The sequence below is a fragment of the Cuculus canorus genome, chromosome 4 (assembly GCF_017976375.1).
Source record: "Cuculus canorus isolate bCucCan1 chromosome 4, bCucCan1.pri, whole genome shotgun sequence".
Lineage (NCBI taxonomy): Eukaryota > Metazoa > Chordata > Aves > Cuculiformes > Cuculidae > Cuculus > Cuculus canorus.
In genome coordinates this window covers 34,267,395-34,332,800 of record NC_071404.1, presented here as the reverse complement: position 1 = coordinate 34,332,800, position 65,406 = coordinate 34,267,395, and the positions used below count along the sequence as shown (strand labels likewise).

General features: G+C 41.8%; 2 protein-coding genes and 1 long non-coding RNA gene across 7 annotated transcripts; 2 read left to right on the top strand and 1 right to left on the bottom strand.

Moving 5' to 3' along the window:
* Positions 1 to 4,820: 4,820 nt before the first annotated feature.
* Positions 4,821 to 25,966, bottom strand: LOC128851963 (protein ELYS-like). Of its 3 annotated transcripts, XM_054064281.1 has the most exons (11): positions 25,518 to 25,966; positions 24,872 to 24,967; positions 24,479 to 24,572; positions 23,770 to 23,893; positions 23,605 to 23,661; positions 22,405 to 22,551; positions 21,729 to 21,916; positions 21,411 to 21,555; positions 12,577 to 12,666; positions 12,279 to 12,413; positions 10,821 to 11,997 (listed from the first exon to the last, which is right to left on the bottom strand). In XM_054064281.1, the coding sequence occupies exons 2-10, from the start codon at positions 24,915 to 24,917 to the stop codon at positions 12,318 to 12,320; spliced, it is 987 nt and encodes a 328-aa protein (XP_053920256.1). In that variant the 5' UTR covers positions 24,918 to 24,967; positions 25,518 to 25,966; the 3' UTR covers positions 10,821 to 11,997; positions 12,279 to 12,317. The 3 variants fall into 3 exon arrangements, with proteins under 3 accessions (XP_053920257.1, XP_053920256.1, XP_053920255.1); XM_054064280.1 differs by having other exon boundaries at positions 24,872 to 25,966; XM_054064282.1 differs by lacking the exons at positions 10,821 to 11,997; positions 12,279 to 12,413; positions 12,577 to 12,666 and adding an exon at positions 4,821 to 5,935 and having other exon boundaries at positions 24,872 to 25,966.
* Positions 12,039 to 15,769, top strand: LOC128851964 (uncharacterized). Of its 3 annotated transcripts, XR_008449493.1 has the most exons (4): positions 12,039 to 13,032; positions 14,290 to 14,406; positions 14,616 to 14,700; positions 14,929 to 15,769. It is a non-coding gene; the product is annotated as an uncharacterized LOC128851964 (long non-coding RNA). The 3 variants fall into 3 exon arrangements; XR_008449492.1 differs by having other exon boundaries at positions 12,039 to 14,406; positions 14,616 to 14,707; XR_008449491.1 differs by having other exon boundaries at positions 12,040 to 14,406.
* A 1,588-nt stretch (positions 25,967 to 27,554) lies between the features above and the next one.
* Positions 27,555 to 30,605, top strand: LOC128852134 (uncharacterized). The gene is made up of 5 exons (XM_054066039.1): positions 27,555 to 27,659; positions 27,739 to 28,142; positions 29,102 to 29,218; positions 29,428 to 29,512; positions 29,741 to 30,605. Exons 1-5 carry the CDS (start codon positions 27,555 to 27,557, stop codon positions 29,900 to 29,902), a joined length of 873 nt encoding a protein of 290 aa, XP_053922014.1. The 3' UTR covers positions 29,903 to 30,605.
* Positions 30,606 to 65,406: the final 34,801 nt, after the last annotated feature.

Sequence of the window (65,406 nt, the reverse complement as noted above, 5' to 3'; positions counted from 1 at the left end):
TTCACTTTACCCACAATCAATAGGGAAGGACCTGATTTGCGCTTTGAGTGGACAGTATTGCCGCAGGGCATGAAAAATAGCCCCACTTTGTGTCAGTTGTTTGTGGATAATGCTTTAAGAGAAATAAGGCGTGCATGGCCACAAACCATGATCTATCACTATATGGACGATATTCTTTTTGCACAGAACCAGCCATTTACCACTCAACAAGAGAAATATTTGGAGACACAACTAACCACACATAAATTGATTATAGCAATGGAAAAAATTCAACGTTCCCCTGTTTGGAAATATCTAGGATGGAACATAACAAATTCTCAAGTACAACCACAAAAATTAACCTTTTGCACCTCGCTTACAACAATTAATGATGCTCAATGACTTTTAGGAGACCTGCAATAGTTGCGACCTATAGCAGGAATCCCCAATGATGAACTAGATGTTTTGCATCCTCTTTTAAAAGGAACTGATCCAGCACGGAAAATTACTTTAACAATCGAACAACGACAAATGATACAACACCTTAGTGAAACTCTTGTCGACTGCACAGTGGACCGTATAGATCCCAACTTGCCTGTGGACCTCACAATTCTCCAAGAGCGATCCCAATTTATCAGAGCCCTTACACAAATAAAGAAAAAGGGGGAGATTAGAGTACTCGAATGGATCTTTACAATGGATGCATCATGATCTGAATGTAGTAACGGACTCCATGTATGTTGCCAATATAGTGAATCGTGTAGAAGATGCTCGAATAAAAGAAATACACAATCAACGCTTGTTTGATTTAATTCGACAACTACAATCAGCTATCCAACAACGAATGTGCCCTTTTTGCATAGTACATATTAGAAGTCATATGTGGACAGAAGGACTTGGAGAAGGAAATTATAGAGCAGATCAACTTGTATCTTTGGCCGCACCACTGAGTGATTTTGTGAAGGCACGAGAAGCACATAATGCCTTTCACCAAAATGCACGAGGACTACATTGACAATTCAACATTACGATGGAGGAAACAAAAGGAATTGTCCGCGCCTGCCCTACATGCAGTCATCATGGACCTGGTTTAGGGTTAGGTGTAAATCAAAGAGGTCTCAGATCTCAAGAATTACAGCAAATGGACGTGACCCATTTTGCTGCATTTGGCAGATGGAAATATATACATGTCACCATAGACACTTATAGCAAATATATATGGGCCTCTGTGCAAACGGGTGAAAAGGCACTCCATGTTATAAGACACTTAACACAATGTTTTGCCATTATGGGAGTGCCTCAGGCGATAAAAACAGATAATGGTCCAGCATATACTAGCACGAGGGTTCAAAGATTTTTACAAATATGGGGAGTACTACTGGTATTCCACACTCCCCCACAGGTCAAGCTATTATTGAAAGGGCTCATCAAACCCTAAAACGATATCTTCAAAAATTCATGGATCTATCTGATGTTCAAGAACGATTAGCAAAGACTCTCTTTGTTTTAAACCATGTATGTATATTTGGAGATCAGAAAGAACCATCAGCATGGATCCATAGTCATGATAGTGATGAGCAAAAGAATCCACCAATGTTTGTTATGTACAGAGATCTAACAACGGGAACCTGGATGGGGCCAGCAGAAGTTAGGTATATGGGAAGGGGTTATATGTGTGTGCTTACCCCCACAGGACCAAAATGGATTCCCAGTCGTTGGACTGAAGCTTCTATAGCTCCTGGTACCCCATCTGGCCCCGGCATTGATAATACCGCTGACCAGCAAGAAACTGCAGAAGAATAAGCAGGAATTTGAAAGAAACCTATGCAACGATCGCGAAACATTCCGATAGAGGAAGACAGAAGAAAAATAGAAGAGAAGTTGTTGCTGACTCTACGACTGTCGCTGGCACAATTGAAAGGATACTCAGAAACCATCGACAGGATGATAAAGCACTGCCAGACTTTTGAAGGTCTAACTATAACTATTGGACAGTTGTCAGAATTTTATATACAAGGACCAGCGGGAAAAAATTGTCTTGACTGTAATAATCTATGTTGCGCCGCTTGGGTAGCTTTAAATTGCGGGGGGTTGTGGTAAGATTTTCTGGATAGAACAATCTTTTTTACGGGCTTTATGGTGTAATAGATGTGAATTTAATCATAACTTAAATAGCTGGCAGAGAGAACTACAGAAACAAACAGGACTAGCAATGACCACAGCCTTAGCACTATTTGAAGCATCTGAGCAGAAAATATTGGCTTACCACCGTTGGGAATTGAAAAACATTGTTAAAAGAATTACAATTCAGAGCAGATCATGTATTATCTCAAAAAGATGTAAAAAGGTGCTGCCCGTAACACAGCATTCTGTGGTGGGACCCGTTAGAGGGGATCCTGACAAAGAATTGGACCAGTGTTTAAGCAAACTGCAAAAGTTGAAACTGCAAAAGTTGAAACTGCAAAACTTGGAACAGTAAGAGTTAAGAGGAGTAAGAGGAGAAAGAGAAAATAAAATGAGGCTTAATTGTGTTGCATTGCTTAGTAGTATTATAGCCAGCATAGTGGGAATCACACGCTTTAATCAGCCAAGAGATAACATTTGGGTAACATTAGCAAGCCAAACTAACCAATCGTCGCTTTGCCTTAGCTTAGGAGGGGTTACTAATCCTTTTCGAACTTGCTTGGTAGGTCTGCCTGTCTGGAATCCCAAGGAATTCTGTGGTTTAGTAGACGATGATACGCTATGCCAAAATCTATCTGCTGTAAAAATAATGGGGGGGAGAGTTAAAGTAGACCCATTCCGAGAGGATGCTTATCAACAGTGTCAGCTGATACTGTCCCTTAACACCACTTTGCACTCTCCTCCTGAAGAATTGGACCTTTTCGGGAGGGCTAATGCCAGTCTGTCTAACAAATCCCTGGGTGGCTGGGTCGGTTTCACTCCTGTCAAGCCTGTAGACCCAAGCATTATCATAGAGACCAGAAGATCTTGGGCCACCCTAGATTCTCGTCTAAAATGGACTGATGTGATCACACAAATGTATACCGGTTGTAATGCCAGCAGCATTACTACCCCAAGAAAACTGCCCACAGGACATATTGGATATGCTTACAACGGATGTGCAAAGCGTAAATCATGCAGTGCTGCAAAATAGAGCTGCTATAGATTTCTTGCTCTTAGCACAAGGACATGGATGTGAAGAATTTGAGGGAATGTGTTGCATGAACTTGACCGATCACTCAAAGTCTATACATGCAAAATTAAGAAAGTTGCAACAAGGCCTGCATCAGTTAAAGCAAGAAGATGGGCGGGGAATTGATACTTGGCTACAATCGATGTTTGGACCATTATCTCCTTGGCTCCTCTCAGTGATCAAGGAAATCTTGCGTGGGGTAGGCCTGGTATTATTAGTAATAATCGCTTTTAAAATAAGCTATCATTGTATTATGCAAAGCTTGGCTAAGAATCATACTGCTTTGCTTGTTCAAAAAGAAAAAGGGGGAAATGTTGGGAAATGGTTAAGTGAACAAGGACATGAGGATGTTGAGAAAGGGATTGAGGAATGGCTGGATGAGCAAGGGCATGGGTCAGTGGACTGAACCTTCAGCTTCGAGTCCTTGAGTTTCCAGTACATCCTCTAAGATAAGGAACTTTTGAAGGCCAAGCGGATCCTTCACAAGGAAGCAAGATGAAATATTGCGCACAGCTGTAACCGCAAGGCAACTATGAAGAAATAAACAAAGTCTGAAGCTCTAGCATGGCCACAACGAATCAGTATTAGACAAGTGTTTGTACTAACCAATCAAGTTTAGGGAATGACTAAGTAGAATGTAGTGAAAGATATATAAACCACAACTGTAATCAATAAAGTCGAAGCTTGCTTTATCACTCATATTGAGTCGTCCGCTTGCTTCCCTCGCCCGTCGCAAGTAATTGTGGTAAGAATCACAGAATCACGGAATCACAGGGTTGGAAAGGACCCATTGGATCAAAGAAATGGCAGTTCCCAAAAATATAAGTACATGGAATCTCAGCCGGTACCCATATATGCGCTTGTAATTCACCTCAAGTAATTAAGAATGTTTATGCAAAAGTAGGACAGTACCAATTTAAGTAAAGCACTCTGTTGAATAACTGTGTGCTTAAGGTTAAGCAGGTATCTAAGTACTGCAACCAGATCGAAGGACAGGAGGACATATTTGACGCACATCTTCGGTGCAGAATCTAAGAAAGTAACCTTTGCTGCAGAAACAAAAAGAAGAGCTATTTTTGAACCCCACTTCTCTTCCCCAGCAGCTGGATTTTATTCAATGGATATCACTTTGCAGTGCAGGCTGGTTTTTTGCAGGTTTTATGACGCTCGTGCTCTGTATCCTGATTAAAAAGTGGCAGGGCCATTCAAGGCTTGAATTGGGGCAGAATCTGATCAGCAAAAGTTATCCCAAAAGTGAAGAAGACAAAGGAAAAGAGAAAGGATTGGGAAGAGGAAACAACAAATATAAAAGCGGTGAAGAGAAGAAAGAGGGGAAGTGGGTTGGGTTTTGTAACCGGTTATTTGGGAAACAGAAAGATACATTGTGAAAGATTCCAAGAGAAAGTACCATTTTCTTTAAGCCTGTTTTGAGGTAGCATTTCAAAGATAAAGCTTGCTACATTTTGCAGCCAGTGCTTGAATGGATGTAATCAATGAGAATTTTTTTAAAGGTGGGTAACAGATATTAATGCTACAGAGGCATACACTATTTTCGGAGGGATTAGAAATAACCATGACTCTAAGAATTTAGACAGTAGAGATATGTGTAATAGCATGGCTCTGACCTCAAAGAGGAAATTTTATTCTATGTTCAGAGGAATTTATTTATGCAGTAAGGCAGAAATGCAAAAAAACCCCCATAAATAGCCTTTAATCCTGGTAAAATAAATAAATGAAGTTATTTCTTGCAAGATGAAGGAGGACAGCAGAGTATGTTCACTGTATTTCCTGAGTAGGTAGAGGCATTTCAGACTTTTGGTAGCACTATGTTGTTTGTTTTATCTTTCATTTTTGCATTAAATGAAAAAAAAGGCAACTGAATACAAAAGAGCTTTGTAATGAAAAGAAAGGCTAACTACTTATGAGTAAAATGACAGAAATTACATATTATTGTATTACACTGGGTAAATCTTCAGTAAAACAGGGCTCAGATCTTTATGTGGAAGTACAATGAAAGACAGTATCATAATGATGGGAAACACAGCTGATTATTCGCTTGTGTTTTCCTTCCGAAATGCAGAGCTGGGTTATCCTAGAGAGGCTGAAGGAATGATTCATTGAGGATTCACTTAGATGTCTCGAGTAAATATCGTATTTGGATCCATTCAGAGGTTTGCAAAGTAAATAAACCCCTAACAAACAGGAGGCTGCAAAGCCTCTGATGGTGTCAACAGCGTCAATGACATTCTTAAGACAAACCTCCCACTCTGAGTTGGAAATACCCACTACATAACGGACCTTTCCAATAGCTCGGTTTCTTCAGAGGAAAATTAGGAAGAGTAGCATGTGGAGAGTTTTTGTAGAGACGTGGCTTGAGGAGAAGGGACGTGAAAAAATACAGCTGGTGAAATAATAGCAGCCTCGTACAAGGCCACAGTCTCCTTGAGCAAGAAGTTAGGCGATAACAGGAGATAAAAACAGGACCTAGAAAAACCACAAACATCCTAGGAATGTAGCAATAGAGGCAGGGCTGACACTCTGTATCAGACCAATGATGAGCCTTACTTTTGCAATATGTATGAGCCTTATTACTGCTATTATAAAAGCATGCCTATCGTATCAATAAATTGAGACTTGTTGATCATCATCGGATGTGCTTGTCTCCCGTCGACTCCGTCAGTAGCATGTGCATATGTGTGAAGCAATCCATTTTCTTGCGCATGATTAGCATAGGTCTTGATTGCCATGTGTTTTCTAGAGCTGGAAGATGAGGTAGTTTAGTTCATTGTGCATCTGTCTGAAAAATGTTTTTAGGAAACCATATTCCTTATGGAGTCAGTTTTAAACTATACACTGTGATTTTAAAAAATAATATATTTACTGACATTCAGGATAAACACACCCTTGTTCTTAAGAAAAGATTCCTAAGTTTCTATGCATATTCATGTGATGTATTTTTTGAGGCATGCCTACATATAGACACATGTAAATAAGCACATATATTATTTACTTTTTATTCATATGTTTATGTAATGCTTTCTATTGTTTTATCTAGGAGATTAACTACATTGAGTGTTCAATTCCTCATCTGAAACAGACCAAAAGAGGGTTGACTTAAATAGAGGTGGTGTAGTGGGAACGAGATCAGGTGCACTACATTTTCAGGCAATATCAGAGAGAACAGAATGAACGTGGGCAATCAAACATATTTTTTCACTTGTTTTATTGACATAATGTGTAAAAAGTTATATGTAGCTGTGGTTTTCTAATTTAGATCTGAATTGGTGCAAAGGTATACATTGTATAAAGAAGATAAATAAGGTGACCCTATTCTCCTTTTTATTCCAGTAAAAAAAATGTGAAAATTTCAATTTAGTAAAAAGTGACAATTTAAAACAAATAATGTACAAGTTAGCTACATTTTAGAATTCATTGCCCCAACTGAGATCAAATGAAGTTAAAAGAAAGCAAGCATATGAATTTTGACTGCCTCATCAGTCACTTTTGCTTAGGAGACAGGTATTTTACACTGGATGTCTTCACTTAATATGCTGTTTCCAGCAAATAGCAAGATCTGCATATTTAGATTAAGGCAATAGAAACCTGACAGCGAACTTTTATAGCAATTCAAAGTGACTTGGTTGGGCCATGCCCTGAAAAGTAGTGGTTTGTGTTAGAAGACAAAAATAACTGATTTTAACAGGTTAGCCCCGTTTATTTTTTTAAACTTTATTTTACTTTTATTTTTTTTTTCCCCCCAGAAAAAAAGCATCCAATATATCCCACTCTGACAGCAGACCTTAAAAAAATTGTGGCCAGATTAAGTTTTATAGAAGGAAAATATTTTCTTCTCTTAAAAGAAACTGTGAGACAGTAACTGCTCATAGCTCTCAACAAACAGAAATTTTCACAACATCGGAAATGTGAGTCATAGACAGGTTGGGTGTTTCACTATACTGTCATGCCATTGATTACAGCATTCAACTTTTATGTTCAGATATCATTATGATACAGCTATATGTTTTGAGCAATTGCTAGCATGGGATATATTTTGGTCTCAGTTTGCTAACAAAAGTGCAGAAGAGTGAGAATGACAGCTGGGTAAGAGATTGTTATAACTGAAATAACTGAGTTGCAAATTTCTCCAGGCTTTTCATCTGTAGGAAACCCCTTCTGTAAAGCAGAAGCTACATCAAAAAGCAGGAATGCAAAATGAGCAGTACTGAAACTTCACTTTGTGAATTCAAAGCACAAGTATATTTACTTGCAAATTCTGACCCCCGATGGTGCAAATAAAAAGAAACACTGAAATAATTATAACAAAATTTCATTTGCAGTACAGACATTTATCAGTATATAACATGTACAGCAAACAGCGTTTTGGAGAGAGCTCTTGGACCTAAGGAATATGGCTATTTATTTCTGTTAAGAATTATAGGGAAGCTCCTCTGCCAAACCTCATAGCATTTGCTCTAAGAAGCTCAAGACTTTGCCAGACAGCAAAATATGATTTTTATTTTTAGCTCTAAGCATACATACAAGATCCTTATGAGTTCTGACACAAAAAAATTAGGCTGTTACTAACTCCTTTTATTTAACAAATTAAGAAAATCAGCTATGATCACTTTCAAGGTAGTTCCTTTCTAAGCTGACACAGAGCTGCATACAATGCTACTGAGGTTCCACCGATCATTTTCTGAAAGGCTGTTGAGGATCTGCATTGGTTTTGCTTTTGCAATGACTTGATCTTTGGAACGAGTTAGAAATCACAGGCAGCCAGGTCTGGTGAATAGGGTGCTCTAAAATGGTGATTTTATTAGCTAAAAACTGCTTCCCAGACAAAGTGTTGTGGGCAGGCATGTTGTCTTAATGTTAACTCACTACTCACTGTTGCATACCAACACTTTGATTGTATGATTTTCCAACCAAGAGTAAGAAAACGTCTATATTTGAACATGCATCCACTTGTCCTGAGTAAAGTGATTGAGCTGAACCTCGTCTCACTGTCAGGCTAGAACGTGGTTTATAACCATCTCTTTGTCTCTCCTTTCCCACTCTTGGGTACTGAACTATAGGATTACTCTCTCTTTTTTTTTTAATTTTTTTTTTTTTATGTTAGACCTTGTATTCATAATTAATAGCAGTAAAATCCAATATGTCCAATATCCAAACACGCCTAACAGAAGCAACACATTTCATAAATTTATTATGATTCTGCCCCTGTGCTTTTCCAAGAGTTTTGTTTGTCTTGTCCACACTTACGAGCTCAGTGTCTGCGAAAGGCAGCTCCAGGAAGCCCTCCGCAAGTCCCATCTCCAAACAGGTTTTAAACATGTGCAGCAGCAGCTCTTCTCTATTGTAATCTGAGGAGTATTGCTGCAACAGGTTCCACGCATCTGCCATGCACCTGGAATTCATGGGGTTTGAGATGGAAAAGAATAGTAAGAGTAGAACCTGAAAGAGGCCACAAAATTATTGTATTCCAAGTTCAAGGGAAATTGAGGGGATTGGAATTAGTATTACTGGTTCTCCACTGTTTGCAATATTTGAAGGCCAAAATGCTGCGATATATTTCTTTACCTGTTGGACAAGAACACAGAGAGGTAAAGATGCGCTTCTCTGGAGCTGGTGATCAATGGCCTCGTCACACGTATGTACGTGAGGGCTCTCCTGTGCCGTCCTTGGCACATGAGGGACTGAATAGCCCTCTGACGCAGCCACGACGCGCTTCTGGCTGTAGCTGGGTGACAGAGCAGGACCAGCGAATTCTGTGGAAGGTAGAGATCAGGTTTAGATAGATCCATGCACACACCCAGGCAGCACAAACAGATTCTATTAACGTTCTGACAGGCAAGAATAACCTTCAGCATCACAAAGAACGTGGATTAGGTTGAAAAGCCACTTTTGCAGTCTTCTGCCTCAAATCTTGCGGCTATGATCCAAGTGTTTAGCTTGAAAGTACCTAAAACCCTGCTTTTGAGAAAGCGCTCGGCTGGTCTGCTGAAAACAACCTAAGCGGATGGCTTTGAAAATTTAGCTGTCAAGCATTCTTCCAGTTGATTTCTTCTCTGTTTTAATCTATTGCCCATCCAGTAATTGAAACAACATTTCAAACCGTAATGTATTGCTGCAGGACTACAAAGAAGCTTCTCACGGTTTAGCACCTGTTACTAGCCAAGCACCAATGTTTTAACGTCATTTCCTAGATGACAGCTTGCTACTTGGAAGGTATGTCTAACTGAACCGGAACATACTTACTTCATAATCATTGTGATCCAGCAGCCAAAACCCTTGAATGAGCTGAACGAACCCCTTCGGGATAGCAAAGGCTGCGCAGAAGGAGTGCAGTAGTCTTTCTCTGTTATCTGGCACGGCCTGCCCGATATCCAGCAGCAAGTACATTGTCTGATATCAACCATCGAACTAAGGCTAAAACATTTGTAACACCACAATGTAACCCATTACGTTTGGAAAAACATGACAAAATAAGAACAGAAAAGGGGTAGGAAGCAGAAAATACTGCTGTCTTAGCCTGGCCATTTGAAGCTGTTCTCAGCTGAAGACAGCCAGGTCCTAAGCACAAAATTGCGTTCTGATTAAATAACCAGAAAGAAATACCCTTTGATTTCTGTAAGGCATCAGGAAAGGTCAGCTTTCGATATTTAAATACTGCCGTCAGAAACTCAGGCCCCCTGTTTAGTTGGGGGAGCTCCCAGCTGGACATGCAAATCAGTTGAACATCCAACGCTTTGTTTTTTAAAGCAAACAAATTCTACAGTTGGTTTCCTTCCTCACTGCCAGAGCAGATAAACCAAGGTCAATGATGACGTGCTTACAATACAACTGAGCTCTGAAGGATTAACACTGGCTCTAAACCAGGATGCACACCGCTCACTGGCGAGGCCGCTTTCTCATTCCGACCCCTGCGTTTAGGGACACATTCTAAGAAGGCAGCTCTGGCCTACACCGTTTTCAAAGCCCTCGCTCTCCAGGCTCCCCTCTCGGGGTAGGCAACAAACAACGGTGGCAACTCTCTGTCTCACCAGCTTAAACCACTTAAACCACTGCTGGAAATTCTTTTGCTCGGAAGCAGCACATTTTAGTGCACCATTCTAGTAAGGAGCCATTTACACAGGCAAGGGGGCTTTCAAAAAAGCAAAACCTGTGTTTAATTTTGAGAAGAACAAAAGGGGCTTTTGACTGTTGCCATTTCTTAGTAAAATAATCTTAGATCAGAAGAAACTTGGCAGCAAAACACTGAATAAGTGACAACAAATTCACAGTACAAAGAAGCAAAACAGTGCTTCTGTCTACAACTTCATCCTAAACTAAATATTTTCACCTGCATTGCATTTGAAGCATAAATTAAAACATCTTCTTAACGACCAGGATGAGAAACGTTTAAGACCACTTTTCTGCATATTCTGGAGGTGTAATAAAAAGCACCAGAAAGGATACAATTGTGTGCTTGTCCATTTCTTCAATGTCTTCTAGCAGGTAGAGTTGCAGCAGGGCCTGAAAGGAAACACAAACTTCCTTAAAAACTCCTGTCCTCCATCAATCTCTGGCGTTTGGGTGGGGTTGTGGGGGAGGGGTGGCATTTTCAGGGAACACAGCACTCACCTCTAAACTGGGAGGGGGATATTTCCCAGTTTGTTCTTCGTCTGTGCACCACAGATTCTGCACTCGCTCTCCCAAGTCCGAAACCATCCTGTCAATCATCAGGCCAGCCAAATCCCATTTTCCTCTGAAAGAAAAGGGAGCAAGGATTTGGGCTGAGTAAAACATTGGGAAAACACTAATTCCAGCCTCTCAGTGCAACACGTTTCGGGTGTGCCGACTACGTATGATGCTGCTGGTCCTACAGAATTACACAAACGGACTGCGGAGCAGACCTTCAGGCCAAAACAATCACTGCCACCTACTGCGAGCCAGTAACAGAGATGACTTTCTCTAAAAGCACACCGCCTTCATCTGAGTCCCAAACAATTGGCATTCTGAGAACGCCATGCTCTGCTGAACTGGGAATGACTGATCTTGTCCTATCACAGGACCTTTTTCGGTGTAATACATGACACAGATTAGCCAGTGAATTGAGTGTGCTACAAGACAGCAGCACCACCACCACGGGGCACTAAGCAGAGAGTGTGTGTCAACATCTTAACACAGGAAAGTAACCTCGGTGTTCAACACTACACGTGCATCACCGAAGCCAAGAGGATCCCTGGCAAATGCATTAAGTATAGCAAACACAACTGTGGAGAGAAGAGCCGTTCACTTCTCCTTCTGGACTTGCAGTGGAGGTGTGCCAGAGTTGTACGGAAAGGCTTACCTGGACAAATGCGTCAGCCTCTGTCGCTGAGCTGTGCAGTGTCTCTGAAGCAGAGGGTAATTGTAAAAAGGTCTAGACAAACGCTGACCCTCATCTACAGGCAAGAAAGTAAAAGCAAGTTACAAGCGTTGACAGCACATTTTAAACTGATTTCTTCGACTAAAAAGAAGATCCTACAAGCTAAGCCTTAAGAAGCACAGGCCTCCAACTCCCAAAGAAGCCAATGACAGTGGACAGTCAATGCAGCATTCAGAACACGCAGCGCAAGCTGAAGTTCACTACCAAAACCTTCTCAAAGGGGATGTTTTTTTAAACACGTCAAGAGAGCATTTGTAAGACAATTAAGGCTGACAATAGAATTTATAATCCTTCCAAATAAACAAGTATTTCTCACCTAAGCCCCCTGGAAAGAGACCAGAGTCATGGAACCACATGACCATTCGTGAATATAAGAAGTGGTGGCCGGCTAGCACCCGCTTATTTGTCAAGTCTGGAAAACAGGAAAAAAGGCACAAGATGACTTTGGTTATGCAATTCCTTTCCTTTTTGTAAAGCCACCTTCCTTGCCCTAAATGGAAAGAGTAAAAATAAGACAGTAGCAATCTCTCTTTGCATTTTTCACTCTGTACCACTCTCCAACCTGAAGAAAAAACCCACAATCACCACCGAAACAAAAAGCAACCCCAACAAATTCTCCTTCCACAATTACATACAACCCATGCATCATTCCAAATCCTACTATAACAGATTTGGTAGTTCTGTTAGACAAACCTTCTTCAGAAAGGCCTTTTACTTCTCTTGGCAAACAGTTTAAGATGGTGCTAAGGTTGCACAAATAGAACTGGCAGTCATAAAGAGACTGGTATTTCTCTTCGTCAATGAAAGAGCCATCAAAGAGCGGAACACCTTTTCAAGAAGATAAATGAAATCATTAGCCTCTAGAGCAATTTCAGACTTTCAAAGTACACGCGTGCAATATCAGGAATCCTGATATTCAGGTGTACTCACTGAATAAGCTCAGTAACAAAGAATAACTTTATATTCGTAGAATGACTTTGCTACTACTCACACAGTTGGTTAAATTCTTCTGCGGTGTTGAGCACTCTGTTCCACGCACACTCACGGACAAAATGTATATTTTCTGCAGTATTTGGCTTCTCTGTAAGACAAGAGAACAAAAAAACAAATGAATCACCAATTTCAGATGTGCATAAGCCAGTTTCAGGAAAAGCTCTGGAGGGTCTCGATGCAAGAGAGGCTTTTCTGTATTGCCGTAACTTTTGAATGGTTTCTGTTTAGCTGTCAAGGAGCCTAAATATTAACCTGTACTTTTCGTTTGATTAGGTGATTGCTATTGAACCTATAACTAATGTTGGAGAAGGAGATGCGAGCACTCAGTACCTCCACGAGAGTCTGCAGTGCTTCTCTGGAGTGGCAGCAGTGGCTACAGATGTTGGGCGCGTTTTTCTGGTTGACCTTTGTTTACATAATTTCTCTTGGGGGCAGAAGGAAATAGAAACATTGGGTAAGCTTGCGGTTTATAAACTTGAATTTGAAAGTAGCAAAGGGTGTGTCTTTTAAACAAACAACCTGCACCCCCCCTTTGAAGGCACTTGTGTGCGGGCATTTATGACTAGTGATTCCAGATGGCGATTTGACATCGTGGAGTCCTGAACAGCTTAAAGATGGGAGTGGCTTAAAGTCAGAGGTGCCCTGTTTCTTGGGAATGTACTTCTGCTTCTGTTAAGTGACTCGGGCAAAGTGTAGGCTTGTTTCTGAAAAGAAACCCGACTTCTCCGAACTCATGCATTGAGATGAGCGAGATCTCTAATGTGTGTATTCAGACTGCATACACTGTTTTGGCTATTCCAACAGCGGCTTCAGGAGTTGATGTCACTTCAAACGGCTTCATCCTGAGGCCCACACTCCTGATGTACACAGTCCAAGAAAAGTTCTCTCTGAAGGTTACTCTTCTACCTGGCGTTGAAATAGCAGTGAGAATACCTGTCCCATCAGAGAGTTCCTCGGTGCTTTGAACGCCTACAAATGGAAACAGCCAAAAAAAGCCTTACATAAATGGGTACTTGGCTGGGACAGGAGAATTGGATTATAGATGTTTTCATGTCAGTGTTTAAAACGCCACCTAAATAACATAACATCTTCATTTTTTGTGTGTTTTTGTGTGTATAGATCTCGAATATCGTTGTGGGCTTTTGCAATGGCACCCTCTCACTGTGGAATATGGGAACTTTGACAAGGGAGTAAGTGGGTCTTCCTGCTTGGCCATGCCGGCAGGTGCAGGCTCTCCATTTCTTGCCAAAGGGAGTGTGTTAATGTAAAGAGGAGTCTTTTGGGGACTGAAGTTTTGAGTCTAACCCTGGAATGCTTAGAAATCCTCTTCTGAACTAACTCTGAAGTCAGAGATGGATTAAGCAAACCACCTCCTCCGCAGGGCACTAAGATTCTTTTCCTTCTTGTGCCTTTGGAGTGAGCAGTTGTGGACAGCGTGCTGCTTGTGCCTATGTCAAGCAGTTAGGATGCAATAGAGCCGATTTTTATAAGACACTTTGTTCTGTCAGTAGTATTCAGTGAAACCAGGAAATGTGTGTATCTTCCTCGACTCCCTTCTTTGGGATGTTGGTGTGACCTTCTGTACTTTGAGGCTAAGCACGTCAGGCGCTCTTTCTCAGAAGACGCTTGTGCCCTTTGACAAAGAGTTAAGGCCAGAGGCTCACCTTTTTTCTTCGTTCTTGTTCCTTTCTTTTCCTTCTTAAACCTGTAGGCACAACTCTCAGCTCAACGGAGGAAGGATTCCTGTCTGTGGTGTTACCTTTCAAGAGCCTGAGAATGATCCTGGCAACTCTTGCTACTTGTGGGCTGTTCAGTCTACGCCAAAAAGGTGAATGAAAACTTACAGTGAGGCACTGGATTAATTTTCTTTGTACTATATTTGTCAACATCCAGTTGATAAGCGTCTCTTTGCTTTGTTTACTTGGCTGTGCAGGAGACTGATGCCGTTCAGGAAACTTGAGCCTAGACCTAATTAAATGATAACGAGGACTATAAAGCAGCTTTGTAATCAGATTTCCTCACTTGTACCTTTTTCAGGGGAGGTGGTGTCTTGAGTTTCCGGCTGTTGCAGTTAACCTTTGGTAAACGAAGATGCGTGGCATCAGGACAAGTCATGTATGAAGTAAGAGGTACATGGGTGTGAAAAGATGAAAACAATCATTTTCTCTAAGTGAGTAGCAGTTAAGATGGCGGGGAAAATGTTTACCAACAAAATTCAGAGTGGACTTAAAATAGGAAGTCCTTTGCTGAATCTTCCTGGGCACTTTGTCTGTACCATTTGGAAACAACCCGTAGAATTTTACACATATCTCAACATGACCTTTTCTCTCCTCTTTTATATTTTCCCCAGGGTTTGGCACGCTGTGAAGAAAGGTTCAGTTTAGATCTCAGGGATGGAAACTTCCCCTGGGCAGGGCAGAACAGCAATATGAAATTACTCGGGTGTCAGACGATAGAAAGTTTCAGTGATGATGTTGATGAAGACAACAGCATTAATGGAGGTTTGTTCTGATATCCGTGTTGGGTTGATCTGCTGGAGGGAAGGAAGGCTCTTCCTTCCTCTGCGGGGAAAATCATAGAGCCCTACTTTGCTTACATCCAGAGAACGCACTCTCGCCAGAGAAGAGAGGTCATGCAATTTCTTGAGAGAACTGTAACAGTGTGAATGTTTTATGTTGGAATCTTGATTTGCATTTCCTGGTGGTTGAGTTTGGGGGTTTTCTACCCATTTTGTGTGATAAGAGTGTTCTTTTCTCCTGAATCTGCTGAGAAGGAGCTACTCTTGAAAGGTGTCACTGAGTCAGCTGTGGGAATTGGTTGTGCCATTGGAGTGATACAAGCGGATACGATCACTATTTGTCTGCTTTCAGAAGGGGACAATGTCTATGTTCCTAGCATGTTTTTTGCTAAGCAGTTCATCTAGCTGAATGTCTTGATCTACTCTTCACGTATGGAAAACTTAATTAACTCATGACTGTGTGTTTGGTTTGGCTTAGCATGGATGCAATTTGAAGAAGAAAAAGGGGCGGTGTGTCTGGAACCCGTCTCGGAGCTGTTTGCCCTTTGTTTGACGCTTGTGCCCTTTGACAAATGTTAAATGAATGCATTAGTAACCAATGATTGTTTTACAAATGTATAACCAAACCAATCAAGTTTAGTGAATGACTAAGTAGAGTGTAGTGAAAGATACATAAACCGCAACTGTTATCAATAAAGTCGAAGCTTGCTTTATCACTCATATTGAGTCGTCCGCTTGCTTCCCTCGCCCGTCGCAAGTGGCGCCCGAACAGGGACCCCCAATCCCTGTTTCCACCGGACGGCGAGCTCGGCGAAGCACTGGTAAGCAGCGACCAGGGGGCGGAAGATCGGCAACACTGAATCAGTACGTGCGATCCGCGCCTGAACCCGGATACCAAAGGAGGAGGTTTGCCGGCCGAGTAAGGAGACTACCTACTCGTATAAAGGAAAGGCTGCACTACTTGAGGACCGGCTAACGTAAGAGGGTCCGTTAAGCGCACAATGGAACGAGAGGTAGCATTTGAAATTTTACGCTTTTTAGAAAAGCGGGGAGTAGGTCCAATTAAGGGCTTAATAGACGAGTGGAGAAATTATGGAGATTGTTTGTAAAAGTCGGGGAAAGTGCCAGGATACAGTGACCAGAAGGCGAAGATTAAGAGCTTATGATTTCGTTAGCTTATGATTTCGCACTCTAGTCCGAACGCCTGAATCGTCAAAAAGGGATCCGCCGCCCGACATCATAAGGCTTTGGAGAGATAAGACGGAACAGGGCTACACGTAAGACTTTATAAATTTATAAGGGGCTTTTTCTCTGACCAGAAATGGATAGAGAAATGGCTTATGAAATATTACAGAGCTTCTTAGAGAAGCGAGGACTTGACTCACAATATCTCAAACAACTTGCAGGCCTCATTGCCTTAGGAAGAACTAAGGGATGTTTTAAGGATCCGAATGAGATATTTGAGGAAAGTGAATGGCACAAATTTGGGAACGTCCCGTGGGAGGCACTTATAGATGATGATAAAACTGCCAAGAAACTAACGAAAGCTTGGAGAGACATTACAAATTGTATAAAACGTTACAAGGTAGAAAAACAGTTAGATGTTGAAATCCAACACCAGAAAATAATAGCGAGGAATCAGAGGAGGAAGAAGATGCCACCAAAAATGCTGTAACAACCAAGGACTGTTACCTGTTAAACAATTGATACAAACCTTATTTTGTGATATATGTGCATGTTTTGAGTGTTGTGTGTGTCCGGTGCCGTGTGTAGTTTAAATATTCATGCCATCATGCTGTTCTTATTGACCAGTCGTAAACAATATTGTATAGGTATATTAAACTAGCTCTCAAAAGAGTGGTTTTGTGTGTGTGTGTATGCGTGTGTGTGTTTAAAGCGCTTTAAACGTTTGTAAGACTTGCAAATTGGGTTTTGGTTATATTGAGCCTCTGTTTTGATTAATCTTAAAAATGCAACTCTGAAACCTTTCAATCTCAAACGTCCACTAAGCCGGCAAACAGGTAGATTTACCTGGGACCTTTGAAGTGAAAGGCTGCAGATGACAAGATTTTAAAATACATAAAAAAAAAATATATATAGAAGAAAGAAAATATGAAATATAGAAAGAAAAACAGAAAACAGAAAAAAAAAGAAAAATAGAAAAGTAGAAAAGAGAACGTGGAAAACAAAACAAAAAAACAAAAAAAAAACCAAAAAAAAAAAAGGAAAAAACCCCAGCCCTGTGGCTGTGTGTGAGTTCCGCCCCCCCCCCCCCCATCTTCCCCCTCTTACTCCTGTAAGGTTTTTTGTTTTGTTTCAGCTTGGGGGTCTTTATCTCTCTCTAGGGGAGTAACAGTTTATGAAGAACACTCTGCATTCCAGTGTCCCTTATCAGATCAGCAACTGCTGGGTCCTAGTGCTGGATACGGTGACAAGCCCGGCTTCTTTAGACCTCGTTTTGGATATGATGGTAGACCAGACAAGTCTAACTTGGAAAGATTCTCCTTCCTACCTAGCACCTGGCCAGAATCCTCATGCAAGGAACTATAGTTTGGGTAGCTATTTAATTGCTTTTAATAGTGATAAGCTTTAATTGAGGTCAGATGTCATTTCTTGTCTTTCTTGTTCATTGTGTCACTCAAAATCAAACCAAAAGGCCCCGAATCCCCATAAACCCAGCCTAACAAGGGATTTAATGTTATCAAACGTATCTGATGGTCCGCTGCACTTTGGATTTTGGTTCTTTTGTAATGTAGCCTGTGAGATGGTGATGCTTATGAAGTGAAAGGACTTTGAACAGAAGCTCAAAGTACAGTACCTTGGTAGCGCTGGAGATTTCTGTACACAATAATTATTTTGTAGAACAAAAGTTATGCACGATCTAAGGAAGAAAATGTGTACTCGGCTGTACCTTTCCAACTACCGCTCCTTGAATAACTTAAGCTGCTCATAAGATAACTGGGAGAGTACGGAATGTTGTCCAACACTCCTTGTTTCTGCAGGTGTTATGTGCTTACTGAGCTTCGGAGTTTGTTGTGTGACTTGCACCAGCTCGCTTGAGGGGGTGAGATTTTCCTGTCTCTTTCTTGAGCATGTGGAGAGATGGATCTTTCCCAAGTTTTCTGTTGCACTGCTGTCATTATCGGAGAGCCTTTTCTGCTCATCCTGCCCAGCCCCACGCATATTTGCACTAGTATCCTGCCAGTTTTGTGCAACTGGCATTGGTTCAGGTCCACTCTTGGGAGCATAAAATGGCCCTGTCTCCTGTTGAAGCCCAATCTGGGATTGACTGTCTAGAGAGGAACAGACCATTGCTGGAGGAGGAGCAAGAACAAAGCTGTTGTGGAAGGCAGGGGAAGCTGTTCCATCTTGTTTGCCCCTTCTTTGCATCCCTGCATCGCCACAAGTTAGGGTTTGGATCCCTGATTAACTTGAAAAAGGAGGAGAGAATGGAGAATGCGAAACTTATTTAACTGTTTGAGAAGAAATTAAGTTGTTTTCTTCTAAACCCCCCTGCCTCGGGCAGGGACACCTCCCAGTAGATCAGGCTGCTCAAGTCCCTGTCCAGTCTGGTCTTTAACACCACCCGAGAGGGAGCATCCACAGCTTCCCTGGGCAAGCTGTGCTAAGGCCTCACCAGCCTCCGTGTGAACAATTTCTTCATAATGACTAACCTACCTCTTCCCCTTCCCAATTTAAAGCCATTCCCTTCCCGCCACCACCCCCGCTGTCCTTGCGAGAATCTTTCCTGTACCCCTCTTCAGGTACTGGAAGCTGCTCTAAGGTCTGCCTGGAGCCTTCTCCAGGCTGAAGAACCCCAGCTCTCTCAGCCTCTCCTCACAGCAGAATTGCTTCAGGCCTTTTTAACATAACCTCGGTGCTTCCTTTTAACTCTTTTTCACAGTTACTGGTTGAGACTGAGCACTTCATAGAACTGTTTGGTTGGAAGACACCGTTGAGATCATCGGATCCAACCGTCCCTTGCCCTCCAGTGAACCAGAGCCCTCAGCGCCTCATCTCTCCACCTTCCAGACGTGTCGAGGGACGGGGGCTCCACCGCCGCCCTGGGCAGCAAGTGCCCGTGCCCGAGAGCCCTTTGGGTGAAGAAATCTTTCCTGGTGCCCAGTCTGAACCCGCCCCGGCGCAGCCCGAGGCCATTTCAGAGCAAGGGCTTCGTTCTGATCCCCGTCTGTGGGGAGGAGAGAGCTGCAAACGCCGAGGTGGACAAGAGGGTCAGGAATGAAGAAGCAGCGCTTCGTTTTTAAGAGGCCACGCAGCGAATCCCTGGCGACGGGAGCTTTCTGAGCGCAGACAGCCGTGGGGAACAAGCACGGCGGGCAAAGAAGCCCGAAGAGGGCACTCTCTGCCGGGAGTGCCCCCGGCCCCGGCCGAGCGCTGCGAGGGAGAGGAGGCGGCGCCGAGCCCGGCCCGCGCAGCCTCGAACCCCGCCCCGTGCGCGGTAAGCGGCTCGCGCAGCGTCCGGGCCACGCGGGGAGGGGAAGTGCGGGCCGGAGCCGGGGCTTGAGGCGATGGCAGCGGAGAGGTTGCTGCGAGCCCCACCGAGCCGGCCGGGAACCGCCCCGGGGACCGCGCAGCCGCCGCTTCTCTGGGCAGCCTGGGCCAGCGCCTCCCCTGCCTCACGGGGGGACGTTTCCTGCTGAGATCTCATCTCGATCTCACCTCTATGAGCTGAAAACCATTCCTTTGACGAGGGAGTAAGTGGGCCTTCCTGCTTGGCCGTGCCTGCAGGTGCAGGCTCTCCGTTTTTTGCCGAAGGGAGTGTGTTAATGTAAAGAGAACTCTTTCAGGGACTGAAGTTTTGAGTCAATATATCCCACTCTGACAGCAGACCTTAAAAAAATTGTGGCCAGATTAAGTTTTATAGAAGGAAAATATTTTCTTCTCTTAAAAGAAACTGTGAGACAGTAACTGCTCATAGCTCTCAACAAACAGAAATTTTGACAACATCGGAAATGTGAGTCATAGACAGGTTGGGTGTTTCACTATACTGTCATGCCATTGATTACAGCATTCAACTTTTATGTTCAGATATCATTATGATACAGCTATATGTTTTGAGCAATTGCTAGCATGGGATATATTTTGGTCTCAGTTTGCTAACAAAAGTGCAGAAGAGTGAGAATGACAGCTGGGTAAGAGATTGTTATAACTGAAATAACTGAGTTGCAAATTTCTCCAGGCTTTTCATCTGTAGGAAACCCCTTCTGTAAAGCAGAAGCTACATCAAAAAGCAGGGATGCAAAATGAGCAGTACTGAAACTTCACTTTGTGAATTCAAAGCACAAGTATATTTACTTGCAAATTCTGACCCCCGATGGTGCAAATAAAAAGAAACACTGAAATAATTATAACAAAATTTCATTTGCAGTACAGACATTTATCAGTATATAACATGTACAGCAAACAGCGTTTTGGAGAGAGCTCTTGGACCTAAGGAATATGGCTATTTATTTCTGTTAAGAATTATAGGGAAGCTCCTCTGCCAAACCTCATAGCATTTGCTCTAAGAAGCTCAAGACTTTGCCAGACAGCAAAATATGATTTTTATTTTTAGCTCTAAGCATACATACAAGATCCTTATGAGTTCTGACACAAAAAAATTAGGCTGTTACTAACTCCTTTTATTTAACAAATTAAGAAAATCAGCTATGATCACTTTCAAGGTAGTTCCTTTCTAAGCTGACACAGAGCTGCATACAATGCTACTGAGGTTCCACCGATCATTTTCTGAAAGGCTGTTGAGGATCTGCATTGGTTTTGCTTTTGCAATGACTTGATCTTTGGAACGAGTTAGAAATCACAGGCAGCCAGGTCTGGTGAATAGGGTGCTCTAAAATGGTGATTTTATTAGCTAAAAACTGCTTCCCAGACAAAGTGTTGTGGGCAGGCATGTTGTCTTAATGTTAACTCACTACTCACTGTTGCATACCAACACTTTGATTGTATGATTTTCCAACCAAGAGTAAGAAAACGTCTATATTTGAACATGCATCCACTTGTCCTGAGTAAAGTGATTGAGCTGAACCTCGTCTCACTGTCAGGCTAGAACGTGGTTTATAACCATCTCTTTGTCTCTCCTTTCCCACTCTTGGGTACTGAACTATAGGATTACTCTCTCTTTTTTTTTTAATTTTTTTTTTTTTATGTTAGACCTTGTATTCATAATTAATAGCAGTAAAATCCAATATGTCCAATATCCAAACACGCCTAACAGAAGCAACACATTTCATAAATTTATTATGATTCTGCCCCTGTGCTTTTCCAAGAGTTTTGTTTGTCTTGTCCACACTTACGAGCTCAGTGTCTGTGAAAGGCAGCTCCAGGAAGCCCTCCGCAAGTCCCATCTCCAAACAGGTTTTAAACATGTGCAGCAGCAGCTCTTCTCTATTGTAATCTGAGGAGTATTGCTGCAACAGGTTCCACGCATCTGCCATGCACCTGGAATTCATGGGGTTTGAGATGGAAAAGAATAGTAAGAGTAGAACCTGAAAGAGGCCACAAAATTATTGTATTCCAAGTTCAAGGGAAATTGAGGGGATTGGAATTAGTATTACTGGTTCTCCACTGTTTGCAATATTTGAAGGCCAAAATGCTGCGATATATTTCTTTACCTGTTGGACAAGAACACAGAGAGGTAAAGATGCGCTTCTCTGGAGCTGGTGATCAATGGCCTCGTCACACGTATGTACGTGAGGGCTCTCCTGTGCCGTCCTTGGCACATGAGGGACTGAATAGCCCTCTGACGCAGCCACGACGCGCTTCTGGCTGTAGCTGGGTGACAGAGCAGGACCAGCGAATTCTGTGGAAGGTAGAGATCAGGTTTAGATAGATCCATGCACACACCCAGGCAGCACAAACAGATTCTATTAACGTTCTGACAGGCAAGAATAACCTTCAGCATCACAAAGAACGTGGATTAGGTTGAAAAGCCACTTTTGCAGTCTTCTGCCTCAAATCTTGCGGCTATGATCCAAGTGTTTAGCTTGAAAGTACCTAAAACCCTGCTTTTGAGAAAGCGCTCGGCTGGTCTGCTGAAAACAACCTAAGCGGATGGCTTTGAAAATTTAGCTGTCAAGCATTCTTCCAGTTGATTTCTTCTGTTTTAATCTATTGCCCATCCAGTAATTGAAACAACATTTCAAACCGTAATGTATTGCTGCAGGACTACAAAGAAGCTTCTCACGGTTTAGCACCTGTTACTAGCCAAGCACCAATGTTTTAACGTCATTTCCTAGATGACAGCTTGCTACTTGGAAGGTATGTCTAACTGAACCGGAACATACTTACTTCATAATCATTGTGATCCAGCAGCCAAAACCCTTGAATGAGCTGAACGAACCCCTTCGGGATAGCAAAGGCTGCGCAGAAGGAGTGCAGTAGTCTTTCTCTGTTATCTGGCACGGCCTGCCCGATATCCAGCAGCAAGTACATTGTCTGATATCAACCATCGAACTAAGGCTAAAACATTTGTAACACCACAATGTAACCCATTACGTTTGGAAAAACATGACAAAATAAGAACAGAAAAGGGGTAGGAAGCAGAAAATACTGCTGTCTTAGCCTGGCCATTTGAAGCTGTTCTCAGCTGAAGACAGCCAGGTCCTAAGCACAAAATTGCGTTCTGATTAAATAACCAGAAAGAAATACCCTTTGATTTCTGTAAGGCATCAGGAAAGGTCAGCTTTCGATATTTAAATACTGCCGTCAGAAACTCAGGCCCCCTGTTTAGTTGGGGGAGCTCCCAGCTGGACACGCAAATCAGTTGAACATCCAACGCTTTGTTTTTTAAAGCAAACAAATTCTACAGTTGGTTTCCTTCCTCACTGCCAGAGCAGATAAACCAAGGTCAATGATGACGTGCTTACAATACAACTGAGCTCTGAAGGATTAACACTGGCTCTAAACCAGGATGCACACCGCTCACTGGCGAGGCCGCTTTCTCATTCCGACCCCTGCGTTTAGGGACACATTCTAAGAAGGCAGCTCTGGCCTACACCGTTTTCAAAGCCCTCGCTCTCCAGGCTCCCCTCTCGGGGTAGGCAACAAACAACGGTGGCAACTCTCTGTCTCACCAGCTTAAACCACTTAAACCACTGCTGGAAATTCTTTTGCTCGGAAGCAGCACATTTTAGTGCACCATTCTAGTAAGGAGCCATTTACACAGGCAAGGGCGCTTTCAAAAAAGCAAAACCTGTGTTTAATTTTGAGAAGAACAAAAGGGGCTTTTGACTGTTGCCATTTCTTAGTAAAATAATCTTAGATCAGAAGAAACTTGGCAGCAAAACACTGAATAAGTGACAACAAATTCACAGTACAAAGAAGCAAAACAGTGCTTCTGTCTACAACTTCATCCTAAACTAAATATTTTCACCTGCATTGCATTTGAAGCATAAATTAAAACATCTTCTTAACGACCAGGATGAGAAACGTTTAAGACCACTTTTCTGCATATTCTGGAGGTGTAATAAAAAGCACCAGAAAGGATACAATTGTGTGCTTGTCGATTTCTTCAATGTCTTCTAGCAGGTAGAGTTGCAGCAGGGCCTGAATGGAAACACAAACTTCCTTAAAAACTCCTGTCCTCCATCAATCTCTGGCGTTTGGGTGGGGTTGTGGGGGAGGGGTGGCATTTTCAGGGAACACAGCACTCACCTCTAAACTGGGAGGGGGATATTTCCCAGTTTGTTCTTCGTCTGTGCACCACAGATTCTGCACTCGCTCTCCCAAGTCCGAAACCATCCTGTCAATCATCAGGCCAGCCAAATCCCATTTTCCTCTGAAAGAAAAGGGAGCAAGGATTTGGGCTGAGTAAAACATTGGGAAAACACTAATTCCAGCCTCTCAGTGCAACACGTTTCGGGTGTGCCGACTACGTATGATGCTGCTGGTCCTACAGAATTACACAAACGGACTGCGGAGCAGACCTTCAGGCCAAAACAATCACTGCCACCTACTGCGAGCCAATAACAGAGATGACTTTCTCTAAAAGCACACCGCCTTCATCTGAGTCCCAAACAACTGGCATTCTGAGAACGCCATGCTCTGCTGAACTGGGAATGACTGATCTTGTCCTATCACAGGACCTTTTTCGGTGTAATACATGACACAGATTAGCCAGGGAATTGAGTGTGCTACAAGACAGCAGCACCACCACCACGGGGCACTAAGCAGAGAGTGTGTGTCAACATCTTAACACAGGAAAGTAACCTCGGTGTTCAACACAACACGTGCATCACCGAAGCCAAGAGGATCCCTGGCAAATGCATTAAGTATAGCAAACACAACTGTGGAGAGAAGAGCCGTTCACTTCTCCTTCTGGACTTGCAGTGGAGGTGTGCCAGAGTTGTACGGAAAGGCTTACCTGGACAAATGCATCAGCCTCTGTCGCTGAGCTGTGCAGTGTCTCTGAAGCAGAGGGTAATTGTAAAAAGGTCTAGACAAACGCTGACCCTCATCTACAGGCAAGAAAGTAAAAGCAAGTTACAAGCGTTGACAGCACATTTTAAACTGATTTTTTCGACTAAAAAGAAGATCCTACAAGCTAAGCCTTAAGAAGCACAGGCCTCCAACTCCCAAAGAAGCCAATGACAGTTGACAGTCAATGCAGCATTCAGAACACGCAGCGTAAGCTGAAGTTCACTACCAAAACCTTCTCAAAGGGGATGTTTTTTAAACACGTCAAGAGAGCATTTGTAAGACAATTAAGGCTGACAATAGAATTTATAATCCTTCCAAATAAACAAGTATTTCTCACCTAAGCCCCCTGGAAAGAGACCAGAGTCATTGAACCACATGACCATTCGTGAATATAAGAAGTGGTGGCCGGCTAGCACCCGCTTATTTGTCAAGTCTGGAAAACAGGAAAAAAGGCACAAGATGACTTTGGTTATGCAATTCCTTTCCTTTTTGTAAAGCCACCTTCCTTGCCCTAAATGGAAAGAGTAAAAATAAGACAGTAGCAATCTCTCTTTGCATTTTTCACTCTGTACCACTCTCCAACCTGAAGAAAAAACCCACAATCACCACCGAAACAAAAAGCAACCCCAACAAATTCTCCTTCCACAATTACATACAACCCATGCATCATTCCAAATCCTACTATAACAGATTTGGTAGTTCTGTTAGACAAACCTTCTTCAGAAAGGCCTTTTACTTCTCTTGGCAAACAGTTTAAGATGGTGCTAAGGTTGCACAAATAGAACTGGCAGTCATAAAGAGCCATCAAAGAGCGGAACACCTTTTCAAGAAGAGAAATGAAATCATTAGCCTCTAGAGCAATTTCAGACTTTCAAAGTACACGCGTGCAATATCAGGAATCCTGATATTCAGGTGTACTCACTGAATAAGCTCAGTAACAAAGAATGACTTTATATTCGTAGAATGACTTTGCTACTACTCACACAGTTGGTTAAATTCTTCTGCGGTGTTGAGCACTCTGTTCCACGCACACTCACGGACAAAATGTATATTTTCTGCAGTATTTGGCTTCTCTGTAAGACAAGAGAACAAAAAAACAAATGAATCACCAATTTCAGATGTGCATAAGCCAGTTTCAGGAAAAGCTCTGGAGGGTCTCGATGCAAGAGAGGCTTTTCTGTATTGCCGTAACTTTTGAATGGTTTCTGTTTAGCTGTTAAGGAGCCTAAATATTAACCTGTACTTTTCGTTTGATTAGGTGATTGCTATTGAACCTATAACTAATGTCGGAGAAGGAGATGCGAGCACTCAGTACCTCCACGAGAGTCTGCAGTGCTTCTCTGGAGTGGCAGCAGTGGCTACAGATGTTGGGCGCGTTTTTCTGGTTGACCTTTGTTTACATAATTTCTCTTGGGGGCAGAAGGAAATAGAAACATTGGGTAAGCTTGCAGTTTATAAACTTGAATTTGAAAGTAGCAAAGGGTGTGTCTTTTAAACAAACAACCTGCACCCCCCCTTTGAAGACACTTGTGTGCGGGCATTTATGACTAGTGATTCCAGATGGCGATTTGACATCGTGGAGTCCTGAACAGCTTAAAGATGGGAGTGGCTTAAAGTCAGAGGTGCCCTGTTTCTTGGGAATGTACTTCTGCTTCTGTTAAGTGACTCGGGCAAAGTGTAGGCTTGTTTCTGAAAAGAAACCTGACTTCTCCGAACTCATGCATTGAGATGAGCGAGATCTCTAATGTGTGTATTCAGACTGCATACACTGTTTTGGCTATTCCAACAGCGGCTTCAGGAATTGATGTCACTTCAAAGGGCTTCATCCTGAGGCCCACACTCCTGATGTACACAGTCCAAGAAAAGTTCTCTCTGAGGGTTACTCTTCTACCTGGCGTTGAAATAGCAGTGAGAATACCTGTCCCATCAGAGAGTTCCTGGGTGCTTTGAATGCCTACAAAATGGAAACAGCCAAAAAAAGCCTTACATAAATGGGTACTTGGCTGGGACAGGAGAATTGGAATATAGATGTTTTCATGTCAGTGTTTAAAACGCCACCTAAATAACATAACATCTTCATTTTTTGTGTGTTTTTGTGTGTATAGATCTCAAATATCGTTGTGGGCTTTTGCAATGGCACCCTCTCACTGTGGAATATGGGAACTTAATCAATCTGGGATTGACTGTCTAGAGAGGAACAGACCATTGCTGGAGGAAGAGCAAGAACAAAGCTGTTGAGGAAGGCAGGGGAAGCTGTTCCATCTTGTTTGCCCCTTCTTTGCATCCCTGCATCGTCACAAGTTAGGGTTTGGATCCCTGATTAACTTGAAAAAGGAGGAGAGAATGGAGAATGCGAATCTTATTTAACTGTTTGAGAAGAAATTGAGTTGTTTTCTTCTAAACCCCCCTGCCTCGGGCAGGGACACCTCTCAGTAGATCAGGCTGCTCAAGTCCCTGTCCAGTCTGGTCTTGAACACCACCCGAGAGGGAGCATCCACAGCTTCCCTGGGCAAGCCGTGCTAAGGCCTCACCAGCCTCCGTGTGAACAATTTCTTCATAATGACTAACCTACCTCTTCCCCTTCCCAATTTAAAGCCATTCCCTTCCCGCCACCACCCCCGCTGTCCTTGCGAGAATCTTTCCTGTACCCTCTTCAGGTACTGGAAGCTGCTCTAAGGTCTGCCTGGAGCCTTCTCCAGGCTGAAGAACCCCAACTCTCTCAGCCTCTCCTCACAGCAGAATTGCTTCAGGCCTTTTTAACATAACCTCGGTGCTTCCTTTTAACTCTTTTTCACAGTTACTGGTTGAGACTGAGCACTTCATAGAACTGTTTGGTTGGAAGACACCGTTGAGATCATCGGATCCAACCGTCCCTTGCCCTCCAGTGAACCAGAGCCCTCAGCGCCTCATCTCTCCACCTTCCAGACGTGTCGAGGGACGGGGGCTCCACCGCCGCCCTGGGCAGCAAGTGCCCGTGCCCGAGAGCCCTTTGGGGGAAGAAATCTTTCCTGGTGCCCGATATGAACCCGCCCCGGCGCAGCCCGAGGCCATTTCAGAGCAAGGGCTTCGTTCTGATCCCCGTCTGTGGGGAGGAGAGAGCTGCAAGCGCCGAGGTGGACAAGAGGGTCAGGAATGAAGAAGCAGCGCTTCGTTTTTAAGAGGCCACGCAGCGAATCCCTGGCGACGGGAGCTTTCTGAGCGCAGACAGCCGTGGGGAACAAGCACGGCGGGCAAAGAAGCCCGAAGAGGGCACTCTCTGCCGGGAGTGCCCCCGGCCCCGGCCGAGCGCTGCGAGGGAGAGGAGGCGGCGCCGAGCCCGGCCCGCGCAGCCTCGAACCCCGCCCCGTGCGCGGTAAGCGGCTCGCGCAGCGTCCGGGCCACGCGGGGAGGGGAAGTGCGGGCCGGAGCCGGGGCTTGAGGCGATGGCAGCGGAGAGGTTGCTGCGAGCCCCACCGAGCCGGCCGGGAACCGCCCCGGGGGCCGCGCAGCCGCCGCTTCTCTGGGCAGCCTGGGCCAGCGCCTCCCCTGCCTCACGGGGGGACGTTTCCTGCTGAGATCTCATCTCGATCTCACCTCTATGAGCTGAAAACCATTCCTTTGACGAGGGAGTAAGTGGGCCTTCCTGCTTGGCCGTGCCTGCAGGTGCAGGCTCTCCGTTTTTTGCCGAAGGGAGTGTGTTAATGTAAAGAGAACTCTTTCAGGGACTGAAGTTTTGAGTCTAATCCTGGAATGTTTAGAAATCCTCTTCTGAACTATCTCTGAAGTCAGAGAGGGATTAAGCGGAGCAGTCTGCTGAAGTTCCCGGGTGGTTCTGTTATGATTGGGACTCCTTCGGATTCTGAGATGAGGCACAGGAGAACCGGCAGTGCCCCAGTAAGACAGTCCAGGAGCTGTTAAAGTTGGATAAACTAGCAGTAAGGTAGCCCTTGGTTAAGGGTCCACAATATAACATTAAATACCACATGAGATCAGAAGACAGAACAGCTCGTTGTGGTCTTTTGCAGTGGCACCCTCTCACTGTGGAATATGGGAACTTTGACAAGGGAGTAAGTGGGTCTTCCTGCTTGGCCATGCCGGCAGGTGCAGGCTCTCCATTTTTTGCCAAAGGGAGTGTGTTAATGTAAAGAGGAGTCTTTTGGGGACTGAAGTTTTGAGTCTAATCCTGGAATGTTTAGAAATCCTCTTCTGAACTAACTCTGAAGTCAGAGATGGATTAAGCAAATCACCTCCTCCGCAGGGCACTAAGATTCTTTTCCTTCTTGTGCCTTTGGAGTGAGCAGTTGTGGACAGCGTGCTGCTTGTGCCTATGTCAAGCAGTTAGGATGCAATAGAGCCGATTTTTATAAGACACTTTGTTCTGTCGGTAGCATTCAGTGAAACCAGGAAATGTGTGTATCTTCCTCGACTCCCTTCTTTGGGATGTTGGTGTGACCTTCTGTACTTTGAGGCTAAGCACGTCAGGCGCTCTTTCTCAGAAGACGCTTGTGCCCTTTGACAAAGAGTTAAGGCCAGAGGCTCACCTTTTTTCTTCGTTCTTGTTCCTTTCTTTTCCTTCTTAAACCTGTAGGCACAACTCTCAGCTCAACGGAGGAAGGATTCCTGTCTGTGGTGTTACCTTTCAAGAGCCTGAGAATGATCCTGGCAACTCTTGCTACTTGTGGGCTGTTCAGTCTACGCCAAAAAGGTGAATGAAAACTTACAGTGAGGCACTGGATTAATTTTCTTTGTACTATATTTGTCAACATCCAGTTGATAAGCGTCTCTTTGCTTTGTTTACTTGGCTGTGCAGGAGACTGATGCCGTTCGGGAAACTTGAGCCTAGACCTAATTAAATGATAACGAGGACTATAAAGCAGCTTTGTAATCAGATTTCCTCACTTGTACCTTTTTCAGGGGAGGTGGTGTCTTGAGTTTCCGGCTGTTGCAGTTAACCTTTGGTAAACGAAGATGCGTGGCATCAGGACAAGTCATGTATGAAGTAAGAGGTACATGGGTGTGAAAAGATGAAAACAGTCATTTTCTCTAAGTGAGTAGCAGTTAAGATGGCGGGGAAAATGTTTACCAACAAAATTCAGAGTGGACTTAAAATAGGAAGTCCTTTGCTGAATCTTCCTGGGTACTTTGTCTGTACCATTTGGAAACAACCCGTAGAATTTTACACATATCTCAACATGACCTTTTCTCTCCTCTTTTATATTTTCCCCAGGGTTTGGCACGCTGTGAAGAAAGGTTCAGTTTAGATCTCAGGGATGGAAACTTCCCCTGGGCAGGGCAGAACAGCAATATGAAATTACTCGGGTGTCAGACGATAGAAAGTTTCAGTGATGATGTTGATGAAGACAACAGCATTAATGGAGGTTTGTTCTGATATCCGTGTTGGGTTGATCTGCTGGAGGGAAGGAAGGCTTTTCCTTCCTCTGCGGGGAAAATCATAGAGCCCTACTTTGCTTACATCCAGAGAACGCACTCTCGCCAGAGAAGAGAGATCATGCAATTTCTTGAGAGAACTGTAACAGTGTGAATGTTTTATGTTGGAATCTTGATTTGCATTTCCTGGTGGTTGAGTTTGGGGGTTTTCTACCCATTTTGTGTGATAAGAGTGTTCTTTTCTCCTGAATCTGCTGAGAAGGAGCTACTCTTGAAAGGTGTCACTGAGTCAGCTGTGGGAATTGGTTGTGCCATTGGAGTGATACAAGCGGATACGATCACTATTTGTCTGCTTTCAGAAGGGGACAATGTCTATGTTCCTAGCATGTTTTTTGCTAAGCAGTTCATCTAGCTGAATGTCTTGATCAACTCTTCACGTATGGAAAACTTAATTAACTCACGACTGTGTGTTTGGTTTGGCTTAGCATGGATGCAATTTGAAGAAGAAAAAGGGGCGGTGTGTCTGGAACCCGTCTCGGAGCTGTTTGCCCTTTGTTTGACGCTTGTGCCCTTTGACAAATGTTAAATGAATGCAATAGTAACCAATGATTGTTTTACAAATGTATAACCAAACCAATCAAGTTTAGTGAATGACTAAGTAGAATGTAGTGAAAGATACATAAACCGCAACTGTTATCAATAAAGTCGAAGCTTGCTTTATCACTCATATTGAGTCGTCCGCTTGCTTCCCTCGCCCGTCGCAAGTGGCGCCCGAACAGGGACCCCCAATCCCTGTTTCCACCGGACGGCGAGCTCGGCGAAGCACTGGTAAGCAGCGACCAGGGGGCGGAAGATCGGCAACACTGAATCAGTACGTGCGATCCGCGCCTGAACCCGGATACCAAAGGAGGAGGTTTGCCGGCCGAGTAAGGAGACTACCTACTCGTATAAAGGAAAGGCTGCACTACTTGAGGACCGGCTAACGTAAGAGGGTCCGTTAAGCGCGCAATGGAACGAGAGGTAGCATTTGAAATTTTACGCTTTTTAGAAAAGCGGGGAGTAGGTCCAATTAAGGGCTTAATAGACGAGTGGAGAAATTATGGAGATTGTTTGTAAAAGTCGGGGAAAGTGCCAGGATACAGTGACCAGAAGGCGAAGATTAAGAGCTTATGATTTCGTTAGCTTATGATTTCGCACTCTAGTCCGAACGCCTGAATCGTCAAAAAGGGATCCGCCGCCCGACATCATAAGGCTTTGGAGAGATAAGACGGAACAGGGCTACACGTAAGACTTTATAAATTTATAAGGGGCTTTTTCTCTGACCAGAAATGGATAGAGAAATGGCTTATGAAATATTACAGAGCTTCTTAGAGAAGCGAGGACTTGACTCACAATATCTCAAACAACTTGCGGGCCTCATTGCCTTAGGAAGAACTAAGGGATGTTTTAAGGATCCGAATGAGATATTTGAGGAAAGTGAATGGCACAAATTTGGGAACGTCCCGTGGGAGGCACTTATAGATGATGATAAAACTGCCAAGAAACTAACGAAAGCTTGGAGAGACATTACAAATTGTATAAAACGTTACAAGGTAGAAAAACAGTTAGATGTTGAAATCCAACACCAGAAAATAATAGCGAGGAATCAGAGGAGGAAGAAGATGCCACCAAAAATGCTGTAACAACCAAGGACTGTTACCTGTTAAACAATTGATACAAACCTTATTTTGTGATATATGTGCATGTTTTGAGTGTTGTGTGTGTCCGGTGCCGTGTGTAGTTTAAATATTCATGCCATCATGCTGTTCTTATTGACCGGTCGTAAACAATATTGTATAGGTATATTAAGCTAGCTCTCAAAAGTGTGGTTTTGTGTGTGTGTATGCGTGTGTGTGTTTAAAGCGCTTTAAACATTTGTAAGACTTGCAAATTGGGTTTTGGTTATATTGAGCCTCTGTTTTGATTAATCTTAAAAATGCAACTCTGAAACCTTTCAATCTCAAACGTCCACTAAGCCGGCAAACAGGTAGATTTACCTGGGACCTTTGAAGTGAAAGGCTGCAGATGACAAGATTTTAAAATACATAAAAAAAATATATATATAGAAGAAAGAAAATATGAAATATAGAAAGAAAAACAGAAAAGAAAACGGAAAAAAAAAAGAAAAATAGAAAAGTAGAAAAGAGAACGTGGAAAACAAAACAAAAAAACCAAAAAAAAACCAAAAAAAAAAAAAGGAAAAAACCCCAGCCCTGTGGCTGTGTGTGAGTTCCGCCCCCCCCCCCCATCTTCCCCCTCTTACTCCTGTAAGGTTTTTTGTTTTGTTTCAGCTTGGGGGTCTTTATCTCTCTCTAGGGGAGTAACAGTTTATGAAGAACACTCTGCATTCCAGTGTCCCTTATCAGATCAGCAACTGCTGGGTCCTAGTGCTGGATACGGTGACAAGCCCGGCTTCTTTAGACCTCGTTTTGGATATGATGGTAGACCAGACAAGTCTAACTTGGAAAGATTCTCCTTCCTACCTAGCACCTGGCCAGAATCCTCATGCAAGGAACTATAGTTTGGGTAGCTATTTAATTGCTTTTAATAGTGATAAGCTTTAATTGAGGTCAGATGTCATTTCTTGTCTTTCTTGTTCATTGTGTCACTCAAAATCAAACCAAAAGGCCCCGAATCCCCATAAACCCAGCCTAACAAGGGATTTAATGTTATCAAACGTATCTGATGGTCCGCTGCACTTTGGATTTTGGTTCTTTTGTAATGTAGCCTGTGAGATGGTGATGCTTATGAAGTGAAAGGACTTTGAACAGAAGCTCAAAGTACAGTACCTTGGTAGCGCTGGAGATTTCTGTACACAATAATTATTTTGTAGAACAAAAGTTATGCACGATCTAAGGAAGAAAATGTGTACTCGGCTGTACCTTTCCAACTACCGCTCCTTGAATAACTTAAGCTGCTCATAAGATAACTGGGAGAGTACGGAATGTTGTCCAACACTCCTTGTTTCTGCAGGTGTTATGTGCTTACTGAGCTTCGGAGTTTGTTGTGTGACTTGCACCAGCTCGCTTGAGGGGGTGAGATTTTCCTGTCTCTTTCTTGAGCATGTGGAGAGATGGATCTTTCCCAAGTTTTCTGTTGCACTGCTGTCATTATCGGAGAGCCTTTTCTGCTCATCCTGCCCAGCCCCACGCATATTTGCACTAGTATCCTGCCAGTTTTGTGCAACTGGCATTGGTTCAGGTCCACTCTTGGGAGCATAAAATGGCCCTGTCTCCTGTTGAAGCCCAATCTGGGATTGACTGTCTAGAGAGGAACAGACCATTGCTGGAGGAGGAGCAAGAACAAAGCTGTTGTGGAAGGCAGGGGAAGCTGTTCCATCTTGTTTGCCCCTTCTTTGCATCCCTGCATCGCCACAAGTTAGGGTTTGGATCCCTGATTAACTTGAAAAAGGAGGAGAGAATGGAGAATGCGAAACTTATTTAACTGTTTGAGAAGAAATTAAGTTGTTTTCTTCTAAACCCCCCTGCCTCGGGCAGGGACACCTCCCAGTAGATCAGGCTGCTCAAGTCCCTGTCCAGTCTGGTCTTGAACACCACCCGAGAGGGAGCATCCACAGCTTCCCTGGGCAAGCTGTGCTAAGGCCTCACCAGCCTCCGTGTGAACAATTTCTTCATAATGACTAACCTACCTCTTCCCCTTCCCAATTTAAAGCCATTCCCTTCCCGCCACCACCCCCGCTGTCCTTGCGAGAATCTTTCCTGTACCCCTCTTCAGGTACTGGAAGCTGCTCTAAGGTCTGCCTGGAGCCTTCTCCAGGCTGAAGAACCCCAGCTCTCTCAGCCTCTCCTCACAGCAGAGTTGCTTCAGGCCTTTTTAACATAACCTCGGTGCTTCCTTTTAACTCTTTTTCACAGTTACTGGTTGAGACTGAGCACTTCATAGAACTGTTTGGTTGGAAGACACCGTTGAGATCATCGGATCCAACCGTCCCTTGCCCTCCAGTGAACCAGAGCCCTCAGCGCCTCATCTCTCCACCTTCCAGACGTGTCGAGGGACGGGGGCTCCACCGCCGCCCTGGGCAGCAAGTGCCCGTGCCCGAGAGCCCTTTGGGGGAAGAAATCTTTCCTGGTGCCCGATATGAACCCGCCCCGGCGCAGCCCGAGGCCATTTCAGAGCAAGGGCTTCGTTCTGATCCCCGTCTGTGGGGAGGAGAGAGCTGCAAGCGCCGAGGTGGACAAAAGGGTCAGGAACGAAGAAGCAGCGCTTCGTTTTTAAGAGGCCACGCAGCGAATCCCTGGCGACGGGAGCTTTCTGAGCGCAGACAGCCGTGGGGAACAAGCACGGCGGGCAAAGAAGCCCGAAGAGGGCACTCTCTGCCGGGAGTGCCCCCGGCCCCGGCCGAGCGCTGCGAGGGAGAGGAGGCGGTGCCGAGCCCGGCCCGCGCAGCCTCGAACCCCGCCCCGTGCGCGTCCCTGCTCTGTCTTCCCTACAGGAGTCTCCCTGCACAAGAGGCAGCGTGCTGAGGCTTGTCTAGAACAGCCTGCTGCCGACAGCTGAACGTTGTGGTCCCTCAGTGAGCAATGTTCTCTCTGATCCCTCCTCTACCTAATAACCCTTTTTCTCCCATCTGATGGGAACTGAGACTTGAAGCAGAATTCAAAAATCTGGGATTTTTGAGAGAGCTGGAGAGACTGTTGCCTAAAAGGAAGAAAACTCAACACCTAATACCCATTAATGTACTTCAGAATAATTAATACATCTTAAAATTGCAGATCCGGAGGGAGAATGTGCCTTTATGTTTAAAAAGATAGCTGAAACGTGAAAGACACTAAACAAATGCTCCTTTAACAGCTCCCTGAGATAACGCAGCCTTTTTCCACTGTCCCCTATGTGGGGTTCTACACTGACACCAATGCAGCCTGTGCCGTTTTCCACTTGAGCTTCTACTCCAGGCTCTCCAAAAAACCTGCATGAGAGGAGGAGAGAACATAGGTAAGAAAACCAAGCCCATGCACCACAACTCAACCAACATGTTTCATCCAACAGATGTATCTTCAATAAAATAAACACTTGGTGGTGACACATTTTTCTAAGTTGGGCAGAAATGTAAGCGTCCATGGACTTCTTTGTTTGGGGGGAGACTGGGGAGAAGGAACAGCGTCACAAACTTCACCCATAATGGAGTTAGCTGCACAGACTGCTCCAATGAATCTCTCTGACCCATGTACAGGAACACATGTTTTATTGTACCATCCCACCCCTGTCTGGATTGGGACTCCTTCGGATCCTGAGATGAGGCACAGGAGAACCGGCAGTGCCCCAGTAAGACAGTCCAGGAGCTGTTAAAGTTGGATAAACTAGCAGTAAGGTAGCCCTTGGTTAAGGGTCCACAATATAACATTAAATACCACATGAGATCAGAAGACAGAATATTCTCTCTACTGACTACATTATAGGTTCCTGGTTCCATTTTGTAGTCATAAGGAATGATTACTGAAATAAAAGATGCCAGGGCGATGATTTGCCTGGTGTTTACCTTGTTAAGGCAGTGAAACCAAGTTAATCCAGCCTCTGTTAATTTGGTGTCTTCTCCACAGTAAGTTGTCAGCTGCAGGTTTAGAGCAGCTACAGAGCCTGGGCCAGCTGCGTGTAGTGCAAACGGTGTGGACGCTGGAAGCGGCTGGTTCACTCCTGACTTGCTCTGTTTGGAAGGCTGTGTATCTGTTCTGTATGGGGATACTGAGCACCTGCGTCTGTTGTCCAGGTACTGCAAGTGTTGTGAAAGAGAGCATTAGTTCCGGAGTGACGTTATGAACTGTTGCTGGCTCAGCCAAGCGGGGCAGAGACAGCCCCTGTGGAATCAGAGGATAGTGATGTGAGAGAATACCTGTCGCTGGTGGCTGGGTAACTGGCTGAAACATTGGGGGCAAGGTGTTTCTGCCCTAGTGGGAAAGAAAGGACCCAGCGTTGCTCACTCCACCCCCTGCTGGGTCTCTGAAGAGATTATTAAATCCTCTCAGATAACCCTGTCTGCTTCTCGAGAGGCTTTTTTAAGAACCCATTGAACGTACAAATCGTAGTTCTCTGAAGTAGTTTGCATTTCCCTGTGTCTGGAATATCTCTTATTTAGTCCCTCATTGATTCTTGTCAGTCAGCCCAGCTCTTGCGTTTTTGTGCAACGCGTCTGTCTTGCCCTCCTGCAATGTGAACTCTGTATGGAACAGCTACTGAAGTGTCGAAGCTGTCTGAAAGGCCTGGGAAGTTTTGTCAGCCCTGCAGAGATGTGATAGGGACCGGCAGGAGGAAGGAGGGGACTGGAATAAGGAAGATGGGTTTTAAGTGTAGAATCCGCAGTGTTTTAAAATCTGTGCTACGTTTGCTTGAGAAGTGTATGGAAAACTCCTTTCTAAGTATGAGCTTTGAAAGTCCATATTGCCAGCAACGTGGAAATATCCACAGTCCATTTTCTGGAAGCAGTGGAGAATGAAGGTAGTTAAGGACTTAGTGCAGCTTAATGTTGAAAAGGAACATGCCAAAAGTGAACAGGACATAAACGATATGTGGCATCTACTAGAAGACAAGTGACAATAAATAATAAAGTATCAAATCAGGGGAAGGACAAGTGGAAGCTTGTACCTGTTCCTGGAAAGCTTTTTCAGAGATGATTTTTCTCAGACCCCGTCCTTAGTAACCTATGTGAGTAAACTTGAACCCAGTGTATCATTTTTCTCCTCTTCCTTATCTTGTCCATAGCTCTGTGTCACTGCTCGATGCTGTCATATGCACTGCAAAAGCAAAGACTTCTCCTTTTGCTTTGCTCCGAGATCACAAAATGTCCCAAGAGCTGTTTTTGTAAGGAAAAGAGCTACAGGTCCCGTAGAGGAGATTTTTCTCTGCATACTGATGAAACTTGTGTCAATCTCAGATGCGTTTATGTCTGGCAGAGTCTCTTTTCCCATTTTTTCTTCCTTTAGAGTGCAGAATGCTATTCCTAACGGCGCCGGCGCCGAGCAGTCTGCTGAAGTTCCCAGAGGGGACTGTTGAGGCGCTCGGGGAAGATGATCCGACCCGAGGTTCTGTGCTGTGGGGGAAGATTTCTGGAGGTGAGCTTTTCCCTTTCACTCTGGTCTTGGTACGAAGTAATCCTTGCCTGGGGGTTTCCTGAAGCACAAGGTCCCAGTCTCAGGTGTGTCAGGTGGGTGCTGCTGAGATGCCTCAGGTTGAGAGAGAAGGAAAAGGATGTTTTAGCAATTCAAAGTGCTCATGTGAAAAAATTAGTCAAGTGAAACTTTGAAATTACAACAACTTGCACCAGTCCTGTGCGATTAAAAGAATCTACTTAACCCCCCTGTGTCAGTGAGCCCTCCTCGCTTTTTAATGAAATCAAAGGCAGCTTTCAAGCAAGGAACGGTCTTGTTTAGGGCTGTGTTTATTGGTACCAGCTCAAGCTCTCTGACCATCCTAAGAGCACATGCAGAAAGAGTTCTTGTCCAGCGTTACCGAGGCAGTAGGCCCTGCTTTTTCTTGTTTTTCTTTTGGAAATTTGCTTCAGGCAGTTTTCTTCTCTTTTCCAGGGACCAGTGGCCTGGCGTGGTTGGCACGTGGTCCTCACTTTGAGGTGGTGAACTCTATGACAGGTGAGCGGCTCTCTGCCTACCGTTTCAGTGGGCTGCATGGACGGCCTCCCACTGTCCGTGTGGTCAAGGAGTCTTCCTCGTGGGAGAGACCTGCGCTGCTGATTGGTGTTGGAAATGTTCTCTGTTTGTTTGACCTTGAAAGATCACGAGTGGTTAAAGCCGTTGCTCTTCCAGGAAGGGTACGTACTTGTTCATGGGAGAAACAAAGCTTTTATTTTGTCAGATGTGCATAAGCCAGTTTCAGGAAAAGCTCTGGAGGGTCTCGATGCAAGAGAGGCTTTTCTGTATTGCCGTAACTTTTGAATGGTTTCTGTTTAGCTGTCAAGGAGCCTAAATATTAACCTGTACTTTTCGTTTGATTAGGTGATTGCTATTGAACCTATAACTAATGTCGGAGAAGGAGATGCGAGCACTCAGTACCTCCACGAGAGTCTGCAGCGCTTCTCTGGAGTGGCAGCAGTGGCTACAGATGTTGGGCGCGTTTTTCTGGTTGACCTTTGTTTACATAATTTCTCTTGGGGGCAGAAGGAAATAGAAACATTGGGTAAGCTTGCAGTTTATAAACTTGAATTTGAAAGTAGCAAAGGGTGTGTCTTTTAAACAAACAACCTGCACCCCCCCTTTGAAGACACTTGTGTGCGGGCATTTATGACTAGTGATTCCAGATGGCGATTTGACATCGTGGAGTCCTGAACAGCTTAAAGATGGGAGTGGCTTAAAGTCAGAGGTGCCCTGTTTCTTGGGAATGTACTTCTGCTTCTGTTAAGTGACTCGGGCAAAGTGTAGGCTTGTTTCTGAAAAGAAACCCGACTTCTCCGAACTCATGCATTGAGATGAGCGAGATCTCTAATGTGTGTATTCAGACTGCATACACTGTTTTGGCTATTCCAACAGCGGCTTCAGGAATTGATGTCACTTCAAAGGGCTTCATCCTGAGGCCCACACTCCTGATGTACACAGTCCAAGAAAAGTTCTCTCTGAGGGTTACTCTTCTACCTGGCGTTGAAATAGCAGTGAGAATACCTGTCCCATCAGAGAGTTCCTGGGTGCTTTGAATGCCTACAAAATGGAAACAGCAAAAAAAAGCCTTACATAAATGGGTACTTGGCTGGGACAGGACAATTGGATTATAGATGTTTTCATGTCAGTGTTTAAAACGCCACCTAAATAACATAACATCTTCATTTTTTGTGTGTGTTTTTGTGTGTATAGATCTCGAATATGTCACTGCTGCTCCTGCTGAAGTTCCACGAATCAGAGACACTGTGATGGAAGAAGGGAGACATCTCTGTTTCCGATTACAGAACTCTTCTAGAAGCGCAGTATCAATGCTGTACTTCATCAGCAGAACCAATCAGCTCATTGTGGGCTTGTTGTGGGATGTAGAAAACAAAACAAAAAAAAAAAAAAAAAAAAAAGGAAAAAACCCCAGCCCTGTGGCTGTGTGTGAGTTCCCCCCCGATCTCCCCCCTCTTACTCCTGTGGGCTTGTTGTGCGACGTAGAAAACAAAACAAAACAAAAAAAAAGCTCGCGCTGCTCGCGCAGCGTCCGGGCCACGCGGGGAGGGGAAGTGCGGGCCGGAGCCGGGGCTTGAGGCGATGGCAGCGGAGAGGTTGCTGCGAGCCCCACCGAGCCGGCCGGGAACCGCCCCGGGGACCGCGCAGCCGCCGCTTCTCTGGGCAGCCTGGGCCAGCGCCTCCCCTGCCTCACGGGGGGACGTTTCCTGCTGAGATCTCATCTCGATCTCACCTCTATGAGCTGAAAACCATTCCTTTGACGAGGGAGTAAGTGGGCCTTCCTGCTTGGCCGTGCCTGCAGGTGCAGGCTCTCCGTTTTTTGCCGAAGGGAGTGTGTTAATGTAAAGAGAACTCTTTCAGGGACTGAAGTTTTGAGTCTAATCCTGGAATTTTTAGAAATCCTCTTCTGAACTGTCTCTGAAGTCAGAGAGGGATTAAGCGGAGCAGTCTGCTGAAGTTCCCGGGTGGTTCTGTTATGATTGGGACTCCTTCGGAATCTGAGATGAGGCACAGGAGAACCGGCAGTGCCCCAGTAAGACAGTCCAGGAGCTGTTGGATAAACTAGCAGTAAGGTAGCCCTTGGTTAATGGTCCACAATATAACACTAAATACCACATGAGATCAGAAGACAGAACAGCTCGTTGTGGTCTTTTGCAATGGCACCCTCTCACTGTGGAATATGGGAACTTTGACAAGGGAGTAAGTGGGTCTTCCTGCTTGGCCATGCCGGCAGGTGCAGGCTCTCCATTTTTTGCCAAAGGGAGTGTGTTAATGTAAAGAGGAGTCTTTTGGGGACTGAAGTTTTGAGTCTAATCCTGGAATGTTTAGAAATCCTCTTCTGAACTAACTCTGAAGTCAGAGATGGATTAAGCAAATCACCTCCTCCGCAGGGCACTAAGATTCTTTTCCTTCTTGTGCCTTTGGAGTGAGCAGTTGTGGACAGCGTGCTGCTTGTGCCTATGTCAAGCAGTTAGGATGCAATAGAGCCGATTTTTATAAGACACTTTGGTCTGTCGGTAGTATTCAGTGAAACCAGGAAATGTGTGTATCTTCCTCGACTCCCTTCTTTGGGATGTTGGTGTGACCTTCTGTACTTTGAGGCTAAGCACGTCAGGCGCTCTTTCTCAGAAGACGCTTGTGCCCTTTGACAAAGAGTTAAGGCCAGAGGCTCACCTTTTTTCTTCGTTCTTGTTCCTTTCTTTTCCTTCTTAAACCTGTAGGCACAACTCTCAGCTCAACGGAGGAAGGATTCCTGTCTGTGGTGTTACCTTTCAAGAGCCTGAGAATGATCCTGGCAACTCTTGCTACTTGTGGGCTGTTCAGTCTACGCCAAAAAGGTGAATGAAAACTTACAGTGAGGCACTGGATTAATTTTCTTTGTACTATATTTGTCAACATCCAGTTGATAAGCGTCTCTTTGCTTTGTTTACTTGGCTGTGCAGGAGACTGATGCCGTTCAGGAAACTTGAGCCTAGACCTAATTAAATGATAACGAGGACTATAAAGCAGCTTTGTAATCAGATTTCCTCACTTGTACCTTTTTCAGGGGAGGTGGTGTCTTGAGTTTCCGGCTGTTGCAGTTAACCTTTGGTAAACGAAGATGCGTGGCATCAGGACAAGTCATGTATGAAGTAAGAGGTACATGGGTGTGAAAAGATGAAAACAGTCATTTTCTCTAAGTGAGTAGCAGTTAAGATGGCGGGGAAAATGTTTACCAACAAAATTCAGAGTGGACTTAAAATAGGAAGTCCTTTGCTGAATCTTCCTGGGCACTTTGTCTGTACCATTTGGAAACAACCCGTAGAATTTTACACATATCTCAACATGACCTTTTCTCTCCTCTTTTATATTTTCCCCAGGGTTTGGCACGCTGTGAAGAAAGGTTCAGTTTAGATCTCAGGGATGGAAACTTCCCCTGGGCAGGGCAGAACAGCAATATGAAATTACTCAGGTGTCAGACAATAGAAAGTTTCAGTGATGATGTTGATGAAGACAACAGCATTAATGGAGGTTTGTTCTGATATCCGTGTTGGGTTGATCTGCTGGAGGGAAGGAAGGCTTTTCCTTCCTCTGCGGGGAAAATCATAGAGCCCTACTTTGCTTACATCCAGAGAACGCACTCTCGCCAGAGAAGAGAGGTCATGCAATTTCTTGAGAGAACTGTAACAGTGTGAATGTTTTATGTTGGAATCTTGATTTGCATTTCCTGGTGGTTGAGTTTGGGGGTTTTCTACCCATTTTGTGTGATAAGAGTGTTCTTTTCTCCTGAATCTGCTGAGAAGGAGCTACTCTTGAAAGGTGTCACTGAGTCAGCTGTGGGAATTGGTTGTGCCATTGGAGTGATACAAGCGGATACGGTCACTATTTGTCTGCTTTCAGAAGGGGACAATGTCTATGTTCCTAGCATGTTTTTTGCTAAGCAGTTCATCTAGCTGAATGTCTTGATCAACTCTTCACGTATGGAAAACTTAATTAACTCACGACTGTGTGTTTGGTTTGGCTTAGCATGGATGCAATTTGAAGAAGAAAAAGGGGCGGTGTGTCTGGAACCCGTCTCGGAGCTGTTTGCCCTTCTGCAAATTTCTGTGTTATTAAGTGTTGTGTTCCCTGAGCGATAGGATTGAATTAAGCCAAAGTGGAAAGTGGCATTTAAAAATATCAGATGTGACGTATTTTCTACAAGTAAGAAAGAATGCCTTGTGTCTTTCAGTAATGTCTCCCTTCATCAGCGTCTCAATCTTCAGTTTTCTCAATTTCTTTGATCTTTCTGGAGTCTGTTTCAGCTTGAAAGCATCAAATTTCCTGAAGGGATTCTTAGGTATGCAGGAAGTCCTTGGCTACCTAGGGTAGAAAATTCAAGCTTGTGAGAAGCATGATTTTCAAGGGCACCACTTAGAATGATGTACTTTTTCATAATCCAGACAAATGGCAGATTAGGCCAGGCTGAAAATAGGGCACGTGATTCCTCTGTTTCTTAACACAAGGGAAAAATAACATCAAAATACTGAGGCTAGTTCTAAAATCTAAAATGTTTTCTTTGTTTTGAATCTGGTTAATTTACAACCCTTTTCATGTTTTCTTTACATGTTTACCCGAAACCTCTAAATGCTAGGCACTACTTGTGAACTTTTTTTATGGAAGCAGTTCTCTCATCAGGACTCCAGCTTTCAGAGGAACACTAAATATTGAAAGAACTTCAATTCAGGCTATGAGAATTGGCGATAGTAGATCATGGTTTCAGAGGGATGCATTCTGTGCATTTGCTAATGGACAGCTTTTTGTTTATAATTAGTATTATAATTTATGTAAACAATCCTGACAAATCAGGCCCTGATTCTGGAGCCTTAAATTCAGTTGGATTTAATGTCTGTGGATGGAATTGAGTGTTTCAGTATTAGTAATCTAAAATCGAACAACCTTTAATCAATCCACCTTAATTGTCTTGCTCAGTAAATAGCTTCTTTAAAGTATAATAGGTACGGGAAGGATGATAAACAGAACAAGCCCCTCTGTCCTGATTGAAGCTGAGAGCCCCCCAGCAAAGCTTAGGTTTAACAAGACTATTCACCTGCAAAAAGTCTTATATGTGCATGAAGAACTTATATTGAAGAACTTATATCAAAGGACTGGGAAAAATTTATATTTTAAGACCCTACCTGTAGAGATAAATCCACCTTAGAAATTCCCTGGTCACAAATTGGGCTTCACTGTTGCTTCTTATAGTAGTGGTGATGGGTAACAATCTTGAGATTAAAGCACCCATCTGCAAAAGAGGAAATAGGATCCATGTCCTCCAAGTCAGAAGGTGTTCAGAATCACACCGTTTCTATGAGCTACACCCTGAATATGTCACAGGAATTCTCTTCCATGTCACAGGAATTCTCTTCACTATTGCAGCTGATGACTATGATGCAAGAGAAATTTCTCTCCTTATGTCCGGTGAGAGGCAGAAGGAAGTTTTTTGGTTCCTGATTCTGTGTCTTGTTTACATATTGTACATAATGATAGGATGATGTAAAGGAAGTGAGATTTGTAAGATGATCTGATGGACCTTGTTGGACAAACAGATGTACCTGAAAAATGTGGATGGGCTTTCAGCTATGTAATCACATTGCCAAGTCTGACACAGAGAGGCCTATTACCAAGATAAGTAGGAACCAGGGTCTTGTTTATAGTCAGACGGTGTTAAAGATATATAGATGTTAAGGTAGGAGGAAGAATTTAGGATTGGGACAGAAGGCAGTGGGTTAGTAGAAGTGAAAGAAAACAACAGGCATAAACCAGTTTTCTTCTAGTTCATATTTAGTTCAACATTTTTGCTCCTAAACATTTCTTTAAAAAGTTCCAGTAAACATCTGTGGACTTCCAGTCAAGGCTCTGCTTCAAGTTCCCTCTCTGGCTGTGCAGTTACATCTTCTTGATGGAGGCTGAGTAGCGAGTGGCATCAAGGGATAGTGATGAGATGAAAACAAGAAGATGGAGGCAGAAAAAAATAGGTAGTGGGGGTACTGAGTGGGTTTGGGGATTGTGTAAGTTGGGAACTGAGATCTGGAAGATCAGAGATGGTGTAATTATTGTCTGAAAATTGTTCTTCTGGTGACTGATTCTTTGGTTACTTTACTGGGCTGAAACTCTTTGTTATTCAGAGCACTTAGTCACCGTGTAAAACAGATGTATTTTATTATCCTGGGAATCAGTCAGGAATCAGACACGTGCATGCTGGTCATGAAATGTGGGGGTTATGTCAGGTCTTTGGAATTGGGAAAAAATACTTGTTTTTCATTTTTGGAAGTGAATCATGCATTATGGTGACAACAGAACTGGTTTGAGTAAAGCTGTATGAATAATTGGTTTTATCCCTTAGCAGATGAACCAAACTTAAAAGAATACTCAGGTCAAATTTCAGTGCACATTTAAAAAGTTTCTTTGGTAAATTAAATATGTTTCTTCTTCATGTTGTCCATTTTTAACCAAAAATGGAAAAAACACATGTGGATTGAAAAGGGTAAGTAGCTGAGAGAAGCTGGTATCCTTCCACAGAACAGGGAAGATCAGAAACCTGTCCTTCTTGGAAGGGATCCTGCACCATTAAACATCGTCAGAGTAGGGCTGTCTCTGTCACCTCAAGCATATGCTACATGATGTAAATAAGGGCATCACAGGGAGGAGTTAGAAGAACTGATTAAGACTCTTGTATGTGGCCTGATCTGCAGTGTTTCTTTTCTTCTTATCTCTTAGTTTGAACAGATGATAACACTGCATTTACATTTTGTGTTATGTCATTATCCCAGACTGGCTTGTGTGCAAGTGCCCTAGTGAATGAAGCTAGAGAGATATTGTATGTAAGTAAGGGAGGAGTTAGAGGAATATTTATTTCTGTTTCACAGCATTCTTCCTTCCTTTTTAATTCTGTGTTTACAAAGTTTTAAGCATTCCTATAGACACTTAAAACTCCTAAATCTGTAGAATTTATTCTTCTAACGAAACCAAGAAAATCTTGTCTGTTAAGTCTTGAAGAAATTTTTTCAATTTTTTCCTGAAGTGAAAGAAACATGGTGTTATTTTTCACAGGCATGTAATTGTTACAGATACTCTCACCTTAAACTGTATCATCTTCTTCAAATCCATTATATAACCAATTCCTTGGGAACTGTACGTTTGGTATAATATTAAGTTCTGTAATTTGTGAAGCCTTTAGTTAATATTTAGACAGAAGGAAGGCATTTTATTTTGTAATAATAATTTTCACTTTGTGGAAAAAAAATCCAATATCCTGTTAATTCCGGAAATGCTGTTTCTGCTCACAGTCTGGTGAAACAGCTTCAAATTTATTTCATACGTCACAGGCAGAGCTGAAAAGTTAAGGTTTCAATAACTACTATCTTATTCAGCTGAGCTGAGCCTGTCTCGATTACTGTATCAGGGATGTGAAGTGGCTGCTGCTTGGACTGGTTGTGTTGTGGCTGAGCAAGTAAAACATTTTCTCATGCAACTGTGGTGGTTTGGGTAATGAACTGCTCCATTACTGAGCATCAGCAAGGCAGAGCTCTAAATACTATTTTTACAGTGGAGATTTTTTTGTGGAGGAAGGTTGAATGTAAAATCTTGCATTGATTCTTTTCTTGGATTTTTGATTAACTCCAGATTCTGTGTCATATTGCATTGTTCATTTTTCTCATAACAAAGCATGAGAGAAGAAATTAATCCCACAGCTTTTACTTGATCAGTCTTTGGGAAGTATGTCTTGGAGATTTCAGGGAAAGCCTCTTCTACGACTCTCAGTCACTCAGCCTAGCAAATCTAAAATTGGCTGAAATAACCTTACGCTTTTTGATCTAATTGTTTTCAGGACTGGCTGAAATCAGTTGAATTTCAAAGGGAGCGTATAGACCTTTGTGAGCAGCATAGCTCACAGCACAAAGATCTCTGAACTATTCCCTGTTGCATTAAATGCTTTTTCTCGCCTTCTCCTCAAGGCTGGATTCAATAGCTTTCTGCTCTGCTTTATTCCTTACTTCATCCCTGTCTGCAAAGTCTTATCCTTTGAGGATATCTATAAGTTATTGATAAATGCATTATATTTTAAATATTGCAACGTTACCTATTGGGAGCGTCTGGATTGCTGGTCACTGACTGGAAATAATATTACACAAAAGATAGCAAAGGAAGTATGTGTGATCATAGTTCTGAGTATTAGGAAGTGCTTGAACTGTGAGGGTCATCCACTAGAAGACATCAAACCATTAACAGTTACAGGATTTCTTCTGTGACGAAGGAGAAGATTGTCATGCTAAAGGTGAAGCCCTATCTCCTCCTGAAGCCAGTATTTTGACACAGACTTCGCCAGGGGAAATAGAACTCTCTTTGCTGCAGCTCACTCTCTCTAACAGCAGGTCAAGCAGTGCTCTGACTTTCAGCTGGGTAGAGAGAGTCAAGAATTGAAGGAAATGGAAGGGTTTGCAACAGAAATGGACAGGTCTAGCAGATAAAGCTGATACAAAGCCAGGATCAAGAGAAATCTTAAGCTTGAGGTTTTGGAATTCTTATTTTATCTATTTTTAAGCCCTGCATGGTCTGAAGCCAGCATTAGTTGACTTTCCTGGAAAAAGAAGCTTCTCTGTTTGATCTGTAGGTAGCCAGAGTGCTACTTACTAGATGTTAAGGAGGAAGGTGAAGGTGACATTTTTCTGTGAAGATCAAAACATATTCAGAATATAACCCAATTCTGACAAAAGCTGGTAGAATGTATCACTTTCTAGTCAGGACATTTTCTGTCCCTGAATGAGAGAGAAGAATAATAGAAAATTTTATGGCACCACCTCTTTTCCCTGCATGAGAATTGTCTGCAACTTTCCCTGTGAAGCAGCATCATGCTGTTTTCTCAGTGATAGGCACAATACATAAAGGATTTAACAATGTCAAATTTAGCCCTTCTGATCATTTCTGGTACAAATGCTCTTAAATTCATAAAGCGCTAGGGAAGACTGGCTTAGTGCTAATTTGAACCATCAATAAATGAAATATTCAAAATGTATATAGCGCTTAAGACTCTCTGGGTTGACTTGAATGATTAAAAAACTTAAAGCTACTCTAATTACAGTTTAATAATTCATAGGCTGTAATATAAAATGACAATTTTTTTCATTTTGTAATTTTCCATTAAATTAATTGTGGTAAGAAATGGCAGTTCCCAAAAATATAAGTACATGGAATCTCAGCCGGTACCTATATGTGCACTTGTATTTCACCTCAAGTAATTAAGAATGTTTATGCAAAAGTAGGACAGTGAGGAATCAATTTAAGTAAAGCACTCTGTTGAATAACTGTGTGCTTAAGGTTAAGCAGGTATCTAAGTGCTGCAACCAGACAGAAGGACAGGAGAACATATTTGACTCACATCTTCAGTGCAGAATCTAAGAAAGTAACCTTTGCTGCAGAAACAAAAAGAAGAGCTATTTTTGAACCCCACTTCGTTTCCCCAGCAGCTGGATTTTATTCAATGGATGTCACTTTGCAGTGCAGGCTGGTTTTTGCAGGTTTTGTGATGCTCATGCTTTGTATCCTGATTAAAAAGTGGCAGGGCCATTCGAGGTTTGAATCGGGGCAGAATCTGATCAGCAAAAGTTATCCCAAAAGTGAAGAAGACAAAGGAAAAGAGAAAGGATTGGGAAGAGGAAACAACAAATATAAAAGCAGTGAAGAGAAGAAAGACGGGAGGTGGGTTGGGTTTTGTAACTGGTTATTTGGGAAACAGAAAGATACATTGTGAAAGATTCCAAGAGAAAGTACCATTTCTTTAAGCATGTTTTGAGGTAGCATTTCAAAGATAAAGCTTGCTACATTTTGCAGCCAGTGCTTGAATGGATGAAATCAATGAGATTTTTTTTAAAAATGGATAACAGATATTAATGCTACAGAGGCATACACTATTTTCGGAGGAATTAGAAATAACCATGACTCTAAGAATTTAGACAGTAGAGATATATATAGTAGCATGGCTCTGACCTCAAAGAGGAAATTTTATTCTATGTTCAGAGGAATTTATTTATGCAGTAAGGCAGAAATGCAAAAACCCCATAAATAGCCTTTAATCCTGGTAAAATAAATAAATGAAGTTATTTCTTGCAAGATGAAGGAGGACAGCAGAGTATGTTCACTGTATTTCCTGAGTAGGTAGAGGCATTTCAGACTTTTGGTAGCACTATGTTGTTTGTTTTCTCTTTTATTTTTGCATTAAATGATAAAAAGGCAACTGAATACAAAAGAGCTTTGTAATGAAAAGAAAGGCTAACTACTTATGAGTAAAATGACAGGAATTACGTATTATTGTATTACACTGGGTAAATCTTCAGTAAAACAGGGCTCAGATCTTTATGTGGAAGTACAATGAAAGACAATATCATGATGATGGGAAACACAGCTGATTATTTGCTTGTGTTTCCCTTCCGAAATGTAGAGCTGGGTTATCCTAGAGAGGCTGAAGGAATGATTCATTGAGGATTCACTTAGATGTTTCGAGTAAACATCGTATTTGTATCCATTCAGAGGTTTGCAAAGTAAACAAACCCCTGACAAACAGGAGGCTGCAAAGCCTCTGATGGTGTCAACAGTGTCAATGACATTCTTAAGACAAACCTCCCACTCTGAGTTGGAAATACCCACTACATAATGGACCTTTCCAATAGCTCGGTTTCTTCAGAGGAAAATTAGGAAGAGTAGCATGTGCATATGTGTGGGAGCTTTCTATGTGTGAAGCAATCCATTTTCTTGCGCATGATTAGCATAGGTCTTGATTGCCATGTGTTTTCTAGAGCTGGAAGATGAGGTAGTTTAGTTCATTGTGCATCTGTCTGAAAAATGTTTTTAGGAAACCATATTCCTTATGGAGGCAGTTTTAAACTATACACTGTGATTTTTAAAAATAATATATTCACTGACATTCAGGATAAACACACCCTTATTCTTAAGAAAAGCTTCCTCAGTTTCTATGCATCTTCATGTGATGTACTTTTTGAGGCATGCCTACATATAGACACATGTAAATAAGCACATATATTAATTACTTTTTATGCATATGTTTATGTAATGCTTTCTGTTGTTTTATCTAGGAGATTAACTACATTGAGCGTTCAATTCCTCATCTGAAACAGATCAAAAGAGGATTGACTTAAATAGAGGTGGTGTAGTGGGAACGAGATCAGGTGCACTAACATTTTCAGGCAGTATCAGAGAGAACAGAATGAACTTGGGCAATCAAACATATTTTTTCACTTGTTTTATTGATATAATGTGTAAAAAGTTATATGTAGCTGTGGTTTTCTAATTTAGATCTGAATTGGTGCAAAGGTATATATTGTATAAAGAAGATAAATAAGGTGACCCTACTCTCCTTTTTATTCCAGTAAAAAAAATGTGAAAATTTCAATTTAGTAAAAAGTGACAATTTAAAACAAATAATATACAAGTTAGCTACATTTTAGAATTCATTGCCCCAACTGAGCTCAAATGAAGTTAAAAGAAAGCAAGCATATGAATTTTGACTGCCTCATCTGTCACTTTTTCTTAGGAGTCAGGTATTTTACACTGGATGTCTTCACTTAATACGCTGTTTCCAGCAAATAGCAAGATCTGCGTATTTAGATTAAGGCAATAGAAACCTGACAGCGAAGTTTTATAGCAATTCAAAGTGACTTGGTTGGGCCATGCCCTGAAAAGTAGTGGTTTGTGTTAGAAGACAAAAATAACTGGTTTTAACCGGTTAGCCTCTTTTATTTTTTTAAACTTTATTTTACTTTTAAAATTCTTTTTTCCCAGAAAAAAGCATCCAATATATCCCACTCTGACAGCAGATCTTAAAAAAATTGTGGCCAGATTAAGTTTTATAGGAGGAAAATATTATTTTCTTCTCTTAAAAGAAACTGTGTAACAGACAGTAACTGCTCATAGCTCTCAACAAACAGAAATTTTCACAACATCGGAAATGTGAGTCATAGACAGGTTGGGTGTTTCACTATACTGTCATGCCATTGATTACAGCATTCAACTTTTATGTTCAGATATCATTATGATACAGCTATATGTTTTGAGCAATTGCTAGCATGGGATATATTTTGGTCTCAGTTTGCTAACAAAAGTGCAGAAGAGTGAGAATGACAGCTGGGTAAGAGATTGTTATAACTGAAATAACTGAGTTGCAAATTTCTCCAGGCTTTTCATCTGTAGGAAACCCCTTCTGTAAAGCAGAAGCTACATCAAAAAGCAGGGATGCAAAATGAGCAGTACTGAAACTTCACTTTGTGAATTCAAAGCACAAGTATATTTACTTGCAAATTCTGACCCCCGATGGTACAAATAAAAAGAAACACTGAAATAATTATAACAAAATTTCATTTGCAATACAGACATTTATCAGTATGTAACATGTACAATAAACAGCGCTTTGGAGAGAGCTCTTGGGCCTAAGAAATATGGCTATTTATTTCTGTTAAGAATTATGGGGAAGCTCCTCTGCCAAACCCCATAGCATTTGCTCTAAGAAGCTCAAGACTTTGCCAGACAGCAAAATATGATTTTTATTTTTAGCTCTAAGCATACATACAAGATCCTTATGAGTTCTGACACAAAAAAATTAGGCTGTTACTAACTCTTTTTATTTAACAAATTAAGAAAATCAGCTATGATCACTTTCAAGGTAGTTCCTTTCTAAGTTGACACAGAGCTGCATACAATGCTACAGAGGTTCCACTGATCATTTTCTGAAAGGCTGTTGAGGATCTGCATTGGTTTTGCTTTTGCAATGACTTGATCTTTGGAACGAGTTAGAAATCACAGGCAGCCAGGTCTGGTGAATAGGGTGCTCTAGAATGGTGATTTTATTAGCTAAAAACTGCTTCCCAGACAAAGTGTTGTGGGCAGGCATGTTGTCTTAATCTTAACTCACTATTCACTGTTGCATACCAACATTTTGATTGCATGATTTTCCAACCAAGGGTAAGAAAACATCTATATTTGAACATGCATCCACTTGTCCTGAGTAAAGTGATTGAGCTGAACCTCGTCTCACTGTGTCAGGCTAGAACGTGGTTTATAACCATCTCTTTGTCTCTCCTTTCCCACTCTTGGGTACTGAACTATAGGATTACTCTCTCTTTTTTTTTGATATTTTTTTTTTTTATGTTAGACCTTGTATTCATAATTAATAGCAATAAAATCCAATATGACTACAGATGTATAGCACTCTGGTTTTGACTTCTATCACTGATACTTCTTCTCTCAAAATGAAAATGTTGTGTAGACATCAATACACAATATCTTTTATGCTTTGATGCTCCAAACACAGAGCTGAAATTGTAGTTTCTCCTCCCCTTACCCTCCCATCCTTCATTTTCCTTTCCTCCTCATCCCCCCAGAAAGAAAATTGAGACAAACCTTGGTTTTTTTCATTTTCAGTCAGAATGGTTATATTGTATTGCTATTCATCTTACTGCTAGAGTTAGACATCAAACCTGCAGCAAACTGTCAGATTTTTGCTGTAAGCTTAATTTTTCTTTGGAATAGGCTCTGCGATTGATATTTATCCACACTTCTTATCTGTTGAACCAGCAGTAGTCCTTACCTGAACCATTTGCTGGTGCATGTCTACCTCTACGATTCCTTTCTTAGAGCCTGATCAGCTGTAGGAAAAAGTATGGTCATTTACCATTTTTCTGTTATGAAGTTCTAATAATCCCTAACCAGATGCTTTAATGTGCTTGATTTTCATTTTTTTAATAGAAACTGAAACATACAATCTGGTAGATGTGTGTAGAAGGTTGTCCGAGACCTTTCAACAGTTTGATATCCAAAAATGCTATTTTCTTTCAGTTGTCTGCTGGGTATGCATTTTCATAGCACTCACAATCTCAGCACTCACAAACAGAAAGCTATAGTTTCAACTATGATTAACATATAGTTTTAGAAATATAATGTCAAATATAATTGAAAGTTTATTTAGACCACCACAAATAGCTTTTTAAATGGAAAATGTATTGAAAGTTGTTTTTCATTCAGAACTGAAGAATAAAACACCTTCTATACTGTGGCCAAGAGCTTAAACTACATTTGATATGTGTAAATGATGCAAAGTTGCCTTACAAGTAAATCTAAGGGAGCTAAAAAGTCAGTTATATTCTAGTGCTGAACAGTACTTTTTTAATAGAGACCTAAACCAAATTCTCCTGTGTTATTATCAAAGAAAAAAACAGAATTATTTCTGATATGCTGTTGAGCTTTCATTAAGTTTAAAATACTTTCACAGCATGCAACTTCTGTAGTCCTTTTTTTCCAAAAGAACAAGCACCACATGCAAGATAAAATATTAATTGATTTTTTCCCCTTTTGCACATTTTATTAATGCAAGTCACTCTTGAGGTAAAAACTGAAGTTTAATGGCACATCATCCACAGACTCTAAATGAACAGTGTATAATGAACGATTAAATCTAAGAGTTTGCTGTTGTGGAGGAAAATTCAACAAGCCAAACATTAAAAATGATCCTCTTATTTTTTTCATATTTCTAATTAATAAATGAAAGCTGTAAACAAAATTTTTCTCCAGCACAAAAAGGCCTTCACAGTAGACAAGAGAAAAACAGAAGTAATGATTTTGAATTTATTTGATGTCTACACATCTCCAGGCAATGCGATGGTAGAGTCTGTACTCCAGCTATCTTGAAGCTGATCTAACCATCTGCTGACAACCTGAGGAACATGAAAGCCTTTGTCACTGAAGGTCTCTAAAATCCAAACAGACTTGGTGATGAGTTTGCTACTGATGTAGCAGGGAGGCATGCACAGAAGAAACACTTGAATATACCTGCAATTTCAAAAGAATGAAGGCTTATGGTATTGCTTAAGAAAACATCCCAGTGAAACCATTGCAAAGCTAAGTGTAGGGAGATTTTGTGGGGAGCTTAAGCAAAATGTATCATGTACGTCATAGCTGAGGGCACCTAGAAGAGAGCTCCAGGAGTCACGTCCTCCCCTCCACTGTAAATGGCTGAAAGTTATTCTGCTTTATTCAGAATCAATATTTTTTATTAAAAATTGATATAAAATGAATTCCAATGCCAATTACCATGTGGTTTTTCTGCGTTAATTTAATTACAGAAAGAGGCAATATATGATAAAATTTCCACTGCAGTTCAAGTATATTCTCTTTACTGTTGTACCAAAGGTGACCGAGGATTATAATGACAATGGCTCTATCACTTTTTTTGTTTTCTCTGAATTTCAGTTGTCACTGCTGAAGATCTTCTGCTCAGTGGCAGCTGGTTTTGTGTTTAGATTGTGCTAGGATATTTCATATTGTTTTCTGGATGTAATGTTTGGCATTTTTTACGTTGTAACTCCTGGTTTGACTCTTCAGGCATCATTCAGAATCAGCAGCACTCTCTCTACAGTCCTGGGAATATTTTATACTTGAAAGTACTCAGATTTTTTTTCTTTTGGCCATCTGCCTACATCTGCTTACTCAAATCAGTGTAGCTGAGGTTGTCTTACATTTCTTGTCTAAGGCTGTCAAATCTGTTTTCAGCCTTGTCAAGTTCAGCCTTTGCTTTTTCTCTGTGCTCAGGGGATGCTTAGTGTAAGTGTGCTTCTGTTGCCATTTCTTTTTTGTGCCCCTTTTGACATATTGCTTTTTGTGTCATTTATTGCTCTTTGTCCATTTTTTTTTTAAACACAGACTATTTCATTTCTCTTCATTATTGTATCTCTTACAACCTCTAATGCAGCCTAAAAACCCCTTACAGCAAAGGACATAGCCATAGTATTTAGTTTGCTGTTATTGTTTCATAGGAACTGAACTCATAAATCTGATCACAGTATCTTGAAAAGAAAACTATGTAATTCTGGTTTAGAAGGTGGGACAAGTTCTGCAACATCTCTAAATACTTATTTAATCTCTGATTAGGTTTATATTTTGAACAATAACAAAAAAACACTAAGAAAATAAAATCTCTTCTTTTAAGCATTATACCTAGGATACTCGAACCTCTCTAAGAAAAAATAACCAAACCAACACTTTGTGCGTCACAATGTATATGCACATAATTGGTCACATTTATGATCAAAATGCTTATGTTATGCCGTTTGTGCTGGTTAGCTGCAGCAAGACTGAGCACACTACATATAGCACACTGGAAGTGGCTTGTTGTAATTTTTTCCTATACTACGGGTTCAAAATAAGGTCTGGCCCAGTTATCCCGTACGACTGCAATGACTAGCACTCAGATTTGTGTGGTGATTGGCTGCCACTTGGGTAACCCCTAAGGAAGGAGACCAGGTTGTTGCAGCTATCCAAGCCATGCAAGAAGTGACTGATCAGAACCTATTTTGTTTAATACTTGATTCAGGAACTTTTTCATGTATATCTTCCAGGATGCTATTTCACCCTGAAAGTTTCAAAAAGTGCATTTGACATAGTAGTACTTAGCATTTAGTGGAGTTTATTAACCCTTTTGTGATGGATTTCAATAGCGATTTGATCTTGTTGATACAGAGTGAATTGTGCACGTTGCTAGATGTTTCTTCTGCACTTTGTTTTCATAAAGGAATATTCTGAAACTTCATGACTGATACTGAAAATATGATTTTGCACTGAAGTATTTTTTTCCTCCTCCAGGAAACTGTTATCTCTACCTCAACAGGTCATTCAAGAGGTGAAAACATGGAGGTGTGTCAGCTGGTCCCTCCCTGGTTTGCATTGCCAGCAAGATGAAGTACCACTTACTGCTGACGTTATTCCTCTGTGAGACCATGAAATAGAGGAGGGATACCCAGGCAGCAGTAAGTTTTAGGGGTTTGAATGCACAGTCTGGGCCCTGACCACACCAGGGGTCTCTGCCTCTGTCTCACCCCTAAGGAATCCTCACCTACCATCTCTGTGCCCCAGGGCAGCTGCCATCCCACCCCACTCCCTTGCAATTTCCTACAACTTTGAAAGACTACCCAAGGGAAGGATGAAAAGCAGAGATGCACTGAGAAGGGTGCAAGGCAAGAGGGCTGCACTGTTCTCAAAGGAGAGCAAAAACCATGCAATGAATTGACCGGGTGAACAGACTGTAAATCTCTGTGGAACGGAATAGTGGGGGCTGACATGAAAGCAATGGCTTTGAAATGAGTCTGGATTTTGCTGCTGGTGCTGCTTAGGTGCTGTCTCTGGTAGCGGGCAGCCCTCTGGGACAGGCAAACTGCTGTGCCAGCACAGCAGACAGCTCTGGACTTCTCTGAGTGAGCTCAGGGCAACTCAAGACAGAGACAGACGCCACCAAGAGCTAGAAAATGAAAAATATCAAGTGTTTCACTCAGTTGTGCCTCTCTTATGGGAGAATAGGCTGTCGGGGTAGGGAAGGGAAGGCTATGTGTAGAGACCAGGGCACACTTGTGAGGGCTATCTTTGTGTTTCTTCCTTTGTTACAGGCTGGTGGGGTGGTGTTCTGAGATGCAAGTCTCATCTCTAATTCTTCCTTTGCTGAAGAGAACTGACATCTGCTCTCACTTTCCTGAAGTGGTATTTTGAAAGTTCAGATTCAAAGAGCAGGAGAAGAAAGGAGCCTCTGTGTGACTGTACCGTTGTGAGTCACCCAGACTAGGGAAGACGTGTGAACCCAAGGGAGTGGGTAACAGAAACCAGTGCCACTGACAGGGGCTGCTTTAGTGTTTTGCATAGTCAAGAGCTTGAATGTAACTGACCAGCTGTCCAGGCAACAGAGCCTGAGGTTTAGGATTGTCTTCTCCCAGCTAAGCACACTAAAAACTAGAATGCTGGGTCAGATCATGTTTTCTTCTCCAAATAACATTTTGAGTTATTTTCAGTGTGGTTCAATGGCCTTAACTGGGAGAAAAACTGCCTTTACTTGAATAATCTGCAGGGATTTGCTTATTTTCCTGAGAGGAGGCTGCTCATGGGCTTGAGAGTATCAGCGTTCCTGCCCAGGGCTGGGTGGCCATTTGTGCCCATTTCAGTCCTTTTATTCCCAGGGCTGCAACATCCACTTGCTGCTGTACTAAGGTGCTATAGGTGCTCTGAGTTGACTGTCCAGATATTATGCGACAGCAATTTGGTTTTCTGTCCCACTTTTTTTTATGAATTGAAGGCTGCTGCAGTACATTGCAAGTTGTGCCGTTCTCCTGCTGTTTGTCTCCTGAGTCACAATCCCGGTCCCCTGGGACCTGTGCTGTGGGAAGACTGGCTTTTTAACTCTAGCCATATTTATTTCTGTAACTAGTGTTGCTGAGAGACTGTTTCTTAGCCCTGAGGGTAAGTGGCACTATTTTCCCTCTCTGCTTCAAAAAGAGAGTCCAAATTACCTGTTGAGAACAACTGCCGGATGTGTTGTCTCCTGAACCACTCCCAAGCATTGTCATGGACCAAAATCACACCAACAATTATGCTAATGATTAAATAATACAGGTAATTGTGGCCCAATGTCTTGATGTGGCTTAATATACTAGTACAGAGGTACTAGTATCAGTGTTACTTAGGGACTGAACTACTTTATCAATATTTAATTGGTCCTGATGATGTGCTCTGTATCATGAAGACCATCACAGCAACTATGATGACTTTTGGTAGTTTGAAATAAAAGTATTTTCCAGTGACATACTTTGGTGGGAAGAATAGACAAGTTCTGCCTTAGGAGGGCTGAAAGAATACCTGTGATTTTAGAGGAGTTCCTGATACAGCCTGAGGGCAAGAGGATTTTAAAATATGTCTCACCTCCATTGATTCAAATCTGGACCTAATGTTTTTACATCTCTTTGTGCACTTAACTTTTAAATGACTGACACTGTGGAAGTCTTAAGACACAAGTCCATTACCACTTCACTCATCCCATAACTTACATGATTTTGTCACTTAGTAGTAGCCATATACATGTTCATTTACCAATCGACAGCTCATGGTATTTTTTTGTCATAAGACAAAGCATTTTGGGGTTCACTACCTGTAGTTAAGCTGTTGTAGATAGAATCAATGATATTTCACTTTTTTAGAAGAACAGTTTCCTTTCCTTCTTTTTACACACACATCCACAAGTTGATCTAAAGGGTTAAATTACAGTCTGGTGCTTGCTTTTTTCTTTGGAGACATTGATATTTCATATATTCACTGGAAAGCACCTAGCCCACATATGGTATTTAAAATACCTAGGGAATTTAGAGCTAATGAATTAAATGCTACTCACTTAGGTTTCTGCCAGACACAGAGCCTCAGATCTTCAAAATTTGGAGTAATATCTGTCAGATGAGCTGACAAGTGCATTTTTTTGTTGATCTGCTACTTTTGCAAGTTTTTCAGGTGTGAAAACAGATCTCCAAATTAATAGGGCATGGATCATCCATGAGCAGAATGTGCAGCTGTCTCAAACTGTGTCCTGGAGCAGATGGATCAAGAATCAATTTATGTATGCCTATTTATTTCATACCTTTCTCAAAAGGGATATTTTGGAGCCTGAGAAAATTCTATGTAGGCAGTCCTGAAATTTATAGCTAAGGGTGAGATGAGTTTTCCCACATAATTCAGTATGATTAAGAATTGAATACACAGTTCATAACTCAGAGTTCTCTTTGGGATTCGTCTCCTTGGAATTTTCTGGTTTCTGAAATCCACATAAAAATTATGCCATTTCTGACATAATTCTGTTCTAAGAGTGTAGTCTTTGTTGAATGTATGTAATAAAATGTGTAAATAACCCAAATCTACAGTAACAAGCTAGAGTCATTTCTTGGAGACACTTGTGGCCAAGTCAGACACATTTCTTATTTTCAAACAAGTGACCAAAGAGATCTGTTATAATAAATACTGTTTCATTCAGGGAATGGAAGGTATGTCCCTCCTGCAAATGAATAAAAATCCGGTTTAAAATATTTATAGATTTGATTTTTTATGCTGTCATCATATTCTTCCTCTCTTCTCATTTTATTCTGCAGTTCTGGAAGATCTGCCAGCAGTTCCCCAGTCATTTCCTTAAAATTTCCTAAACTGAGAGTCTGCTGAATGGATGGGCCTCCATGAGACTTTCCTTATGTGTTTGCCTGTAGGTGGAAGGAGTTTTTACCCTGTTCCTTAATACTGGTTTTTCTTCCACCTGCACAGTCTCCCCAGGGACTCTGGAAAATTTTTTGCGGTTGCACAAAGTTGGCAATTGACCTTTCTTTCTAAACCAGGGCAAAGGTATCATTATTCCACAGGAGAAAATGTACAGATACACATGTTCACAATGTTATGTCACTCCCATATTTCTACTTGTACAAAGCATTGCTATTGTTTTGAGCTGTTTGTTTTGAGCTTTTTCCAGGAAAAAAAGCCAAAACTATAGAAGAGTTGATTGTGACTGTACATGGCAAGATTTAATACCTGGAAAAATGTCCTCTGTGGATGCTTATTAAACCTGTTGTGGAGCCCTTCTCAGTCCTCCTTCCTAGTTTTCTCTCAGCTGTATGAGCTAGTGACAAGCACTATCAAATTAGAACATCAGTGCCTTTTCTTCTTACTGGCAAAGGCTCAACACGCTGATGAAAATAAGTCAGGCTCACTTATCCTTATAAGGGAGAAAGTTCTAAATTAAACATCTTCCATTTCTGAAAGGACAAAGTATTTCCCATGTTGCTCTATGAGAAAGTGAGCCCATTGGTGTTCACTGGACAGTCTTCAACACTAACTTTAGATGTCAGTTAAAAATAACACATTTACATAATCAGGAGAATCAGATAAAGGAAAAATAATTTCAGCATATTCCAAGACTAAGTTGTCAATCCATTTAATTACTTTTTAAAAAAAATCAGCACATTTTTTAACTTACTGGATTTCAAGTGTATTGTGCACTACTAATCAGTGATATCCCCCAAAAACTAAATAAGGATGGTAATATTTGTCAGTATTTTTGCAGCATCTGGAGCCAACTTAATCAACTTCATATTTTCAGTGTTTGGGGTTTATTTAAAACAATACTATAACAGAATTCCCTGACTAACAGTCAGAACTAAGTCCTGTATGATAACCTGTGCCGTATCTTTAGTACAGATTGGCGCACAGTGGAGACTGATTAGCTCTATTTTCTGTACTCCGAAATCAAACATTGGTCAGAGTTTGAGTATCTTGGATGTTGGATCAAATTAAATCTGGTGGTAGGTGATGTTTCTGTTTCTCAGGCTTACTCCTCCTATTCACATTTTCTCTGCTTTCATTGTCTGAAGGCTGGATTGTTTGGGTATGTGTGGTAAATTAAAATTGTAGTAGTATATTTGTAAAGTGAATTAAATCAGTCAGGATCATGAAAGTACTGATCTACATTGTATTTTACATCCACACTTTCAATGGAATGATACTGCAGATTTTGTACCCTAGATGATAATCTCATACGTGAGATGTAATCCTGTAACTAGGGTTGTTATGCATTCTTATGCAAGAGAAATGCAATCGTAGTATTATAAATAACTTGAAAGAGACTATTTTGCATTATGACCTTTTTGTTTGAAAGTTCTTTCGACACAGAGGTTTGTTAAGAGTGCTTTAATGGCTGAAAGAAGTAATAGTGAGATTAATGGCCTCACCAATTTTTTTTTCTTCTCTCTAAAATATGGATTACGGCAATTAACAGTCCTTCAAGAGACATTATAAGTTTCCTGAATTGCTCCTAGCTCAGCTCTGCCACAACTTAACTTCCATGAATGCTTTGTGCTGTGAATCAATCACTTGGTTTTCTAGTACTGAGAGCGGTGCTCACTGAAACATGCCACTAGTTAGCCCAAAACCGGCACTGGCGGTTTTCAATGATAAATGTGTAGAATTAAATAATTCACTGACAAGGGATTACCAAAACACCTGAACATAAAACATCGCTCCTTTGAAAAGTTGAACAATAGCAGACTAGATTTTTTTCAGGTAAATTAGTGGTTTATATTCTGATGCTGTGCTCAATGTTGACATTATTAACACCTTACAGATACACACAGTGCTGTTGCCTGTTGCCTTAGTAACCATATATATTACACTGGTGACATGGTCACATAAGTCAACATGCAAGATTTTGAAGAATCTAAAACAAATATATAACTAAGCGGAGGGAGCCAAGTCTGAAGAAAAGCCTTTTCTTGTGCATTAACAGGAACTGAATTTCGGGCTTCCAGGAACTGTTTCAGGTAAAACAACTTTTTCTTCTACATATAAATGCCCTCTAAATTGATTTCACATCTGGAATTACAAATTTTTAATGCAATTATTCTCCTCATTCATCATCTGCCCCTCTCTCTTCTAGAATGAAAGCGCATCACCAAAAGGTAAAATTTCCTTGTTGCATTCTAAAGAAACACTATGGAAAAATCGTTGGAACAAAATACCCAGACTGTATTTTGAGAAGTTTTGTTTGTGGTTTTTGGTTTACTAACAGTCACACAACAATATCAGAAAGGTGAAAGAGAACCATATCAGAGGGGGATAGTCCATAGAAAGCTGTCTTTACAAAACCTTATATAAATTAGTCAGTTTTATGTACTGGCGATAGCATAGATTAAAAAAAAAATAAATTGTACCTACAGACTATGAACTTGTATTTCTACACTGCTGTGCACCTGAGCTTTGTGATGTGATTTATGAGCAGCATGTGACTTAGGCAGGGACAGATCACTGTGAGCTGTTTGTTATTTTGAAGAAGTGGGACTAGAACTGGGACATTATCTCTATTTAGTACCACGCAAATTAAATTTTGCAAGTTCAATATTACTTAAGCATATGCTTAAAGCTAAATGCATTCTTAAAAGCTGATCAGAATAGAGATGAACTTAAGAATATGGGGACATCGCTTCATGAACCAGGGCCAAAAACAACAGAGCTTAAGTGTGAGTCCTCTGCTCTTCTGTGCAACTGTTCTCATTGATGATGTCAATGTTTTTTGCCACCAACTCACATGTCCTGTCCATGTGAGGCTGTCTAAATGAGGAAGATTAGAAGATTTGAAATGGCCTGCAAAGCCTGAGGAATAGTAAAATAAGCATACTAGTCCACTGCTTAAGCACATTTTTATTACTCAATATTTCAGTTATTTAATTTCATGTAAACCACACCAGCTTTCTTTTGTTCCTCATGAGATCATCGTTATGGATCTGTTCTGTATTAAACTCTAGCAGATTTCCATCTGTGTAAAATTACACATTCAAGTGGGTGTGAATTCCAAAGGAAATGACTACTTTTACTGCAGTCCCCTTTTGACAAAATGTTCTCATTTAATTCTCTTCACTCTCTATTTTAATTCTTGATGCCGAGTGGGGTTATACGTGCAGTAGAGACAATATGTGAAACTTGTTATTTCAGTAGCTGCAAAAAGTACCTATGTAGCTACATCCAATTTTTACTTTACTAGAGAAGAAGTGTTTATGACTACGAAGCCCCGGCCACATCCATAATCCTCTTGTCATGATGTGTACCCAACTGAAAGGACTTTTCATACAGTTTTTATTTCAGCATTAATATTCTCAATTCTTTACGTTTTCTGTAGAATCTTTGTTTCATACGAATAAGTATATTGTCTCTGAGATATCACAAAATCTCCTCAGCTTCTTTCCTTGTATTAAGTTTGTGGTTGCTATGGCCTGTTGCTTCCTGTGACTGTAGCCAGTACCCAGAGAAATAAAAGACAATTTTTGGGACGCATTCTCACTGTATGACCTATTTTTATAAATTAATACTGATAATCAAACTTTGGAGACTTTACTTAGCACTCTCCCCTGACTTCAGCTGTAAGTCACATTCTCTCCATGCATGTAATTCATAACAAATTCGTTGATGGGGGAAATGTTGACCCTAGTAGGGGCAAACTTAGGAGTCAGGGACATGCTAATGCTGCAGTGAATTCAAGGAGAACTGCTTTTACACCCATTCCTGAGACAAAGAAGAAATTAGTTTCTGACCTTTGCAGAATAGTGCAGAAGCTTGCATTGCTCAGCCATGTTTCCTTAAAAGTTCTCTGTTATTTAAGAAATTGCCATTCCTATTGCCAGAAAGGTACGAAAAGGGTGTTTTGGGCATAATGTATTTTAGCTTAGAGTCTGGAAGATCTTATAGCTCATTCTTGCTTGTAAGACCTAAAGAGAGTTATTTTCTGGGCTAAGATCCATTAACGGCGTGGACTTCACAAGACAAGGTGGAGCCACCCGGCTCTCAGGTGTTAGTGTTTAAATTGCTACTCAGAAACCCTTTTTCACACCAAAGAGCATCAGTCAGGTGATTAGTATTGAATATCCCATTTTTAGAGAAGTAAGAGATAAGACAAGGCTGCATGAAACCAGGGGCACCATCTGTTACCTTCATGTCCTCCGGTATTACATGGTGATTGGCAAGGAACAGATAACAAGGATAGAGCAATGCAAACTTTGGAGTTTTTCTTACATCAATCTCCTTCAAGTCCCATCTTCCATATCACTTTTTGGAATGACCATGTTTCCTGCATATTTATCTTTCAGATTCACAAAATGGTGTATGCGTATAGAGCAAAAGCAAAAAATTCATAGGTTGTGGATTGTAAAACTATTGGGGGTGTGTGCAGAAATAGTTATTTCACTGAAGCCCTCCCTAAATCTCTAAACCCCAGACCTTTTGTCATGTTTGTCCTACTGCTTATGATGTCTTCAGTGTCTCCTCTAAACAAAACATCTGTTTTCAGAAAGGTAAGATTTATATAGTTTGTTCAGCATGTCTCCCCCAACTCAACACTACAGCTTTGCTGCTAGTGAAGAGCTTTCCTTGCAGTTTCCTCCCGCAGTTTGAAGAAACAATTTCAGTCTTGCTAGTCTTAGTGCAGCCTCAGGCCAAGGAGAATCTAACTGCTTTTTGACAGCTACGTATCTGTCCCTTACACAAATCCAGAACCCTGATAGGGCTGACCTCAGGGTTTCCAGCACAACCCTTAAGCAAAACTATTTTATTTTAGCTACACGAGAGAACAGTCCCTATTAAATCACATATATCTGGCCTGTCAAATCTGCTGTGGATGCAGAAATATTAGGAAAATTAACCTATATGCAGTATGTTGATTGGGATTTTTTCACAAATAAAATGAAACTGAAAAGAGTTTTCAGCAGAGTTTCAGAATTAAACTGGTTTCTGCTCGTTTGAGGATTCCCTATTCTATTTAGAGACAAGGGTTTAATAGCTGAACATACCTGAGTTCTCCTGACTGTCATAATGGTTTTTAACCAAAGGAAGGAAAAGAAGTGGGAAATTTTCACAAGGTGATTGCTAGCAGCTCTAAGCAGCAGTTAGATCATTAGTGCAAGATGAATAGCAGTGTCATGAATAGTAAGTGCACTAAATAGTATGTGGTTACATAAGACTTGAAAGAGGTGAGTTCAATACATTCTTTCTATGTGACCTTGGTCAAGGTATTCACACAGTTGTATAGCAGAAAGTCAGATTTACCTGACTACCTCTTTCCATTTAATAAGCAGGGAATTGTTTTCCAAACAATTTGTCTAAGTGGGGCAGGTAAAAAATTAAGTGAATTCCTTCTTTCAGTCAGTCAGTCTGTTTCTAGACTTGTCTCTTTATGTGCTCAGTGCTACATCCTGCAGTCCCAATGCTCTATTTCACCCTTGTCTCTTCTTATCTCTTTGGAGAGAGACCAGCTGCATCTGAACTGTACCTAGATGTTCTCTCAAGAAAACAAAGAGTGATCAGCATCCCAAGGCCTTCTCAGCGAGTATGATGACAATGGAGGAGGGGTTCTTCCTTCTGGCTATATGACCTGCTTGGGGTTATTTTTGTACATTTTCTGAACACAGTTTGCTTCTTTCTTCTTGCTTCCCAGCTGAAGTCTGAAAGGTGCCCTGTAGCTTCCCTCAGTGCTGTTGCGCTAAGGGCCTGTTGTTTGTTGCACAGTGGTCCCTTGGGGCTCTTTGGCCTCTACCACATACAGTTTCCCATTGCTCAGACTAAAACAGGTCAGACAGCAGTCACCGATGTCTGCACAGCTGTTAAACCGAGCTACAATCAGTACAGACTGAGGCACAGACAAAAGAAGGGTCCCCGTACTGCCAGGTCAGTGCAAAGACTGCTGCAAAATGATAATGGCAAAAATCACATTTACTGGGCTATGCGGACCTGATGCAGAGCTGTGACTCCTCCTAAAGTGTCAGTTCTGATCAGAAATGGGGAAAACATTCTTGCTGCTGAAGGTTACCCAAGAGCCTCTCTGCTACCCTTCCCTCCTTTGCTGGATAGCTCTGTTAAGAGTAATAAGTAGTTATGAAAGCTAAATGGATATGCCTTGAGTTATTTACTATGAATTAAAAGGTAAATATTAGAAGATTTTCATTTTTTTAAAAAGGCTTTTAGCTGATCTTTTCTAACAGTTCATAGGAGTCTATGTACCAGTCTGCTGTAACTTTAGTCACAATTTATTTATTAGATACATTGGATCATTTCTGATATATTGTGCTAAAAACAAGCAAGCCCTAGTTCAGCAAAAATTGGACTTATCTTGCTAAATCATATTCTGCCAAGGAAAACGTGACAATTTAAGATGTTATGGGTTCAGTGGACATTGTTCTAATAATGTGTGTCCACAACCAAAACTAATTAGGTGACTCTGAATTAGTAAAATTACTAGGGATAGGCGGCATTATTTCTATAAATTCATTTGCCGTTGTAAGGGCTCTTGTAGCTATCAAAGCCTTTACAATGGGGGAATGAATTGAATGTTTAACTGCAAGAACATTTGCTCCTTTTTTCAGCCTGAGATTCAGTTAGCATAAGGGAATTGAACTTACCATTACTAAATTGACTCTCTTTTTCAACCTGTATTACATCTCCAATTTTCATTTGTTTATGAAGAGAAGCCAAGGGAAATCTATTTAATGTTACAGTGTTATCTTAGCCCTCATCTTGTGCCCCTGCAATCCACTGACACACAGCTGTGATGGCTGAAGCAGAAGGTCAGATCCGATATTGCAAAGTGTTAGACTCAGAAATTATGAATATTGTGATCTGTATGTGTATCTCATTGTAAACTGAGATCTTAGCCTATGTGCTTGCTACCTTTGTCTAGGCATCATTGGAACTAGTCTCGCCAGATGAATTTCATTTTCACGCTCTGTGTGAGTGTATTTGCGTTCTCAGTCACACATCAACACCCTATACCTAACACTGTTGCAGATCACTCAGAAGTGAAAATGAATGATTTCATACTTAGAAGATACAAATGATGTAATCAGCTTCAAGATAAAGAAAAGCTCCTGGCTATGTTTTATACTACTGTTATAAATGGAAAATGAAATTGAACTTAGATGGTATAGCCCTTCAGACATCTTGCTGTACTCTACCACTGAAACAATTAGTGTTAATAACATTTGATTAGGAAAACAGCACTTGCTTTGACGTGCTACTCACAGTGTTAGAAGGAGCTCCCTGAAACATACCTAAGGAAACAGGATATTGCCGATCTCTTTTAGCTCCATTTAATAAAAGAAAATTGTCTAGTGTTTCAGGCAACAGAGATGCATCAATACAGATGTCACTACAGAACAAGCTGTCACTGATTATCACTACCTGTAATCTATCTTATTAATTAAATCATTAGTTATTTTCATGTCAGCTGAGACAGAACTATGGCAACTTTTATTACTTGACATAGATCAGTAGAGTGTTCATGTCCCAGAAATCAATGAATAATGAGAGGATCTTCTAAAATTTCTGGGTAGTCTAAGAGCAATGAGGTGTGTCAAATTCTTAATAGGTAGTTGTAACGTCTGGAATAAAAAAGAAAAGCAAACAGAAAAGGAAGTAAAATACACAGAGAAGTTTTGCAGAAGATGTAATT

Excerpts from the sequence above, each read along its gene's own strand:
- LOC128851963 (XM_054064280.1), bottom strand. The coding sequence starts at position 24,917 with ATGGTCATGTGGTTCAATGACTCTGGTCTCTTTCCAGGGGGCTTAG. Across the intron at positions 23,662-23,769 it reads ATCCCCCTCCCAGTTTAGAG|GCCCTGCTGCAACTCTACCT; the intron begins GTGAGTGCTGTG and ends GTTTCCATTCAG. Across the intron at positions 22,552-23,604 it reads AAATCGACAAGCACACAATT|ACAATGTACTTGCTGCTGGA; the intron begins GTATCCTTTCTG and ends GGTTGATATCAG.
- LOC128852134 (XM_054066039.1), top strand. The coding sequence starts at position 27,555 with ATGAACCCGCCCCGGCGCAGCCCGAGGCCATTTCAGAGCAAGGGCTTC. Across the intron at positions 27,660-27,738 it reads GCGCCGAGGTGGACAAGAGG|ACAGCCGTGGGGAACAAGCA; the intron begins GTCAGGAATGAA and ends TTCTGAGCGCAG. Across the intron at positions 29,219-29,427 it reads GTTCAGTCTACGCCAAAAAG|GGGAGGTGGTGTCTTGAGTT; the intron begins GTGAATGAAAAC and ends TACCTTTTTCAG.